The 67641-nt window shown below is 39.3% G+C and overlaps 1 protein-coding gene across 1 annotated transcript; it reads left to right on the top strand.

Moving 5' to 3' along the window:
* Positions 1–16591: 16591 nt before the first annotated feature.
* LOC118582810 (cytohesin 1 interacting protein) lies at positions 16592–44078 on the top strand. Its single transcript, XM_036185917.1, has 8 exons — positions 16592–16802; positions 24552–24601; positions 24987–25041; positions 27957–28059; positions 28250–28343; positions 30978–31047; positions 38597–38663; positions 42611–44078. The coding sequence occupies exons 1-8, from the start codon at positions 16629–16631 to the stop codon at positions 43075–43077; spliced, it is 1080 nt and encodes a 359-aa protein (XP_036041810.1). The 5' UTR covers positions 16592–16628; the 3' UTR covers positions 43078–44078.
* Positions 44079–67641: the final 23563 nt, after the last annotated feature.

Below are 67641 nucleotides of genomic sequence, written 5' to 3'. Positions count from 1 at the left end.
CCTGGCTTGCATACCAATTTGGGATGTTTCTTTGCAAATCTTGTTAGAGTTTCTGTAAGAAATAACATGTTGTTTTTCAAGGAAAAAAGAATTGCAGTTATAAACCTGTATAAAACTTTCAGACTGTGGTGCTTAGAGCCAACAACACTAAAGTATGTTTTTCTCTCCACCCAAGTCCTTCAGGAGCCCGTGGAACAGGTAAATAATTAACTATGTACTGCTTGCTTGGAAAATGGTACAGAGTGCCTTAGGGTGTGTTGAGCTAGCACTAGATGATCTTTGAAGTTCCCTGTAGTCTACAAGTTCCAAAGTATTGTTCCTGCCCTCAGGGAAATCACATTTCAAAACTGGAGGAAGGGAAAGCCTAGATTAAGCCAAGGTGAGGTGTTTCATTGCAAACAATAGAAACTGCCCCACCCCTTCCCACCTGTACGTCCCTAAAACCTTTGAACTTTCATTTCAGACAAAGTACATTTTATTTGTCCACCTGAGGAGTTCACCGGTTTAGGTGGCTTGGTTTTCAAGTTTCTTAGAACAATGAGCCACCCTCCAACAGTGAAGCTAATAAGCAAAGTGTGGCCGGTGGCCAGCAAGGGTCACAACTGGGGTTGGAAAAAGTCCAGAATGCAACTCACAAACTATTTATAATTTCAAGGGGATGCTGACCTTTTGAAAAAGTCAAATCAGATACAGAGGTTGTAAAGCAGTGAAGGAGGAAATTCCGGATATTAACACAGGCAAGGAGGCATGAGGAAAAGATGAGTGGTCCTAAGTCCACCCGGGCTCCAATTAGCCAGGGGAGTGTGCTCAGAAAAGCCCAGTGCTTTGTGCAGAGTTGGGAGCAGTGAGGACTATGTTAATGACCCATAAAACATCACTGGAGAGCTCACCTCAGTCTTTCATGCATTTTTTCCTTCTTGGAGCCAGGCCACATGGGAGGCAAGTCATGGCACACCTTCAGGCCCCTCTGTCTCTTCCCCTAAGTAAACTATCCAGTTTTCTCTCTTTATGTCTCTACAGAATTCTAAAGAGGCACAGGGACATGAAACTTTCAGCATCTGATTTCTACCCTCACATCGAACCTATGATAGGATCAGTAATTACAAAATAAAGCTAATTGCAGTACATGTCTGATTGGGGCTAGTCCTACATTTGAGAAAAGATTCAGCACAGCTGTTCATAACCCTAGTAAGGAGACTACCTACAGGAAGGGAGTCAACCTTGCCACCCCTGGTTTTGCAGGTGACAACTGGCCTGTCACCTAGAGTGAAGAGGAAAGGAAACAGTCTCTGTGGTTAAGCATCTGTGTGCTTTCTACATATAGAAAGCTTTTTTGTTATATGTTACGAGTGAGGCAGAATATGTGGATGATCATACAGTTATAAGAACACACAAACGGCCACCGTTTAGGGAGATGTCCAACGGCATAACAAAGACTAGGGAATGGATATTAGCAAGGCTCTTTCCTGTAACGGAGTGTTGTCTTACACACTGACTCTGGAGTTGAATGCCATATCCCAGAGAGGAGCGACAGATCGATACAATCTGGCTGCTTCTTCATTCAGTTTCTTAGCTCGTGGCTGAGAGCCAGGGATATATTTTGCTGTCTTTGTTCCGAACTGCACACGTGCTCTGGTAAGCAGCTGCGTGTCTTCCTTTAAGTGCTCAGCCATGATCAGGGTACTTCTGTGAGGTCCTAGCAAGGATTTACATCCGTCCTGGCCAGTAATTACTGTCTCGTTCCAGACACAACTCGTACGCATTGTGCATTTTAATGCTCCAGGGCTGTGGAGTAAGTAGGGTGAGGCTGAAATACTCACTGTCACAAGCCTAGGAGTGGTACTGCCGGCAGTCAACAAAAATGCATCCTCACAGCCAGGTGGGGTGGGGGGTGCATGGCTGTAATCCCAGCTTTAGGATACAGATGCAGAAGGATCAGGAGTTCAAGGTCAACCAGGGCTATAGGACATCTTGTCTCAAAACACCAAGAGAAAAGAGTAACTGGGGTACCCATTCTCCATGTAAAATGGTCAAGGGCATCTTATTCAGATGCTGCTAATGTAAGATGTGGTGTTTGGGTGGCGTACCTGGCCTAGGATGTTATTTACTGATGCCTGAAATATTTAATAATCATATCTACTTTCCACTTGTTCTGCTCTGTTTAAACAACATGCATTTCCCAGGGACAATGGAGATGTTGTCTCCTGTTTCCCTAAACATGCCTAGCATTCTACTACCAAGCTGCTGAGTGTCCTACCAGAGGAACACGTGATACAGTTTGAAATAAAAATTTTCAGTTTAGTCTCTTTTATCTGCTCTGTCTCCTTCCACATCTCCCCAGAAACCTCCTTATGAGGTTTAATTAAATCAACTATCCACTTCAACTAATTTTATTTCTTCATTTATCATCTCGCCATCCAAATTTTACAACATTGCTTAAGCCTATGGGGAGGTGTCACACAAATATATAAAATGAGGTTTCTATCCCTGAATGGTGATGGAAGTAAATAAGTGGGGGTGTATCAGAGGCAGTGTGAATAAGGCAAAGGGTGAATGGTCCAGGAGTCTAGGTGTGGTAAAGATATATCATCTGCTGCTAATATAGAAAGATATTTCAGAGGAGGGGGCCTTTAAGGTGAGCCACTCGGAGTGTATGGAATTTAATGATGAGTGAGAAAAGCAGGTGACAGGCAGGGAGAACAGATCTTCAGGCATGTCCCAGGAGAACTGGCAGAAGGAAGGCTATCACATTTTGGAGCAATGAGCCAATTTGTTTAGATTAAAATTGGTAACTGAAAAATTAGGTAAAAACTACATTGTAGATGAGTTTGAAGGTAAAGAGGAAATTAAAACTTGATTTGAAAAGTATGGAGTCACAATATGTTCAGATGATAACTTAGAAGACGGAAAACTAGAGACACCAAATGTTAGGGAGACAATTGTGTGGTTTGTTGTCTTGTGCTGAGGAACAAGACTTGAGTTCAAGACAAGGTGGAGACAGATGAAATGGTAAGACATTCTAGAGAAGAAGTGACAAAACACGAGGTCCTATCATATAAAAAGAGAAATCTGAGAAAAATAGGCTGGCAGATTGTTTCTGCTATACAGCACTGGCCCAGACAGTCTGGTTCTATCTATAGTTTAGTGTATGACCATCTTGCAGCAAAGAGGCTGTAAACCATACTTCCTGAATTCTGATGTACATCTTGTCATCTTTATATTTGTGATATTAGGATACTTCTCATTACCTTTGAGCACATTCAGTGTGCTTTTTTCCTTGAAAAGCAGTTAGTAAATCAATGGTGCATATTTTAGTTAATGGTGTCTTATTATCAAGATGTAACATAAAATACACATTATTACTATATTTCAGTTTTGCCTTAAAATAGCCATGCTCATTGCAATTAAATCAAACAATCTAGAGTATAAAATACATTATAATATTCAAAACACCATGACTATCATTCAGCAAATACATACATTGCCCAAAGTAAATAATCACAGAAAATATATCAACCTCCAGAGCTTTAAGTACATTATGAATGCATGTATCACTACCTACTGAGAACTCTGATAAACATGTTTCTCTTTAATGTTAGAAGGTACAAATAAATGAGACAAAAGCAATTTCTTGGACTGGGGATACATGGGTGGCATGTTTCAGAAGAAAAGACAGACACAGTTCATTTGAATAAGGCAGGATGTGATGAATCATGGACAAGAGTTCCAATGGGTGTTTTGGATTGTCTGAACTCCTTGGCTATCAGGTGAAGTTTGGAGAGAGATGAGAAATTTGAGCTGAGCCTGAGAGGATGGACACCAATACTGATGAACTGGATGGATTCAGGTGAACCATGTGTTGTCAGCAACAGTGAGAAATTAGAAAGAACACTCTGTGTTCAGGAAAGGAAACAGGGCAGTGCCATTGAAGGGAAGGCTCCGGGAACCTTGGAGCAATTACTATGGACTCAACATTGTGTGTCCCACGTGATGATAGGTAGCATCACTGGTCCTGTTGTAGAAGCTGAGCTGAGCATAATGAAGTCAAGGTCAGTTAAATAGCTTAGTAAGAATGTAAGGACCTGTTTTCATCAGCTGGCCTGATGGACACCTTTCCTAAGAAGGCAGGTGAAAGGGACATGTGCCTGGGAAAGGATGCTGGCCAAAAGGGAAGGGAGGAGTTAAAAAAGATGTGATGAAATCTGAACTTAATTCTGCAGCTGAAGTGATGGTGTATTCTGGATTTGGGATAGTATGTGACCAGCATTACACCTGGTGTGGTAGAATTGCACCATAGTGGTCTTAATGGTGACAGGGATATTTAGATTGTTTATTCTGTGCTAATGATATCATCTTAGCATGATTACATCTTCAAAGGTTATATATATATTTTAAATCCACTCTTACAGATACTAAAAGTTAGGACTTCAACCTTAAAAACAAAACAAACAAACAAAAAAAACCCTCTATATTTTCTCTAGATTCTTATACCCATGAGGACAAGGTTCATAGCTCCCATCTTCTCAGGGTTAGCACAAGTGTGGGGTTACAGAATTGCAGAATAGTGATCATCATTGCATTGTAACCTTGGCTGTGTTAGATCCTGGTTGTGTCCCTTGGGCAAGTGTGTTGCACTGAGCATCCTCCACCGGACAAGGAGCAATATAGTACTGTCCTTACTGTTAGTATGAGGGCATGCACATTCAGTAGTTCACCTAGCTGGAGTTAAGAAACTCCTAGAGAAGTCTGTTGAAGGAGACTGTGTGATCATTGAGCATTCTACCATTAAACCACTGTTCTCTTTGGGCTTCAGTTTTTTATCTGAAAATAAACAATGTTACGCAAGGTGACTCTGAATTTTCTTGTGTTCTACATTTAGTAAATTTAGCTGGTGTCCTGCTATCTCCTTGTAACTTTCAGGGAGAGAGAGGGAGAGTGAATGAATGAGGGATTGCTGGTTGTATATTTTGTTGGAGATACTAATCAATGTTATGGATTTATGAAAGGACACATTGTTATTTGTTTATGTCTCATGATTAATACTTGGACTATATCTATTTAACTTACGTTAATCTCACCAGTCAAGAATAAGACCACTACCACAGTTTAAAGCCAAATATGAAGCAAGTTTTAATTAAGTACTGGCCAAGTGAATGGGCTCTGGCCAGGTCCATACCCAGGTTCTCAGGAAATGGCCCCAGTCACATTTTGCAGGGACTTAAGAAGGCAAAACCCATAATTCACTGCATTTCCCACAAGGTCCAATCAGGGGCAAGCATTCATCCTGACGTTTTTTCCCCCTGCCCACATACCTCCAAGCACATCCAGTGTGGATGGGAAAAACAAACTTGTTTAGAGGAGTGAAAATGTGATGCTTGTTATCTCCCAGAAACAAGCCTCCAGCGTTTTAGAAACTATCTGTTCTTGGGCAAAGGGCTTACAGATCAGAGGCATTTTTGTTTCATGGATCTCTTGGGCATAGTAATTAAAACTTAAAATGTAATTTTGGCTCTCATGCTTACTGTTTTTAGCTAAATAAAATTTAATTTCTTGTTTCCTTAAGTCAGGCTTTGTGTTAGGTCAGAAATGACTAAAAATGATGAATATGCTATTTTCCATTGTATTGCATTTAAATCTTAAAGTAACTTAGATTTTATATTTAAAATTGTAAATAGGCTGGGGTGGAAATAAAGGATTCCGGTTTTCTAAGAAGTTACCTTATTGCCCATCTGTAGCTCCTTCTGCTACACACACACACACACACACACACACACACACACAGAGAGAGAGAGAGAGACTTAGTTCTAGATTATGGAAACAAAATGGAGATGGTGAGGCACATTCCATTAGTTTCTACATGCTGACCCTCTTTGCTGATTCACTTACCATGTTCAAAGCCATCCTCTACAGGTGGCAGAGTGACTGACTCCCCGTAGCAGATGGAGAGCAGATTGGAGGGAGGATTATTTGGAGAACTCTAAGGGAAAGCTTCCTGGGAGCTGTTCCTTTTCTATGTGGTGGAACATCTTCCTCCATCTAATTGTGTTGAATTGGTGCTTCTAATTCATTTGGAACAGAGAGAAAAGGCAAGTGAACTAGGATTGGGGGAGCAGTCTTGTGGGACAAAGCAGGGGTACAAAAGCTCCCTAGAGGAGCTGACATCTGTGGAAGGGACAGAAGAAGGTCAGAATGACTAGGTGTGGTGTGATATGAGGTCAGGGATCTACCAGAACAAGCAGGAGCAGGAAGGATAGATTAAGGGGAAACCACCCAGACTTCATGTAAGTGTTTTCTTATTCCAAGTATCTCATCCAATTCCAGTTCTCAGGCCTCAAGTTGCTTTCTAAGAAGTTACTTTCTAAAGACTTTCCCAATTCTGCACGGTTAAGTGCCTATACCCAAGTGCAAGGGTGAGGTTCCGTAAAAGGTGAGCCTGAGAGGAAGAGTTAGTGGAAGAGGAAGAAACCATCCTCACTTGTTTATCTTGAAATTCTATGAAAGGTTTGATTTTGAAATGTAACTGTGTGGGTGTCATGAGGAAGAAAACAGGTAAGAAATGATGTAAGAGTCAGGCAGACAAGCAGACAGAAATAATGATATCACAGGCAAAGGACACTGGCCTGGGTTATTAAACCCATTGAGTGCCTCTATAATGACCATCCTGTGTGTGTGTGTGTGTGTGTGTGTGTGTGTGTGTGTGTTAGAGACAGAGACAGAGAAAGACACACATACACACACACAAATACATACACATACTCTGTGTGTATGTGTCTTTCTGTCTGCTTGTCATTATTTTGTAGAGACCTGATTAGACCTTTTCAGAGGAAGAATTTTGCTTGATTGAAAGATGATAAAAGGATGAGAAATAAATGCAATAAAATCTGTTTGCCAACCAACACCAGGCATCCACCAGATAAAACAATAATTATCATTAGTAAGTATAAACTAAAAGATGAGAACTCATAAAACCAAGAGATATCAACAAAATGTGATTGGCTCCTTAAAATTACCCATGAAATATTGGAATTTGAAAGCTGACTTCACAGTGTAGACGAAAACATACCTAAAAGGCTTAAACCCTCTTCAGCAGGGACTCTGCCAATCATCTTTCTTTTCCTTCTTCGAGGCCGTCACCTGTGATAACTGGGATTGGCAGGTCACTCTGTAGTTTCTTGATTTTTTTTTTTTTTTTGGTCTATGTTAGTGTTCATATTTTTTTTTCTTGAAAAACAAAACAAAATCAAAGCAACTCCATGCCACACTTGTCTTATCAGTATATGAATACTTGTTTTACACTTCCCAGCAAGTGCAGTGTATTCCATAGAGTTAAACGACCACAAATCATTTAAGCACATCACAATTAAAACATGAAATATTTTGTAATTACAAACAACCCCACAAAAATCATTCTTGGATTGTCTTTGCAGCTAGAGGTGTTTGTCAGGACTCTTGAAGTTAAAATTACTGGTTGCATACTTAATTTGATACAGTTAAATGACATCACTGATAAGGCTTGATTGATATATATTCCCACCCAAAGTGTCTAACTGCCCATTTATTTCCAACTTTTCCAGTACTGTGTTATCATCAAACTTTTTTTCAATCTGGTAGGCGACAGTTAATATTTACTATTTTATTTTTCTACTTCCTGTTTCACTAATAAGTTTAAACACTGACAGATCTATTGGTGATTTGTATTTCTTCTCTAAATTATATGTTCATTGCTTTGTGTTTAAAAAAATGCTTTTCTAAGAAATATCAGCTGAGGCACTCTATTTAATGTTTCTTCTCCTTCTTCTTCTTCTTTTCTTCTTCTTCTTCTTCTTCTTACTATTATTATTATTATTATTATTATTATTATTATTATTATTATTTTCCCAATTATATGGACTGAACCCATGGCCTGGCACTTTTCAGTGAGTGAGCAGAAGCCCCAATCCAAGCACTCCATTCATTATAACCACTAAGTAATTGTTTCTCACAAGCAATACCCGCCTGGCTCTAAGTTTTCACCCTTCTCGGGCATAGTTTTCACTGAACAGAATTTTCTCATCCATATGCTATTGATATTTCTGAGTTTTTATGATTTATGCAGGAAAACCATCCCTGACCTCATCTTATTGAAATATTCTATATTTTCTGTTTCTCATATATTCTGAATGTTTACATGTAACTGCTAAAGTATTAGGAATTTACTCAGTTCTGGTAAAAGGATATGACTTAATTTTTTAATTTTTACCCAGATAAATCCAGTTTTATTTATTGAAGGGTCTATTATTTTTCTAATGGGTTGAATTCACTTGATTATATAAGTTTGTCCATTTGCTTGGGTATATTTGGGGATTTTCTTTTTTTCTTTTTTTGAGACAGAGTTTCTCTGTGTAACCTGGTTGTCCTGGAACTTGCTTTGTAGATCAGGCTGGCCTCAAACTCACAGAGATCTGTCTGCCTTTGCCTTCCAAGCACATCACCACCCAGCTGTTTGGGATTTTCTATTCATTTGACAGCATTTGATGATATTCTTTTTCTTGTTCTCATCTCTTTAACATTGGTGCTCTGAGTTACACCGAGTTACTCAATACTCATGAGAACAGTTCCCCAATGCCTCTCCTTACCTTCATTCACCACCATTATAATTTTGCAATTTATCTTGTCTCCTCTTATGCCTTTTCTCTTTCATATAACTGTAAGAGTAGTTGTTAAATAGTATAAGCAAAAATTATGGATTAGTGCATTGAATATAGTAGAGCATTTGAGGGTAACTGTGAGAGCCAAAGTTGTGTTTTAATTACTGTACTTAAGAGTTCCATAAAACAAAACTGCCTCTAACCTGGAAGTCCCTTGCCCAAGGACAGAAGTCCCTTGCCCAGAATTGCTGGATGCAATTTCTATAAGATAACAAGCCACATGTTTTCTCTCCTCTAAGCAGGATTGTTTGTCCCATCTGCACTGGATGTGCTTGATCACATGTAGGGGGAGGGACATAGGCAGGAAATATGTCAGGACATATGCTTGTCTCTGATTGGATGTAGGCAGAGGTATGCAGGCAAGAAGTATGTTAGGAAATATGCTTGCCCCTGATTGGACCCGGTTGGAAATATGTAGCTTTATAGGTGTGACTTGTTGCCATTTTCTGGGAACCCTAGAATGGGCCAGGCCAGAGTTCTTCATCTTGGCCAGTATTTAATGAAAGATTGCTTCGCATTTGGATCAGTATTGTGTTAGTGGTCTTATTCTTGCCCAGAAGGATTAACAAATAAGCATAGTTATGAGACAGTCTCTGCTGGTGGGAATTCAGTCTGTGTTTCCCTCAGTCTATATTTTTATAGTCACCTTCATAAAGGTTTTTTTTTTTGTAGGTAATATAAGCCTCTGAATGATTATTTTATCTTTTGTTTTGTTTTTTTTTTACTTTTTTATTTATTATTAAGAGATTTTCTATTCATTTTATATACAAACCACACTCCTCCCTCCTTCCTCCCCTTAGCCTCCCCCCCACTGCAATTCCCACCTCCTCCAAGGCAAGGTCTCCCCTGGGGAGTCAGCAGAGCCTGTTACATTCAGTTGAGGCAGATCCAAGCCCATCCTCCCTGCACCAAGGCTGAGCAAAGTGTCTCACCATAGGCACTAGACTCCAAAAAGCTGGCTCATGCACCAGGGATGGGTCCCATTCCCACTGCCTGACTGGGGCCCCCTTAAACAGTTCAAGCTAAACAACTGTCTTGCCCATCCAGAGAGCCTAGTCTAGTACCATAAAGTCTTAAAAATGCTTATTTATGACATTGTAGCTGTTTTTGATAATGGTTCTTTTACTCACTATTTTAAGTATCTTTATAATATTGCAATATAGCAATGAAATAATTTTAATAATTAAGTATAACCAGAATTATAAAGTATCATATGTAAGAGTTGCTGCTGTATTAGCAACTTATTTATTTTTGTATTTTACTTTTTCATCTTATATTTTGTAAAACTGTTGCTAAGTTTGTTCTTTCCTTCTTTGAAATGAAGCATACCGTGTTGACCAGATTACCTTTAACTCCTGGAATTGAGCAATCCTTCTTCCTCAGTGTCTCGAATGGCTGGGATTACTTGCCTGTACCACTGTGCCCAGCTAACTGTTCTATAATCAGCTCTCTATTCTGGGGAGGGTAGTCCTGGAAGCCTGGAATCACTGCACTGTAGCTGAAGTTTTCTCTGGTACTGCCCAATCCCACAGACCTCACAGCTGCTTATAAAATAATCACTTAGAAGCTTATATTAATTAAAACTGCTCAGCCATTAGCTCAGGCCTATCACTGACTAGCTCTTACATTTTCTTTTAATCTATATGTTGCCACATGTTCCGTGGCTTTACCTGTTTGCCATTACAAGCTGCTCCCTAGAAGGCAGGCTGGCTTCTACTGACTCAGCCTTCCTCTTCACAGAAATCTCCTTGTCCACTTCCCCTGCCTATACTTCCTGCCTGGCCACTGGCCAATCAGCATTTTATTTATCAACCAATCAGCAACATATATTCATAGCTTACAGAAAGACATCCATAGCATTAGACTATTTGTGTGTATGGACTACAAGAAGAGCAATTGCAGAAAACATTGACCTTTCAATATTTAGCATGCATCTGTGGGTATTTCTTTTAGATTTAGATTACCTGTTTCTGTTGCAGGCTAGTTTGTTTAGGATTTCTAAAAGTAAAATTAATATTATAGTGCTTCAAATTCTGCTTGAAGGGTGGCTGAACACCACAAGGCTGCCTTTGGGAAGCAAATGTGGTTCCATTCAGCCTAGGTCAAACTTGGCAAATGCTTAGAGAAAGATGGTTCTAGGAAAGTTTTAGATAATCTCAATTAGGTTTCTTTTAACTGATGGTAACACTGTTTGCTTTGTCTCTTTATTGAAAGAGACTTCTTTTTTCCAGCTCCAGTTTTACCCTTCCCAAACAGAGCCATGTCTATGGAAACTGGGGGAGCCATTCCTGACCTGACACTCTGTTACAGAGGAGTGAATAGGCCATTGTTCGTCACACATTGGGTGTAGGCTCCTCTCTGTCTTCCACAGGCCTGATGCTTTCAGTTGGCTTTTATGTTTCTTACCTAAGCAAATTATGCAGCATGGACGGAATATAACACACAGGATTTACAGCGAACTGCTGCAGGTCACGGCCAGGCTGGAAATCATATTTTTTTTTTTTTTTTTGAGACAGGGTTTCTCTGTGTAGTTTTGGTGCCTGTCCTGGATCTTGCTCTGTAGACCAGGCTGACCTCGGACTCACAGGGATCTGCCTGGTTTTGCCTCTCGAATGTTGGGATTAAAGGCATGTGCCACCGTCGCCTGGCTGGAAGTCAGAATTTGATGTGATCTCCTATCACCTTGTTTCCCTCTTCAACAGGGAATGTAAAGAATTTCCTTCATCTGGAAAGGTACAGCTTCAAAATTATGGCACTGACTGCCTCTAAAACCCCAGACGTGGCTTGTACACTGCCAGATAATTTTGGATAGCACCTGGAGCTGTACACAGGCAAAGAAGGTGCCTTTCAACACCTACACACATCCCCTGCTTCAAGTGGCCCACACGCCACTTTACACCTACAGCATGACTTCTTACAGACTCATTTCTGCCACACACCCACTGCTGGGCACATGCTCTCCAAGGCTGAATAAGGAGGAAGGAGAACAGCACTTTTGTAAAGCCGTCACTTATGGTACTTTGTGATAAGTGAGTGAGTGGACGTGGAAAGACATCTGTTTTTATACCTGAAGGCAGTTAGCTCACCGGATTACTTCAAGAAAAGCTGATCTTGATAAGACAAAATGCTTCAGATGAATTTAGGGGCTGCTCTGGGGTGATAATATGGTCCACCCATGGCTTCATGAACAACTGAACTGAACATGAATCCTTTCCTTGTTTGCATATTAAGAACATTCTTTTAATTATTATTTGTGTGAGGGTTAAATTTTTTCTCTTTTTTGTTTAAATATGTGTTAGTAACTCTAATCGTGCCCTTGGTGCTTCTCCACACTGTGGTTACAAAGAGCTTTAATGAGCCGACTCTGTTACTTCTTTCCTTGAACTGTGTACTCTCTAGGGACAGTCTTTGCAGTGTAATCTTAGGAGGCCTTTTTTTTTTTCCTTAAGATGAATACTTTTTTTTTTTCTTGAGAATGGTATCTAATTACCACTGATACAGGGAAAAAGGAAATGTCTATCTGTCCAAGTCAGTCATGAAAATAAGGTGATAAGGGTATTAGAGACATTGCACAGTGATTAGGAGCACTTGTTGCTTTTCCAGAGGACAGGAGTTCGGATCCAAGCACCCATGTTGGGCTACTCACAACCTTCCATAACTCCAGTTTCAGGAGATCTGACACTCTCTTCTGGAACCTGCATAAAAGTGCACACTTACACACACACACACACACACACACACACACACACACACTCCTCAATAACCAATTTAAAAATTCTTAAAAGCATTAAGATGATTTGTATATTTAAAACAATGAAATAAGTAACTTTACAAAATTAAATTTACCTTCTGCAAATTCAAATACATAATAGTCCACTTTTATCTATGTGGCGTTGACTCATGTCTTACTCGGGTCCAGGGAGTCAAGTAAAAGCTTCCTGTATAATAGAGGTGTAAAATAAAATAAAACAAAATGCTCTAGTATTCTAGGAAACCATATAAAACCTTGAACAAATCAAAGTCACAAAGCCAGAATGAAAACCTAACTAGATTTTTGCAGAAGTCTCCCCATTCAGTATCCATTCACTTCTCTCCTATGTTCATGTGAATAAATAGATTTTTTTGAGCTAAAAGGAATAGAGAAATTTAGGAACTGGCTTTGACATTGCTTTGCGAGCACATCTTGCTGAGTGAATTTTGGGATTGCATACGCATTCCAGCTTTATGCTCTGTAAGGGTAATGAGGGCCCCTCTGCTGCACATGCAGACATAGGGTAGTTCACAGGCAAGATCGTCTGGGTTTAAGGTTGTTTCCTTTGAAGTGTTCCCTTGTGAATTTTTACTACTTAAAACAAAGTTCACTAGTGATAGCATATTTTGTATTGTGTGTTGCACATGGGCTCTTTTTATCGGTTCCCTCTAAATGCCGTGTTTATATATGTGGAAACTGAGGTTTAGGGAGTATGTGAACCAGCCTAGGCTTCTGGCCGACAGCCAACCAACATGGCAAGTCCCAGGTATGCGACACACCATACACTGGGTCGCTCTACACAACAGACATTTTCATTTTCAAGATTCTGGGGGCTTCAAAGGCCGGGATCAAGGTGCTGATTTGATACTGTGGGTCTCTTCCTGCCTTTAGATGACTGCTCTCTCGCTGTGTCCTCAAGTGGGAAGAGGCCTCTCTGATGTGTGTTGTTACAAGGACATTGTCTGTTAGATCAGGGTTCCATCCTGTTGACCTCAGCTGACCTTGATTGCCTCTTTAATCCTACGGCAGTCTACATTAGTGATTGGGGCTTTAACAGGTGTACACAGTGGGACACACTTTAGCCTCTATTCTTAAACCCTCAGAGCTATTTTCATGGATGGTTAGCAGGCTGGTCACTGTTTCTTGAAGAACTTCCTACCTTTCTCTCTGTGTTCTGGACTCAGCACATCTTCTTAACTCCCTCTACCAAATCGTCCCATATCCCTCAGGGTTCACTTCATTCATACTAAGGATGGACTTCTACATATAAACAAACTGCTCCAGGTAAGAAGAGGGTTACTTGCCTCCACAAAACGGAAAGTTAGTTTTTGGAGCACATGGCAGGCGGTCTTTTAAAGAAATCTGTTCTCACACAGAGGTCACCCTCAAGGAACACCATAGTCCCTTTGGAATGGCTTTCTTTTTTCCTTCCTTCTCTCTCTCTCTCCCTCCCTCCCTCCCTCCCATATTTTTCTTTCTTTCTTTCTTTCTTTCTTTCTTTCTTTCTTTCTTTCTTTCTTCCTTCCTTCCTTCTTCCTTCCTTCCTTCCTTCCTTCCTTCCTTCCTTCCTTCTTCCTTCCTTCCTTCCTTCCTTCTTCCTTCCTTCCTTCCTTCCTTCCTTCCTTCCTTCCTTCTTCCTTCCTTCCTTCTTCCTTCCTTCCTTCCTTCCTTCCTTCCTTCCTTCCTTCCTTCTTCCTTCCTTCTTCCTTCCTTCCTTCCTTCCTTCCTTCCTTCCTTCCTTCCATTGGTTTTTCTTCCTTGCATCAGGAAGTTATGATTTAATGAATTTTTAAAATGTAACTCCTTTCTTGTTTTTATTGACAGACATTTCTTTTACAATTTTTACATATAAGACATGAAATATAAACATGCAGTTAAAAGCTGTCTTTTGGTCTCAAGTAAACGAGAGGAAATGATGCATTAAAGTAGAAGCAGTCTTATATGTATCTAATTATGACCCATGTACAGTATTTAGGTCTTAAAGGAATGATCTTGAAAAACATGACAGAAGAGAGTAGAGTAAGACAAGAATTTGGAATGTGCCCTTTTTGTCCCATGGACAGTGATGCACACCTGGCACTTGCATGCTGGACAGCTTGACCAGATCATCTAGCCTCCTCACAATAATGTAGAGACTGAAGGGGAATGGGAAGTAGGCACTTACCATTCTCTAAAAGTAAATACTAGTGAAAAAAAAAAGAAAAAAAACCACAGACCTTCTAACACTTAAACAGTAAAACACAGTAAGCCAACAATTTGAGGGAAAGCTACGCTGTCATTGGAAGATTAGTACTTCACCACATTGTATAGCAACTGACACTTCTGATCAGGATGCTATCTAAAATACACCATAAGTGGCTTGGCACAGGCCTTAAGAATTAGAACAGAGAGCAGAACCATAGAAATGGACCAGTTCATAATTAATGGGTGTGACCTGACTGATGTGTATGGACAGGTAGCAGACTGCCTTTGACTGATATGTATACTCATGGAGTATAAAAGTAAGTATGCTTATTAAAAGATTCAGCTTGTTAAATGCATTTCACAGCTAATATAGTGAAAAATGCTTCCTCATTTCTCCAGTTAATCATTAAGGTCTGTAGTCTATAGTCAAATATCTTATAACACTTAATTCAAACAATTTTAGTTTTCATCTATAGAACTTGGCTTGATAGATGTTTTGAAATATTAACACACTTGCATAACTATAAAGTTCCTAGAGGACAAAGGATTATTAATTAATTGTGTTATATACTTCCTAGCCTCTCTAATATACCTTTTAACACACACACACACACACACACACACACACACACACACACATATTTATAATGATGCACTTGCATAGGTATACATGCACTAAATGAATACTTTCATGATCCATTATTGTTTAGTTACTGAAGTCACTGCTGCTCCCTTTTGAATTACACTTTCCTGTCTCCTTAAAAGGGTGTGTATTTGTGAATTCTGACTTGGATTTTACATTTATGGTGCAAATTGTTTTGCTTCTATCTTAATCCAGTTCCAACAGGAAGGACTCATGAGATGGTAGAATTTCATCATTCTCTGATTTGGCTCTTTCTTTTGATTAATTCTGAAGACTTTATAGTTCACATTTGGCAAGTTCTCCTAGGCTGAATTCACCTTGACTTGTAGTGCACATATTCAGTTTGAGCTTGAAGCTTTTCGAATTCTTGTAAACTCTGGCAGTGACCTTCCAAATGACTTTTTGATTCATGTTTGACTTCTGTGCTATTTAAAACTTCTCCTTTTTCACTTTTGTTTTGATTCTACCTTCCCTGCTCTGCTTCTCTGTGAAACCAGTTCTCTTCAAATGACTGGAATAATAAAAAGTAAAAAAGAGCAACTGTTTTCAAGTACCCTGTGATGGCACATTAGAACAATGGGGCCATCCTGTGCTATCTTAGCTTGCCTGTTCCCTTCCTACCCAGCCCATTCTTTCCCCCAAAGCTTCAGCTAGGTCCAGTCCCAGATATGACCAACATCCTGCACTATACATACTGCCTTTCCCTCCACATTCTGCCCTATAAAGCTGATGGATAATTTAAGTAAGGACAGACAGCATGAAGGCAATCAGGCAAATGTCACAGGGCTACAGTCCAAGTGACAGAATGTCCTTTTGATGAACTTTAACGAGCTAGGGTGTACTTCGGGGGAGGAACACTACAGGACTTTAGGGGGAAACGACATGACCAGCGCGTGCGATACTTACAGCCATAAGAGCCAAGTGTCGGCGCAGTCTCTGCCTTGTGTGCCAAGGCACTATCATTAAATGAGGGTGTGGGGAAAAACAAATGATAGAGCTTCAGCAAGGATCTTATTCCTTTTCTTTTTCCTTTCTTTTAAAAACTGAAAAATTCTGCTTTGAATACATGTAGCCATAGAGTATCAAATTCTCAGTGTTCTGGCTATTTGAGGGAGAAAAAGGTAAGCAGATTCTTCTTCTTTTTTAATTGTAGAAAAGGGGCATGAGGTTCTCTGAGGAGCCCTGGGGAGTGGGCGTGAACTCCTAGATAGGGTTGGTGTAACTGTACCTCAAACCACAGCAGTCACATGGTTCCTTTCTGCTTTGCTACTCTTTGACTGCCTATCAGAGGGCTGTGCACTTGGCTTCCTCCCTCCCGCAAGGCCACTGCAGCATGTGCTGGTGGGAGTAATCTTTGTCCACAATGTCTTTGCAAAGGCTTCTACAGCAGCAGAGCGGCAATGGCAACTTGGAGTGCTGTACTGATTGTGCATACAGCTCCTACTCCGCACTCACGGGCCCTCTCACCATGGAAGACAACAGACGGATTCAAATGCTGGCAGACACCGTGGCTACTTTGCCTCGGGGACGAAAGCAGGTATGCTTGCACTTCTGTCTAGAATGTTCATGTTTGTCTGACTACTGCTGAACATGCGTCTCCACGAATTCCTTGACTCCTGGCCTCAGTCCCCATCCTTAATAGTCATTTTGGTTCTTAATCAAAAGAGAAGCCCCCCCAACACCCCCTGCCCCGCTGAGGACAACCTCTGTCTACTAAGTCAATTCACTTAGGAGTTAACGGCTGAGAGTATGTGTGAGGAAGGAGGTGACCTTCCCAAAAGAGAGGGAGCAGCAGTGCAGAGATGGAAAAACAGTCTTTTAAAAAAAAGGAAGACTTAAATATTTCTTTTTAACTTAAGGATGAGCTCAGGTAAAGTTGTTGGGCACAGCAATCTTGAAGATGGTTTGCAGGGACACCTTTAGCCTTTCCCTGTTTGTGTCTCTATTTACTACCTCCCTCTTAATCTCACTTCCAGGCCTTCATAACCCTATTAGTTCCCAGTCGAGAGAAGACATCTCCTGAACACAAAGGCTGTCGACTAAGTAAACTCTTCAGCTCCAGAGCACTGACACCACCCAGGCCTCATAGGAAGTCAGACTTGTGTGGGGTAGACACCAAGCTTGGCTGCTGAGTAGTTGAGGCATCTCAAGCAAGTTGCCAGCCTCCCTCACATTATGTCCTTAAAAAAAATAAGTTATTACACTAAATTCCATTCATTGGATTGGGAAAAAGCAGAAACACCATCCTTTAACTGTACGTTCCTTAAGTGAGGAAATATGTAGGGCACTCGGCACTCAGTAAAGATTCTTTGGAAATTTTTATTGCATAAAATTTCCTTAGAGATGAGCATTCACTTGGGAAAATCTATATCCATGTGAATGTGCTCTGAATTTTTGGTCTTTAATTTACCATACACCTCTTTGTGTATTTTGATCATATAAATTGCTATGAAGTCCAAAGTGTATATTTGAATTTACATACAGCAATTGTGCACAGGTGTTTAGAATTGACTGAGAGCATTAGGGTATAGCTCTGGGGCCTGCATTCTTGTGTGTATTGTGTTTTCCTCTGAGTGCTTTTAACTTCAGCATTACAGAGTCCCAGCTTGGAGGATAGGCAGGTTCTCCTTTCAATGATATGGTTGGTGAACCGATTTCTTGGCATTTTCCATAGTGATGAAGATGATGGCATCATTTGCCGAGATTTGGTTATCACTCTTAATTCAAAGTGCTTTCATGATACAAAATTTGATGAACATCTATATCAACTTATAAATGAGTAGCACAGGAAACACTATCTTTACTCAGATTCCAGATAGTGAACAGTCCATTTTTGTTTCTAATGCCACGAAGCTGTTAAACTAAATTCTGTTCGTTCACTTAGTCTATGATTTGTTCTCTGGGTACATTACTTACCAAGAAAGCAACTGGTTAATTTGTGCATCAAGGGCAGGATCTTCCCACTTCTCCTTTTGAGCTCAGGCATTACATCATCCTGGACCCCTGCAAGGTGAAAAACATCCAAGTAGCTAGATCAGCCATACGGGTAAGTTTTCTTCCTGGAGAAGGGTTACAGTTTAGGGACAGAAGGAATGAATGGCAGATAAACAAAACATGCTGCAGTCTGTCTCTGTCTGGTACTCCTAAGCAAGGAACTCTCTAAGGTAGAAGGACAGAATCTTGGGCTTTGGGGGCAAGTTTGTTTAGACACAGTGGTTAGTGTATCAGGAAGATCTAATGTGCCTCTGAGAGGGGAGAGACAGACTAGACTCATGGGTAAATTTCCTTGAGAAAGCCTTTGCTATCCATGGAGCACTGGTTCCTAAAACCACCACCCATGAAAATCGAAGTCCACAGATGCTGGAGTCTCTGATATAAAGTGGCAGACTATTTGCATATAAACTACTAGGATCAGGTATAATACCTAAGACAATATCACTGGCTATAGGGATAACTGTCACATTATATCGTTTAGAGAAGGATGGCAGAAAAGAAGCATACACATGTTCAGTGCAGATGCCATGTTTTGTTTCTATGGAGTGTTTTCATCTGCAGTTGGTTTAATGAATGGATGCAGAGAGCTGACTATGGTTGCACCAGCACCCAGAGCCACTGAATAGGTTTGAGATGTTGTGGATTTTAGGAACTTCATTCTAGAAAAGTGGCAGGGTGGCTTTTACAGTAGTTGGAGAAAGAAGACATAAAGCAATAGAGAGGAAAGGTAAAAACTTGGTGATCAATAGCACTAAAGACCAATGCGACATATCTGGCTTTTAACCCTGAGTAAAGATAATAAGAACTGGAAAAGGACAACCAGGAGGATTGGGTGATTATTGGAGGGAATAAGAGGAATTTAGGCGTATAAAAATGTGTGAGCACGCAGACTTGCTATACCACTAATGTATGTCCATGCTCTTCTCTATTTCTTCTTTTTCTCTTCTTGTATTCTTTAACACACTGTGCATGCACTTCTCCTAGTCTTAAAGCTTTTTCTGGCAGGGCAGTGGTGGTACACACCTCTAATCCCAGCACCTGAGAGGGAGAGGCTATCAGATCTCTGAGTCAAGGCCAGAGTCAGTTCCAGGATATCCAGGGATACACAGAGAAACCCTGTCTCGGGATTAAAAAACAAACAAACAAACAAGCAAGCAAACAAACAAAACACCCCAAACCTTTTTCCAGACCAAACCTTTGGAGCATGGTACTCGTGATACTATGTAACCACTCTCAGAGAAACTTCATGAAAGTATATGCCAAGATTTTATAATTTTCCACATGGACATTTGCTTCTTGTGAATTGTTTTCTTAGAAAAACAAACATTAGTAGCAACAGCAACAACAATAATAAATTACTCCCCCCACCCTGGCACTGTCTGAATGGTCTGCAGCAGGATTCCCATGAGGCAATAGTAGCAGCAGTGGCAGGTGTTCCTCTGTCTGCAGTTATTTTCAACACTTTGACGGCTGACGTCAACGTTCATACTTCTTGTTATTGTGGCTTTGGTTTCTGCAAAGCTATATCTGGCTAGCTTCTAGTTTCAGTTTAATCTTCAGAATCCACTGGGGATTCGCACCCAGAATTGTTTAAAAATAGATTTCTGTGTGTGCAAATTATTTCAGTACCTGCATTGATAGGCAGTGACAGACACACCAGTAATGCTTCTAATTTTGAACATAGTTTTTTGGGGCGAAGTCCCTGCAATATAAAACCTTGAGGGAGATTAAAGGAAGAGAAGGGAAGTCTTATAAGCATCCCATGTCCCAGGGGTAGAATTTGTGCCTGGCTGCTACTCTTACAAGGCTATAATGAAGGTGGCTCTCGCCTAGTGTGGCAGAGAGAACCAGGAACCTGACACGCAAGTATGAAGGTTGACTGTGAATTAGACCTAAACTGATTGTCATTGTCTAATTTTCTTTCAGTGATGAAATTATTGCTAAATGGGAAGCTTCTAGAAAGCTGGATTCATATACAATTTCAGTTAGGGATGATACTAAATGCTTGTAATGGGTATAGTTCTGGACTGAGTTCTGCCCACAGGGGTGTTCTTTGTACTTCTGCCATTATCTCACTTAGGCAACATCAAGACTGCAGGGTTATGCTTGGGCTAATATCCAACCATTCTTCTTTAAAAAGAGGTGTGGGACTGTAATCAGACTCCATGGAAGCTGGAACATAGTATTTACCTCCATATGGGTATTCTAAGTTGGGGCATTGACTCTAGTTTCATTATTCTGTTGTGTCTTTGAATAGTTTGATGATCCTTTCTGTCTTAATGGTCTGATTTTCAGAAGATGGGGAGAGCTGTATTCCTGAAACAGTTGGGAATAAAATAGGCAGGGAATTGTAAAAAGCCAAGGACATAATTCAAAACAAAGTATTAAAAAAAAAAAGCCCACCTCTGAATCTGTACCCTCCCTTAACCACACCTACAACTCTTGCAGGAAATGAGTAGCAGAGCCAGGAGAACACAGTCTGCCCTAGCAGCAAAAGCGGCTTCTGTGTTGGTCTCTGAGCTGCTCTGAGGAGGGTTCACCATCAAGCTGTGTTTCCGATTTCCTCTCTGCCTTGCACATTGACAGCTGCTGTGTTTGGTCTTGATTTTCCACTAAAGAGAGACCCGAGAATCACTGCCTAGCAGGAGACATTGTGTGTGGAATATTAATGCCTTGTCTTTTAAGTCATCTTCCTGAAAGCAGAGGAGCCTTCCTAAGATCAGCCTCAGACATCACTAGACTCCTGGCTAGGAAGAAGCTACGGAGTCTGGTGTGCTGGAGTTGGAGCTGAATGTGCGGCTTTCAAGCCTGCCAAATCGCTCAACCTAGACTTCTCATATTAGATAATGTGTAATAAAAGACAGCTGTTGCCAGCATATGCTGTGAATTGCACACCAGTTCTCCATTCATGATTTGTGTGTGTGTGTGTGTGTGTGTGTGTGTGTGTGTGTGCCATCACTACAACTCAGAAAGACTCTGCCTGGGAGGGCAGTCTGTCTGGGTGAGATCTACTCGAAGGCCACATCTTCAAACAGGGCTGATGCATGCTAGAGAGATGGACACAGAGAAAACTTGATTCAGAAGACCCTTGACAGGGCCTTAGGCACACTCCAAGTAAGAGGCAGTTTAGCAGGTGAGCAAGGCAGAACCTTGAGAGTTCCTTTTTATTTAACCCCATGGATAACTCAGATCAAAACCAAGAAGACTTTGCATCAAGATGTGGCTGGCCACCATCGGAGAGTTTGATGGTAGCTAATGTATTTAAATTGCTTTGTATGTATATGTTCACTGTTTAAAATCTCTTTACTAATCCAGAGTGGTAATTAATTTATAATCTGAACTTTTGGTGTTACTGATAACTCAAAAATAGCAGCCACAGGAGTGTTCCCACATTACTTTTTAGCCAGCGAGTTACACATAACTGTTACAAGGAGGGAGGTGAAGTCTGATCTATTGGGGAATGGCGGGGGGTGGGGGGAGGCTGAAAGGTTTTAGATTTGAATCTATCCAAAATAACCTGTCACTTAACAGGCATGTTGAGGAAATCCCAAATCGCCTATCAATTCTATAAATACGGGCCTAAGAAAAGGGTATTTAACATTGTGGTAATCAGATGTTTTGTTAATTCTCAAGGGCTGATTAACTCTTGTTAACGTTCATTTGCTTGCCATTAGGTGGTAAGATGCTGCTACTTCGCTTCTTCTTAGCTCTCTTTCTATACCGTTTGATGTTTTCCGAGTAGTCCCACCCCCCATTCTATTTAGCTTTTAAAATCCTTCTACACATTTGAGATTTCCACCTTTATCTTTTTAAAACTACCTTTGGAATTTTCCCCACGAAGCTTTGATTTAATGGAGGACAAAATTTAAAGGGATCTTAGCATATCCGATTGAACTTGAATGTTTTACTCGGGGTCTCTCACCATCACTCAGTTGCAGATGGTGTCTGAGGCTTAGTTCTGTCTGTCTGTTTCACTGTTTTTAAAGTCACAGTCTACTCTAAGCCTCCTGTGAAGCACTGGGGTGGAAAGCAAAACCAGTGTATTTCCCGGAGTCCCAAAGCATACAGATGATTACCTAAAGATGTGAAGCATTTGATCAAATATGCTCTTCATACAGAGTGTACCTATGGACACATCTAAACCTCCATGTGGATGGTAACAGGAGGGATATGACAAACTAATAGCAAGAGCAATGTTTAAAAACACAAAACACTTAATTGTGATTATAGCTAAGAGAATTAAATATAGCTGAACTAAGTATCTGATAATCTGAATGAAGGGTGAAATACAAGGAGATAGTGATAGTGAAAATAAAGAAAATAGGAACACAGTGTAAGGATGAGAGGCTTGGGAATATCACCTTTTTCACTGTCTTTCACAGGGATGCAGCCCTTCTGATGCAACGGAAAACTTCCCATCCCTCTCTCCCTCCCTTCCCTCCCTCCCCCGTGTGTGTGTGTGTGTGTGTGTGTGTGTGTGTGTGTGTGCATATACATGAAATATTTTAGGCATAAAATCAGATTATGACAAACCATTCACATTGCTGTAGGTATTCCATAACTAGTCCTTATAAACCAAGATTAGAAACTTATTCCAAGCCCAGAGGATAATTTGGGGTCTGAGCCTTCCCGCTTGAGACTCCAGGTATCACTGACAAAAGAAGACAATGCAACTGTTACACATGAAGTCTGTGGGATGACATCGTCTCTCCAGTGTATATAGTGACTGGTGGCTGAATTTTTAACACTGAGGCATTCCAGAAAATGTGTGAAATTGCTGGCACTTAGTACCTGACAATTTGAATTTATGAAGCATACAGGCTTCTGTGGAACTTGTCCTGTATGCATTAATTTCTTCTATGTATTTTCTATGTGCAGTTTTTATCCTCACATTATTTTTGTTTATCTTCATCAACTTCTTGGATCTACTATTTTATGTATTTGCTTATGAATGACAATTGCATTATGTTGGCAGCTAAATGTCATAGCTTATGAGCTGGAGAGATAATTCAGCATTAAAAGCACTTGCTGTTCTTGTGGAGGACCTGGATTCAGTTTCTAGCACTCTCATGGAAGTTCATGACAGGCTGCTCTTAGTTCCAGCTCCAAGGATCTGGTGACTCCTTCTGATCTTCATAGATACCAGTCATGCACATAGTGTACATACACACATTCAGGCAAAATATTCATATATATAAAATAAAAATAAACCAATCTTTTAAAAAAGATTTTGTTTCATTAGGGGCATGATGTTATGTTTTGAACCCTTAAAACAATAATACTTAAGAAAGGACTAATTAATTATTAACATCTAAATATTTCTTAAACAAACGAAACTAGAACTAAAACTGGTCATAGTCCCTTAAAACAAAAGGTCTTCCCCTTTGCTGACTTTCTCTCTTTATAAGAGTTTGGGTCTGTCCCAGAAGCTTATGCCTATATGACTTTTCCCAAAATGTGCAGGGGAGTGAATGTGATGTTATTTATAGCATTAGGAGATTTCTTCACTTTCTTGGCAGGAAATCTCATATTTTCTTCCAAAACTATTGTGAAAAGAATCATAATCAGAATTGGGATTTTGAGCTCCATCGTTTTTTGTGTGTGTAGTGGTGGTAGTTGGGTCTCTCTCTCTCTCTCTCTCTCTCTCTCTCTCTCTCTCTCTCTCTATGCATGCAATGCTGTGCATGAGGAAGTCAGAAGACAAATTGCAGGAGTTGGTTCTTCCCTCTCACCAATCACACCTATGTGGTGAGCCATCTTGCTGGTGCTTTGAGTCATATTTCCGTTTGTAAGCTCATTCTTGGCCTGGTAAAAAGAGAAACACGTTGAACTGTTATAGTAATGCAAGCATCTCATCAGCAGCTACAGAAAATATTGACTGTGCGGTTTTCATGCCATCCTATGGGTAGGTGTTTCGATATGGTTGTGAATTGTTATAGCCCATTTTGAGAGACCGACATAAACATGGGTTGTCCATAAGGCAATCATTAGAAGCTTGAAATTCCGCTACACAGAGCGAATATTCCCTCTCACAGTGTCTCACTATCTGAGCTTCTCCTCCTCTTCACAACAGAATGTCTGGGAGCCCTCTTCTCCCAGACTCTCCCTTGCTGTTACGGGTAATGGACATTACTAATCTTAGCTAATAAGGTTTCCAGGTTGATGATGAAGAACAAAGTACTTTGTGACCCAGAACAGTTGCAGGCACATCTTAACGACCTTGAGATAACTCTATTTTTATTTATTTGTTTGTTTGTTTGTTTATTTATTTATTTATTTATTTATTTTTCAGCTTGCTTTGGCCAGATCAAGTTCTCTAGGTGACTTTTCCTGGTCTCAAAGGTAAAGAGATTAATTAATTTTTTCCTTCCTTCCTTCTTTCCTTTCTTCCTTCCTTCCTTCCTTCCTTCCCTCCTTCCTTACTTTCTTCTTTCCTTCCTTTTTCTTTTTTATTAAGTCTCTGCCTGAGATACTTAGGGATGTAAGTGTTCCAGTATGTACACACACAGACACACACAGACACACACACACAGACACACACACACACACACACAGACACACACACACACACACACACACACATGCACACAGGAGCATGCATCCCTAACCCATACTACAGTTACATAATTGAAAGCTAGTTTTCATTGTAACAGTAATTGTTAATGCTAAATATATGCCAGATATGATACTTTGTTATTTATGCATTTTAAACTTTTTTTCCTTACAGAAAGCTTGTTACTGTGGAAAAGCAGGACAATGGAGCTTTTGGATTTGAAATTCAGGTGGGCAGTTTGCAAGCATTCTAGATTTCTAAGGAAGAAGCAGACACTAATTACATTTGCAAAAGATCCTAATTAATTTCAAAGAACAAGGAGGTTAGGATAGGGCTAGAATGATGAAGGAGACTAGATTTTATTTAGTGTGTGGCTGTTTTTCAGTATGTTAAGTACTATCTGGGGGAGAAAACATTGAAACTTCTGTTTCCCTAGAGATACACTTCCTCCTTGGGCTGAGTCACTGCACTTGGGTGGGCCCAGACACAGGGGCTTGATACTTCAGGAACTTCAAGAAGAAAACAAGGGACATTTTACAGAACTTTATTTTCATATAATCATATTCTTATACTGTATGTATATCAGATTCTAAATACTTGAGCTGGACATTGTGGTTCATGGCTTTAAACCCAGAACTTGGGAGGGAGAGGCAGGAAGGGAGTTCCAGGCTAGCCAGGACAACATTGGGATACCCTGTCTCAAAAAATAAAATTAAATTAGAAAGGAAAATATAAAGGAATACTTGTAAGATGTTTTATTTATGTATATAAAACTCATATTAATTACAACAGAGAGCAAAACTTTCTTATTGGGTATAATAAGGAATTTGTACCTCTCCCCACCAATAATAAGATAACACTTTATTACTTGAAAACCATTGGTGGAAGTTTTTACCTGTCTTCATTGGTTTTAATGTGGCTGTCCAAGAATGTCATTTATTTCTTGCCCGTCTTTTCATGATTGTACTTGTGAATATGGCGAATGGAGTCACGTGGACTTTAGTCTAATTGAGTGCTGGGGTAGTAGCAACTGAAGTCTCCTTTTTTCCACATCATTTCTGCATTTCTTTTCGGTGTGCTTTGCATGATCATATTCTTATGCTACGTGTCAGATTTTAGATCTTAGCTCCAGTGAGTGCTGCTTTCAGAAAACTTTGCTGTGATATCAACCCCATAAAAGGAAACTTAGTGTATATTTTCGGAGCAGGAGCAGGAAGCTGCTACGTTAAACATGCTTCATGAGTAAAGAAACAACTGAGAGTGAACAAGGAAGTCATGGGGAAGAGTTTCTGCTTTCTGAGCTCCTTACCTTAAAATTTACCATAAAATCATTGAGATAATTTTGTGCAAAAATGGGCTAAATCTATAAGATTTTAGAAGTATGGAGCCCCCACCCCCCCATGAGCCATTTTTTTTTCTCTCAAGTGATACTACATATTTATCACTGCCTCTTCAAGGTTGCCTAGTGGTAACAACTGGAATCAGGGTACTGAGCACCTGCTCATTTTGTTTTCCCACTCTGGTGGGATACACATCACTGCTTCCTTCCATTTCTCTCTCCATAAGCATGTATGTAGAACCAAAGTCAACATCATTGTTACTAAACAACAGGCCACAGAAACATGAAAACTTAGGAGCTCAATGAGGTCTGATGGTTACACCTCTGAGCTACAGCACATACATCTTATCTCAGAAGTCAACAGCTTGTAGGGGTGCTCTTGGAAAATTCTTTCCAAGCCAACAGGAGCACATGATAGGAATGTGGGTGAGAGATGGGGAATATTATTTGACCAAGTATTCTTTTCGGTGTTTTCATGGCTTCTGGCTTTGCCTTTCTATCTCTAGATAGAATTTTTAGCTAATAAATCAAAGTGTTTTTCCTGCACTGTGCTCATTTTGACACATGGGAATGGAAGGCAGGTCTCCTCATAGATGAGGATTGCCAGAACAGTGACTTCTAAAAGGTGTATAAGTTCAGTCTTTGGCTCCGGCAGCACATGAACTAGATTGGCTTCCATTTCTAGAAGGAGCTGAGCTGCGGTGTGTTCTAGGGCAGGAAACTCTCAAAAAGGTTTCTGATACAGGTGGGACCTGTGTTATAGGCCACATAAGCTGCTCTACTTGTCAAATAGCATAGCATATTCTAAATGCATTGTAGCTGAGCAAAGATGTCTTTGCATTTAACAGAACCAAGTGGCTAGCTCTATAAGTGATCTGCACGCGACTGATTATGACATCTCAGCCATGGATTTCTCAGAAGGAAGCAATACTCTAATGTGGCTTAATTTTTAGTAATCAGGTCTTTAAAACACAACTCAAAACACTGATTTTGACTCTAGATGGAACTCCACCCCACAGTTCAAAAGTAGTAAATAGGAAAGCTTGCTTGTTTGGAGTTATGGGATTGCTGTATGTAGCAAATGTTTCCTTAGTGTTTTTATACACTTTGAAGTGTAAACTAAAATCGTCAACCATAAAACCCAGTACCACTGAACTATTTGGGTCAAACTGAGACACCTGGGGAAGCATGTCTCTTTTTATTTAGTTGGATGACCGAGGAACTGGTGAGAATTCAGGGCAGGAGGGGTCTTGTGTGCTCAGAAATAAAATTGACCAGGCCAGTTAGAGCACTTGGAACAAATCCAGGGAAGTCTGTCACTATTTACAGAACTCTGATTTAATATACCCACTGCTGGTTGGTCTCCCTCCTGGATACTTTGTATCTCATACTCTCCCCCAATGCTTGCTTTACTCTGCAAGACCCACAGGCATCTTTTCCTTTGCACAGGGCTATAATTATTTTCATCCCATTGAGAAATAAGAAGCTTAATTTTTGTCTTAATAAATACACAGTGATAACATCAGGTGGTCTCTTAGGCTTGGAAACAGACCATTTTGAGCCACTTGCATCCCACTTTCCTTTCTCATGCCAGATGTGTTTTGTGAATGGAACTGGCTGCTGGTTATCTGCTGGAATTGCAAAATTGGTACTTTCAGTTCAGTGTACGGTGAGGGACACTTTTCCACAGTTGTCCTTTGCACTTACCTAATGTGCCACTTAATGCTGCTGGCATGATTTTATGTTTTGACAAACATTGGGTGACTTTTTTGAAAAGTTACTATGTATCCACTTATGTTTTATAGACCTACAGGCTCCAGAACCAGAACATCTGCTCCTCCGAAGTATGCACTATGATCCACAAAGTACAAGAAGACAGCCCTGCTCACTGTGCTGGCCTGCAAGCTGGTAAGGTAGCTCTGCTCAGGCTAGAAGCCATTTAAATAGTAAGAAACTCTTGAAGGTTACAAAGCAGTTGTTGCTTTGAATTTTCTTGTGTGACCCCATGGTTGGAACTTGATTGTTTGTCTTCATTTCCATGGCAGGAGGCTTTGTTTAAGTAACTAACAAACTACTTGCTTTTCTTGGCATCTCACAGGTGACATCCTTGCAAATATCAATGGTGTGAGCACAGAAGGCTTTACCCACAAACAAGTGGTTGACCTGATCCGATCTTCAGGAAATATGCTAACGTAAATATCCACTTAGTTGCTATGGGGTTTCAAAGATGTTTTGGTGTCTGAGAATGCCTGAGGGGGTGAGTGAATAAGCTATTTGTCTGTGACTTACCAGAAGGGGGGCAGCTTACACAGCTTTGGAGTGGGCATTGGCATTTTTATGGGTTCCTTTTGGTTCTCAATGTTTCATGAGTCATGAACATATTGTCAACATCTGAAGTCAGAGGATGTCACTAGAAAAAGGTGCTTTATAGAAGGAACATCGTTTACTGATATATTTTTAATATCTGATTCAATTAAACTGGCACACATTTTTTAGACCAACAGAAATTGGTCCTATTTCTATGGTTCATGTCATCTTTCAGCTACAACATTTTTTTCTTTCTCATATTTCTCTGATGCTCTTCCATAAAGAATAATGAAAAAAGTTTCTTCAACTTTCACCACCTTGGAACATACACAGTAACATATACTAACATTCAACTTATCAGAATGACTCTGGTCTTCTCAGCTGCTCAATGGGTTTAATCTTTGAGATTGATCTTAAAAATCTCAAGTAGACATATCTACAGGGACAGTTATTGTTACCCATCATCATAACTGTCTAAGAAAACAGATAGCATTGGGCTTGCTTTTACTTGTTCCAAGAACCCGATAAGATATTAATAAACAGTTATAATCAAATTTGTTATTGCATTAAAATCGCTATACTGAGCAAATATTGTTTTTTTTTTTTATCTCTGTGTATGTCTAAAGAGGCAAAAACAAGATTTTTGAACTCTAAAAAAATTATAGAAGACTTGTAAGAAAAGCCTGAAGTTTTTAAATTGCAGTTATGGGTAGTCACTATAAGAACAGAGAATAATGCAGCATGGAAGAGCATGGAATAAGAAGGTGGCTAGCTGAGATTCGATGTTCAAAGTGCTCCACTCTGGGGCTAGACTAAACAGAGGGAAGGAATGGCCATATGAACTGGGAGAAACATGTAGGTAAACAAAGGTGTCTTTGAGCTCTGCAAATAGATGTGGCATACCCCGAGGACAATGTAAAATTGGTGGCTGGTGGATTAGAGAGAAAGTATGAGCAATGAAGTCATAGTTGGCCATACATCAGATCTTGAGATGCATTACTGTGCCAGGGAGTTTAGATTTTATTCCAAGTTAGGTAGTTTCAACATTACCTAATTCATTTTCCCCATGGCCTTTTTGTCCACCTGGGTTTATTCCTTTATGTACAGGAAGTGCCAGGGGTAAAGTTGAGTTCAGCTGAGTAGTGAGTGATAACAGGATCCAACCTGCCATGGATGTCAGCATTTGCTCTTTCCAGTTGTAGCTGTTCATTGTGAGCTGCCAGTAGAAGCTACCAGATTACTCACTGATACTTCAGAGGAAGCTTTGGATGGGTGTGTCAAGACAGTTTTCAGAGATAACTGATGATGGTAGAGTTGGGCCCCACCCTGAGCTTTAATACTTCCAGGTAAAAGTTAGGAAAGGTCTTGCCTTGAAGAAACTTAGGACCAGATAGAATCCAAGGTACAATGCTATTGGTGAGAGAAAGATATGTCCCACATAGATGAAGCAAGAAGACTGTAAGAAAAATATGGTTAGAGATTGGCAAAATGTGAGCTAGCATGAACAAATACTGAAGGGATGGCCCATCTCTACAGCTGTGCAATCTCTACAGCTGTGCACATCCATTGCTTAGACAGGCTAGAACAAGACTGAGTCTTGTGCAGCTTTATAGTGATTCTATTGTCCACAAAACAGAGATTGTCTCAATTAAATCAGACAGAATTTGTACTATCATCTTACTCCGTTGAGTCTGATGCTGGAAGAATTGAGGAAAGGTGGCTCACAAATAGTGCTCTTACCACATCTTTAATTTTTTTTCACATTTTCATAAATAAATACACTTTAGTGGTCAAAAGGAATTAGGACAAATACTTTAAAAATGCTTAATAGAGTGATTCAAAGGTGAAATTAGCTATCATCCTTGGATGGAAGATTTGTAGTCAAAACAACAGTGAAAATACACCAGCTCCTGGGAGAACAAGCCTGCCATTTTTAGAAAATCTTGGATGTAGGATGAGAAGAACATTGTTGAACTGATAATTCTAGGCTGGCCATTTGTGAACTAAAGGGTTGGAGATGAAATAGCCATGTGAGGTTGCAGAAACATTTCCCTGTTTTAACAACTAGCACATTGAGTTCGCTGTAGTGAAAGTCCTGAATACTGTTTTTGTTGACATACTACCTGGCTCATAGTAGATGCCCAATGAATATTCCCCCAAATGACTGAGATTATTCAGCCTGTCCAGGCAAAAATAGATTCTGGTGGAGAGCAACCACCTTTAGCACACAGTGCCTTCTGGAAAATGAGCCACAGTTTGTAAATTAACCAGGATTTCCCCTCTACTGTTTGTCAGGCAGCCTTTCATCTCCCTTTCTCTCTCCTGGTGTTGTTGGGAAATCTGGCTTAGGTCCAGACACTCAAGTGTCCACCCTCCATAGTTGAGAGCCACAGGAAAGGTGACATTTATGATGCATTTCTAGTATAGTTGCTCTTCACATGCACTGCTTCACAAGGATGGTTCCTCTTTGAAGGGCTAGCTCTGTTATTTACCCCTACCTTTTCCATCTCTTCAAACAGGATAGAGACTCTTAATGGAACAATGATTCACAGGAGAGCAGAGCTTGAAGCAAAGTTGCAAGCTTTAAAGGTACTTTGATTTAACACAGCACGTCCTTTTTCATCCTTGAATTTGTGAGTAGCAGAACAACAATCTCTCTGAGGAACTGAGATAGCCCTTGAAGGGAAAATGTCAGGATGCATCCAAACTGCTGACTTCTCAAGGGCCACACAATTACTCTTGCAGGAATATCTGAGACTGTGAATATGTGTAAATCACCCTCTTCCTTCCTCATTCAGAGTCTATGAGGCTCAGAAAGCCAGCAGGAAGGCATCTTACCTGAAGAACTGTTCACTGATGCACCTGTGATCACTTTTGATTTACATTTTGCTTAAGGGGCGAATCGTGTAGGAGTAAGCATTGAGTGCTGCAGAATGCTGGCAGGCCCAGCACTTTTACTTTTCCAGTGTCCTTTGTTTCCTTTCCCTCTGTACCATTCCGACAATGGACTATCTATCACCATCCCTGTGGCTGTCCTTGAATTTGCTTCCACCAGAAAACACACTATTGCTTTGAAAGGAAAGAAAAAGGTTGGAAGTAACAGTGCCTAATGTAGGGTGCTCAATGCAAATTCACTAGCATGGCTCTTCGAAGGTTTTCAAAAATCTCAGTTATCTAGGTTGGTGAGCTTTCCAAATTGCAAATTCCAGACATTCACAGAGTGAGTCAAAGATGCTTCTGACTCTTCCCAGGTCCCAGCTGACCACCTCATCCTAGTACCACGCCTGTAGGACAATGGGGCAGCCAGCTTATGCAGAGATTGCTTGTAAAAATCTGCATTCATTAGTTTTTCTTGTGAAGTACACTTATTAACTATTGATTTCAAGGGTACAGTTTACTGTATTTATATTTTATCTAGAATCTGTCCCTTCCACCATGATCACTCACTAACAAGCCTCAGTAATTATTGGCTTTGACACTCTTGCAGAAGTGTCCATCCCCACAAATTTTAAAATCAGTTTAAAAAAATCACCAAAGAATGTTCTCTGCTCAGATATTGATAGGGATTAAATTGTTTGTGTTCATAGAAAATGTGAGAACAATTGAAATCTCTGTGTTTTTCACTTTTCTCACTTTGAATATATGTTTTCCCATTTTTATTGCATATTTCATATACTCCAGAATAATTTCATTCATGCATTTTCAAATGCATTCTCTAGCTAAAAAGATAAGTATTTTAAGTTTTATGTCTTTAGTTCAATATTCAATTAATTTACTTTTCTTCTCATATAGCATTGGCTAGGATCTTCAGTATATTGTAAATTATTGAATTATTCTTCACTTTAAATAATTGCTTCTAATGTTCATATTGCATTTTATGAGAGGTAATAAGTGCTTTATACTATATTTATCTTTATTAGAACTTTCAAAATTTAATTTACTTTGGTAAACAGCAATGATCTTGGTGAATATCTTCTTTCAAATGTTAAGTTCTCAGTCTTTTGTTTTAAAAAAGGGTAATGAAGAATAGGCTAATGATTTTATGTCTTATTACATGAAATATTGATTTCATATTTCATGGAATGTAGTTACTTGAGCAAAACATTATTTCATGCTTTTCAGCAATTCCTGCTCTTCGAACATATCTTTAACAAAATTTCTGTAATTTTAATGTACATAATTAACTAGTTTAAACTACCAACGTTCAAGCCTTTCAATACCTCTGTTCTCTTCTAGAATATAAGTAGGTCCTTAGTATACTTTGAATGTCTGCTCGAAGAATCATCTTCCTGAGTATTATTTACTTTAGAGCATTTCATCAATTAAATTATACACAATGTGAGAATTTATTGTGGATAGCTTAAAGCAGAAACATCTACAAATGTGCCTCATCAGGGTGCTTGCATTGCTCCTTCATTTAATTCTCATCTGTGGGTATTTGCCATTCTTGCATATTATTTCATTAAATGGTGACCACTAGATCTTTCCAGAAATGTTCTTATATTTCTCTGCTACTCTTAAAGAACTGGTTTCTAGGTAATTGAAAATATTTTAGATTAATGAGGCCTAAGTTTTGTTTCCTTGGTTCTTTAAAAACCTTTGATATATTTGTTTATAAAGGAGCTCCTAAATATTGATCAGTTGTCAGTCATCTACATTAAAACATTTTTAAATTAAATTTTTTTCTTTTTCATATTGAAGTCTTTAATTCATCCAGAAATAATCTTTACATGTACTATAAAATATAGTATAATTTGGCTTTTTTCCATATTCACAGGCAGTTATCCCAATATAATATTATTTTGTATTTTTCTTTTTTCCTTAACTGAATTCCTGAATTGCTCTGAAACTTACATTTTAGAATAATTTTCATGTAAGTTCATATTTCCTCACAAATTCTTCATTGTAGACCACTGGTTAATTTGTTTTTTTATGTCCGACTCAATTTGTAATACATTTTGCTACCTAATTGGACAATGCCCATAGTCTGTTGCTCCTCTGTCAAGTTGTTAAGTTCCATGAATAAATGCTATAGGTTTGATTGACATTTCATTTTATATAGATGTCAGTGCCAAGAACATTAACTATTACATGGCATTTCATTTTCTTGTTGCTAGGTTATTGTCTTAGTTAGGATTTCTGTTGCTGTGAAGAGTCACTATGATCACAGCAACTCTTATAAAGGAAAAACATTTAATTGGGCAGCTTGCAGTTTCACAGATTTAGTCCATTATGATCGTGGTGGGACAAGGTGGTATGTGGGCAAACATATGCTGGAGAAGGAGCTGAGAGTTCTACATCTTGATCCACAGGCAATAGGAAGTGAACTGTGTCCACACCCGGCATAGCTTGACCTCATAGGAGACCTCAAAGCCTGCTCCCACAGTGACACACTTCCTCCCGCAAGGCCACAACTACTCCAAAAAGGCCCTACCTCTAATAGTGCCTGTCTCTACAAGATTACGGCCCAGTTACATTCAAACTACCTCACTCACCTTTTTAAAGAAAAATTACGTATCTATTTTGCATCCCAGCTATATTTCCCCCTCTCTCCTGTCTTTCCATTCTCACTCCAACCCCCCATCATAGGTATCTTAGCAATTTTACTATTTTTCTTTGCATCTTTCATAAAATCCGATAATTTTACACATAGATTATATAGTTGTTTCTTGTATTATCCTTTGTACTTCATGATTTTATTATTTTTTTTTAAAGAAATGTTTTTATGGTTAGTGTATAGGTATAAATCAGTCATTTTTATGTTGTTGTTAAAAATCAAGCCCTTTGTTAGACTGTATAATCTCCTTTAAGTTATTTGTGTATTATTTGGTGTGCTCTATAAGGATAATAACTATACAAAATTGATCTGGCTCCTTTTCTTTTCCGCCGTGCTGTCTCGGGTGAGGAGTGGCTTATGATCAGGGGAACAATCACAGACATCCTTCTTTTGTCCTTTAAGGGGGTTTTCCCAGCTCTTTCACTTGAGGAATGAGTTCTGTTGATGAATACACTTCAGGTTCAAGAGGCTCCCATCTAAACCACATTTTTGCTGGTTTTTATGATGCTTATGTATAAAATTTTATTCACTATCTTTTCATGCATCCAATAAGAAAGTCTTTTCAAAGATTTATCAAAAATATCTATCAATATGGTGAATGCTCCTAAGTATTTTTCTAATGTAAAAGCACACTTTAATTTTGAACATAAACGCAGCATGGTTATCTTGAGATGTACACTCATTTTCTATTCCTTTAGGCTTACTTTGCTACTGCTGGTGAATTTTGAAATAGCTTTAATTGACCCATAGTTTTCTTGCTCAGGCTCCTCTTTGGGTTTCAGTGTTAACTTTACTAATTCTGTCGCATGAGCTGGATTGTTCCTCTTTTGTTCTCTGGTAGAATTTTTGTAATGCCATCTGCATCATCGGGACTGGGGTGATTTTGGAGGGAAGACTTTCAAACCACCATTTCAATTTCTTTATTATTAGTAAAACTACTCAGTTATTCTTTCCGGATCAGCTTTGCCGAGTTCTGTTTTGGTCAATAAAGTTCTCTAATTTTGAAATATATGGCAGGGCCTGGTACAACTTCCATTATTAACATTTAACTCTCTGCCATAGATGTCATTTTTGTCCTCATTTTTCATGTATTCTACTTCCATGTTTTCTTTTTTTTCCTCTTGGTCATTTTCTCTAGAGTACGTTCTAATTATTTCTCTCTCTCTCTCTCTCTCTCTCTCTCTCTCTCTCTCTCTCTCTCTCTGTGTGTGTGTGTGTGTGTGTGTGTCTGTCTGTCTGTCTGTCTGTTTGTCTGTCTCTCCCTCTCTCCCTCTCCTGGCTGCTTTTCACTATAACTTAATTAGGCCCAGACTCATACCTCAATTCATACTGTCTAAAATTGACACTGATCTTTATGTCTCCAAGACATGCGACTCAAGCTCTGGACAATCCATTTCATTCAATGTATTGTTTTTATTACTTCCCACATTACCTTGTGGAATTTTGTTTGCAATTCCTTAGGTTCTTTTCGATTATTTTCCTTAATAATGACTTCAGTAGCATCCTTATTATCTGTATTCCATACAGAATGTATTCTTTCTAATTAGCTTTTAGATGTGATTTATACTTTGACAAGATGTTCCTTTTTTATATCTATCTGTTCATATTTCTCCCAACATTTTTGTGTTTATGAACATTGATTTTTTTCATTTTTCTATCAGAATTTATAGCGATCTTGCTTAGTGTCGGTTTTGAATCCTTCCTGATGTTATGTTGCTTGGAGAGAATCCATGTTCTGAATGCCGTGTCTTTCCTGTCATTGAGCATCTGAGGATGCTGTGTGGCTGAATGTTAGCTTCTTCTTCATCTCTATGAGATAGTTGTACAATTCCCTTCACACAGTGCTTCAAAGCTCCCCTTGCAGGGCCAGGGCTGGCAGCTTGACTGCCTCTCTCAGAGAATAAATGCGCAGTGTAGTTCAGATCATGAGGTGTCGCTATGTTCCTATCTCCCAAGGTACCTCCAGCATTTATCCGCTTCCTTTTCTAAGTGCCTCATACTCCGCCAGGGTTCATTTGTCAAGAAGGAAATGTGGCTGAGTCCTTTGTGTTAAATAGACACACTTAAACCACATATTACTGCATAATCTAAATTCCTAGCTAACTCTTGATGTTTCTCCTTGATATAGCTTGAAATTCATTTCTGCTTACCCTCTTGCATTTGTCTTGCAACCAATCTTGAAATAATAAACATGTAGTTAATCCCTCAAGGCAGAGATGACTGGGTCTGACCTATAACTAAAGTGAGTCTGGCTTCCTCTGCATGATGGCATTTATTTTGCATCCTATACACATGAACATTCTATTTGCAAAGACTGTGTAGAGCCCCAAGCTCTTCTCTGGAAGAAGTTGTCCCCTCTGAGTCACATTTTCAGGGATTTCCTTTATCTTAACCCATGCTCCAGATGCTTAGCATAAATAGTAAACTAGTTAAAAGAGCTATTTTTAAATCTATCTCTGCTACTTATTATGCCTATTATATATGTAGAGAAATATTTTGATTCAGTGAAATTTTATTTCCATCCTACAAACAAAATTATGAAAATTAATGGCACATTATTTGTAAGAAGAGTACATTGAAAAGATTAGCTGCCAGGAGAAATGTTATTTGTCTTATGTAGACTGAGAATATTGCCATGTCTGGAACCCAATCAGCATGTGATAGCTGAGGGTTGTTTTTAGGAAACTGTTCTCTTGTATATTCATTCAATAATATTCATCCATTCCTTCAGCTGCCATGTATGGGTCCAGTGACATAATGTGATATTGTATGGCCCGATCCACATAGGCTTTAACACTCATCTGATACAGAAAATTTAGATCGGACAGAATGTATGATTGTGATGGCAGTAGCACAGACAGGAACAGCCCTGAAGATAATAGAAAACAGTTTCAGATCGAAAACAGTCACTTTGGTTTCCCTCCTCTTTGTACTGGTGTTTTCTAGGTGTAAACCATGGCACACTTAGATGACTGGGCTAGACCAGCAAACCAGTGATCTTAAAACCTCTGTCACAAATATGAACTGTTTGGAAATCTCTGTCCACATACTTTTGAAAACTAAATTCAGAAAGATAACATTATTCAGTTTTGACTGACAACCCATCCTGTTCTCTCCTGTGCTCTATTTTCTTGGAGATAAGTATCTTTAGCAAAGAAGGCATGTGTAGGTACATATGGTGGCACTGGCCAGTCCTGTGCTCTACAAGCCTCCAAGTCTGGTCTTCACATAACTATAGACTTACAAGATGACAAGAAGAGTGACTGATGCGACTAGTCCTCTTAGGACTACTGTGGAAGGATAGCATGGTTCAGAAGGAAAAACAAATGAACTGAGCCAAGCATTTTGTCACTTTTGTTATTTGACTGAATATTGGCAGTTATAGAATTGCTTCAGCTGCTGCTCTGAGACAGATTAAGTGTTCTACAGACCAAGGCATGACCCCTGCTCCTCTTACTCATTGAATGATGTTCTTGAGATTTTCTTTTCTTCTCTTTCTCCAATTTCCTTCCAAATGTACATTTGAAAAAAAATCTTTCTATTTTAATCTTTTACTCCCTCCAGGTGGTGGTGTACAAAGTCCTGCTCTTTCCCAACCAGGCCATCCTTCTTATGGATAAATGTCCTTGGCAAGTCTGAGCTGTGCCCACATGCTGGCCTTGCTATGGGGACCTAAAATAGCAAAGGCAGGGGTGATCCAGGGCACAGAAAACAGGAAGGAGAGTCAGCGTGTTACACCTGCCTGTCCAGATGGCTTCTTCCCAGTCAGCTCCGACTTCCATTGACTTGGCTACTATGTGGCTGGACCAGGCCAGGGTGTGTGTGACTGTTCTCCTGGTCTCCTTGTTCTCACTCTTTTCAATTGCCACAGCAACCAAGGGAAAAAGAGTTGTGATGTCAGGGGGTGTGGGCTGGGGATACAGCTCAGTTGGTAAAGTGCTTGCTTAACATGCATTATGACTTGGGATTGAGCCCCAGAACCTCATAAATGACATAGTGGACCGTGTACTTGGGAATTGAAAGTAGGAGAATCCAAAGTTCAATATGGTCTTCAACTGCATAGTAAAATCAAGACTCAAGGTTAACCTGGCCTATATGAGATGATATCTCAAAACAAACAAACAAAGTTAGGGTACTTAAGTGTGTTCCAGGTACATGTCCAATAAAAGGATTGTTTCAGAGCCCAGACTCATTGACTGATGATGGTCTTGACTAAGCATTTAATAACATTTAGTTGCTGGTCCAAACTTTTCAATCTGTTAACACCTCTGGTTCTAGGACTCTGGACTTTCTATTCTATGTTATCTATATCATTCATGTAGACATCGAACAAGCTCTTTCAAATGTGAGCAATCTGGTTCAAATTTTTTGAAATACAACTCCATGAACTTCATTGGTTTTCTTGTTTTTGAAGAGAAGACTTGTTGGCCCTTGAGAAATCAGTATTCCTAATGTTTTTATGTCATTCAGCAGAAGTCTTTAAAGATAGGGAGTGGCTGGCCATGCTGTCAGTCTCTACTGCCTTGCCTGCTTGGGATATCCTACAACTCAGAACTTTTCTCTCCCCCATCTTTCTCACAGCAAACCTTGAAGAAAAAATGGGTGGAGTTCAGGTCTCTACACTTACAGGAACAGCGCCTGCTGCGTGGTAAGCTCAATTTCCTGTCAGGAAACCACATTCTCATCACACCCTTTCAGTATTTCTGCCTCCACATATTTTAAGATGAACACTATTACAGTAAAAGTTTAGTTAGTACCAATGAAGGATACTAGTCTTTGTTTTGATGGGATGAACACTGGGCTGGCCTGTGTGTTTGGAGGAGGGTGAGTCAAACTGCATTCCCTTCTCCACACACAGTGCATATGCATATGCATATGTATGTGAACATAAGAATGCATACACTTGCCATGGGTGACCAAAACCTCCGGAAGAGCTGGAGATAACATTGATTGCTACTTCTACACACCAGCCAATGAATTAGATTCCTGTAAATGATTCTGGCTGAGGCTATTTAAACTGGCATGGCTGCTTACTTCATAGATAGAACATCAGCCACTTTTCAAATTATATTGGTACATTTGTGCAAAAAACCTCAGGACCAAGACAGACATATAAGATTATTATGCTGGTAAGAGGAGCTTACTGTCTATACATTTTGAAGCAAGGAGTTGAATCTAGTCAGCTGGTTTACTTTTTGCTGTGCTACTTAAGGTGTTGACTTCTTTCTTGGGAGGTCGGTTGAGACAGTGTCCTGCTATATAATCCTGCATAACTTGGTGCTCATTCTTCAGCCCAAGCTAGCCTCCTCATGCTTTGATTCCCCATGCACTGAAATCCCAGGTGTGCAGCATTATAGCCGGCAGGAAGAAAGTTTATCTATGCACTGTAATGTACTGAAGTCACTAGCTGTGAGGGCTGGGATGTAGGCCATCTCTTCTTCAGGCAACACTCTGCTCTAACCTCTGTTTAGGATCTGGAATATTTGTCAAATGGTAACTATTTTGCAGAAAAGCTGCCGTCTAAAAATCACTTAAAATTGAGTCAGAAAACCATAAAAATGGTATGTGGTCATGAATATCATGTGATATGTTGTGATGTGATGTGGACATTATATAATGTTTAAGTCAAGACAAACTAACTAGCTCCTCAGACATTTGTCTTTTTTGGTAGTAAAGGCTCTTCAAATATTTTCCGTCTAGCTTTTGAAAGTTTCTTATAGAATTATGTTAGCTCTGTCACCCTACCATGTGAAGCACACTGAAGCTATCACTCTTACCTAACTGTAACTAGTTCCCACAGAGCAGGGTTTCCGCTAACCTCTCCCATCTCTACACCTCTGCCCAGCCTCTAGTCACCACCATTATCCTCTCAACCACTATTAGACCAGAAGTCATTTTTGTATTGCACATGAAATGAGATCATCTCATACTTGTGTTTGCATATTTGGACTCCTCCATTTAACACACTGATCTCCATGACCATACTATCACAAATAATGAAACTGCTTTATTTTTTCCTGAGTAAATGGTATTCCGCTGTGTATGTGCTGTATTTTCTCCCTCCATTTGACAGTTGACAGGTGTCTTTGTAGAGCCCATGCTTTGACTTCTGTGAATAGTGTTGAGATGAGCACTCAAGTGCAGGTTTTGTGGATGCACTGAGTCTGTTTTCTGTGGACATGCACTGGTAACATTACTGTATCACATGGCAGTGTGTTGTTGTTGTTGTTGTTGTTTTCTATCTTGTTTTGTTTTTGCTTTATGTGGGGCCTTCATACTGTTTTCCATGGTAGATGAACTGTGGGAGGATGTTTTTTGTTTTTTGTTTTTTTTTCTCCACATGTTCACCATTAATTTTGAACTTGTGTCTTTTTGGTATAAGCGTTCCTATAGGAGTGAGGAGAGTCATTATGGTTTTATTTGTGTTTACCAGCTAATTAACAACACCAGGCATTTTTCTTATATCTGTTGGCCAATTTCATGTCTTCTTTTGACAAATATCTATCCAAGTACATTCTACTTTGTAACTTACAGTCTTTTATTTTTCTGTTTCCTTGTAAATCTGTAGTCATCATTTAGACATTGGTAACAGTGTAGAGACTTGATTTACAATTTTGGCTAGACAAGTTTGAAACTTATATAAGTTACTTCCCTTTTAAAAACTATTTATTTATTCTGTCTGTGTGTGTTTATGCTTACACAAAACTGCGCAGACACATTTTGTGCCCATGGCAAGGGATTGACCTCAGGTTATCAGGTTGGCCATTACCCACTGAGTCATCTCACTGACCCACTTTTGTTTTTAATGAATTTCAGTTAATTTTTGTTGTTGTTGTTTTGAGAGACGTTTTTGCTATGTTGAAAGTCTCTTGTCTCACCTTTCTGATGCTAGCTAAAGGAATGTCCCATCATGCCCAGCTGTATCAGACTACATTTTGAGGAATCAGAAGTTTTTTTTTTTTTCCATGAGAGAGAGGGGGGAGGGAGGGAGAAGGAAAGGGAGAGAGGGAGGGAGGGAGGGAGAGAGGGAGGGAGGGAGGGAGGAAGGGAGGAAGAGGGAGAGGGGCAAAGACTTGTTGAAGCCTTGTTCCAATTCCTGGCTTTCATAGACATGGGGTATCTCAGAAGACTTTATCTGAAGTGCTGACAGTTCCCAAACAGCCCAGTGGGTACAGTTTCCACATGTACAGGAACAGTCTTAATTAGATTGAACATCAGGAGCTATAGTGTCGCCCATTTTTGAGGGTGTTCATTCATCTGCTTTCTCTAGAACTAGAAGATGAGGGTCTCGAAAGCAGTTACTCTTCCATCCAGCTTTATCAGCTCATTGTAAGATGAGACCAAGCAGAAGGTAGTAGCAGAGAGGAAAGCACCATGCAGGTTGGCTGCGCATGGCCTCATACAGTAAATGGAGCAAGAACAGTGTCTCTTTCTATGCTGCCAAGCAAAGACACAGGGGAGCAGAGTAACAATGACTAACACGGGACAGCCTGTGGAGTGCTTGACACCTCGCATTCTTGGTTATGCTTTTCTGAGCACACTAGCTGACCGAGTGATGAGAAGCTGGTGGGGCAGGATAGAATGTGACTCATCATTCAGTTTGGGGAACCCCTTTTTGTAGGTTATGAAGCACTAATGGAAAAACTTGGCCAAGCAAGCAACTTGGTTTTCAGAGGTACATGCCTGAGGACAGAGATGCTTTCTAAGCACAGCACCACTCTAGAACTTACAGCCATTCTAGGAGGAAATTCGGAATATTAAGCCTGGAAGGCATAGTTGACCTCATAAACTTTTATAAACACGTGTTCTAATTTGTAACTGTTTTTCTTCCCACATGCTTTAAATGGCTTGATAATAAACTTAAGAATTTTTTTAAAAGACGGCTAATAAGAATCAGAGAAGCATTTTTCTGAGAGTTTATTTTGCCCTCACTTCTGTGAACGTTTTCATAGAAGTTTCCAGGGTTACACAATTTAAGAAATTAGCACTTGGAGGTTCACAGAGTCACACTGTCATAGTGCAGTTGGGTTGAACTGATTTCATATCAAGCATGCTTGCTACCTGACACAATCAGCTCACAGAAAAAGAAGTTTGACTTGGCTCAGAGTTTGGAGGTTTCAGTCCACGAGGCTTGGGCCCATGATGGCACATCATGGCTCATCACAGCCGCAGCACTCGGCAGAATAAAAGAGCCCTGTTGGCAGCTGGAGAGTGAGATAAAAAAGTACCAGGACCCAGAAATTGTAATCCAAGACCATGTCCTCAGTGACCTAAATCCTCCCAGGTGGCCACCTGCATCTTTTAAAGTTTTCTCCATCTCCCAGCAAGATCGCACGAATGAATCTCTTGGAGTATATTCCAAGCTATGGGCATGAAATATCTTTAAATTTATTCTAGGTTATAATTTTCATGACCCTTTCCTTAGGAACTAGCCCATGGATGCTAGTTTGGGAAACCCTCCTAACCATATTTATGCAAGTGAAAACTCAGGCCAAAGTATTTTTCCTTCCTCTCTTGCATTCTTTAATGTTCAGTGTGCTTTCTTGTAGGGACTGGTGACATTCATCCCGTAATAGACTCTTCTCTGTATTGTAGGAGATACAGCTAACTCCCCAAGCTTGGAAAACATGGACCTGGATGAGTTGTCCTTGTTTGGAAATCTGCTGGGGTCAGGCCCAGCCCTCCCGGCCCGGAACCGACTGTCCAGTGAGAGCAGCTGTAAGAGTCGGCTGAGCTCCCTGACCATGGACAGCGAGGACGGCTACAGGACAAGTGTGTCTGAGGACTCCAGCCGGGGCGCCTTCAGCCGGCAGACCAGCACAGATGACGAGTGCTTTCTCTCTAAGGAAGGAGATGATTTTCTGAGGAATGCTTCTTCCAGGAGAAACCGGAGTATCAGTGTCACCAGCAATGGGTCCTTATCCCCCTTGTGGGAGAGCAATTACTCAAGTATGTTTGGAACTCTACCCCGGAAAAGCAGACGGGGAAGTGTCCGGAAGCAAATTTTGAAATTCATCCCTGGCCTTCATCGTGCAGTAGAAGAGGAAGAGAGTCGTTTCTGATGGGTGGAAGAGACCCTTTGAACTGGCTGGTTTCACAATTCTCTCTCTACTTGCCTAGATGAACTCCATCTGCCTTAGTGGGGAAGTACATATACCCTGTGAAGCTCACATCCCATTTCCCAGCATCATTGACCTTTAAGTTCTTACGTTGATATTTTTGGGTCTTTTGTCAACTTTTTTTCATCCAGTACAGCTCAAGTTCTAAGAGTACATCAGCGAATGAAAGTGACAGGTTAGATAATATAATAATACGCCTGTTCATTCTGATGCTGGCCACACAAGTACAAAAGTATTTATTTTACTGACTATGCCCACAAGAAGTGGAGAACTCTTTGGAGTCACGTGTGAAAACGGAGCAACAGGATATAATTATTGGGTTGCTTTCCATAGTTTAATTTGGTAGACTACAAAACTTTTTGTTGGCTTAATTTTCTCAGTAGCCTCTGAGGGAGCCTTCATAAGAGAGAATTTAATTTTTTTCAAACTATTAAAGGATCATAAACAAAGGTGAGCATTAGCGTTTTCTCACTTCAATGACAGTGAGGCAGGAGGTTAGCACAGGGGCAAAGGACTATAAGCTTCCTGAGAAGCATGGGATGGGGTGCTGAGGTGGGTGCTTGGGACCATTATCCTAAGTTTTTTTTCTTTGAATGTCTAAACAAAATGAATAAGATTCACATTATTTTTTTGCCCATCTCAATTATATTTTGTGCCTAAACATGGATGTCAAGTCCAAAAATCTCAGGATCCTATAGATCTGTGATTATATTTTGCTGCAAATGTCTAAAATTCTAAAGAGGAGGGTAGGAAAAGAACTTGTTTTTCCTGATCCTCCTCATTATGCGTTCCACAGAGGTATTGCCTTAGCTCTTGCTTCCCTGTTAGCTATGCTTGTATTGTATCCTCACCTTTCAACAATTTTCTATTTTATTTCAACATCCATTATAAAGTCTCTGTTCTGGTGATGCAGCTGTTCATTACCTATATGCTAAAGTAAATGGTCTGAACCATGTGATAAAGACTTAATGTTGATTCTAAGCTCTCTCTCTCTCTCTCTCTCTCTCTCTGTGTGTGTGTGTGTGTGTGTGTGTGTGTGCATGCGCACACATGTTTTCAACAGAACTATAACATTTAAGTGAATTTCTACTTGATCCATAAGAAAAAAGTGAGATAAGGAAGTGTGTAGAATAATAAGTAACAAACTAGTAAAAGATGTAAAAGTTATCTAGGTGAGACATGCTGTCTATAACTAGTGAACACACCCACTAGAGGCTTTATGTGGCATGTATTTCAGGCATACCAGCAGTCCTTCCTCCCAAATATGGAATATCATTCTAAAAGCACCTTGCATGTGATCCTAGAACAATACGAGACAGGATACAGAAAATAAATCAGGGATATAGAGACTCTGTCGTCACGTGGCTTGTCAGTATCCTGGCTGAAACTAGAAGCCATTTCTTGGTGGATCTAGCCAGTAGTCTTGGCTTCTTTGGATTTCCTTACTCCTGTACTGGTTCTGATGTAGTTATATTAGAACATCTGGACCAGGATTTGTATGATACAGGGATGTAGGGTGTCAGAAAATCAACTCTCACCAAAAATCAACAGTAGCTCTTGAGTTGGCTCCAATGAAGATTATAGATACAAACACATGCAAAGCAAATTAAGCTTTATTGAGGGAAGTTGGATAAAAGTCAGAAATTCAAGGAGAAACTCCTGAAAGTGGGAGGGGTAAAAAGCCATGGAAATGTTTCATCCAGAAGTTTTTATTTTTATTTGTAGAATTTACAGCAGAAACTTCAGAAAGACTAAGATAATTTCTCTTGAGATTGGTCAGTTTTTCAGGGTGTCATGGGCCAAGCTAATGGAGGGACAACACACTCTGTGAATGTCCTGCTGGCCCAACCCTGAAATGATCATGCCCTATTTGCTGGTTGCCCACTCCATCAGGATAATAGATGCCCAGCTTTATTCATCTCTGACTTCTGTTCACTAGCTACTGGACTTGATCTCTGTCTGTTAGCTGAGAGCTCTCTAGTAGTTGATATTGTAGGTCTATTTCTGGCTGCTAATTAAATCATGCTCTTTTTGTTACCCCACACTCATATGACCAGCTTGCAGTTTTTCCATGGCAGAGGGCTAACTTGATTACAGTTATCAAGGTATGGCTGCAGTTGTCCTTTTTTTAACCCCACCTTTAGCTTTTTGCTTCTGGAGTAGTCTCCTTTCTGAACTAAATGGAAGCTTCTTGTTAGAAGGTATCCTTACTCACAATTCAGTCTACCATAGCTGAATCAGAAGCAAGGCTATATGAAAGGGCAGCTGCGCCTTGTGTGTGTTCCCCCAGTGATGCAATCTTAATGGGGTTGACCTGATTCAGGAACAAAGAATGAGAAAATGACAGACACATGCATAGAAAAGCTGTGATGGAGATACACCAGCATCCAGGAGCCTCAGCATGTATAATACACAGCTGAACAAGGAGGTGGGTTATGATATACAGCCGACAAGGACATGATTTACCTAATCTTGGGAAGATGTCTCTACAAGGGAGCAGTCTATGGCTTCAGTCATTCCAGAGGAGAAAGCTGTGATTGAAACTTTCACACGCTGTCAACATCTGTACTTAGACCAGGGAAAGGTCTTGGCATTCCTGTGGGTCTGAGACACTGGAGTCTTTTGACATGGCTGCACTCATATCAACAATATACATTCATTCTAGACTTATCCACTCCCCAAGGCATTGGCCATCTTGCCTGCCAGAAGAGACCTTGCTACCTAGAGCCTGTGTTTTTTCTTATCTAGTCGTCAGGGTTGTCTCCTAGTCAGCTGCAAGCTCTCTTCTTCATCTTCCTTGGCACTTTTGGCTTAATTCTTTGAACTTCAACCTTCCTTTTAACTCTAGTATCTGCTCTGACCTTCCCCTTTGTGATCAACATGGAGTCTTCACCATGAGCTCCTTTCCTTTCCTACCTGCAGTGAGATGGCTCCTGTCCCTTTTCTGTTCAGTTCGAACTGTAATACTTTTAATTCACCAGCCAGAAAATATTAAAATATAAATTGTAGACACAGCACAGAAAAATCATGTTGTCTCTGGCAAGTAGGAAACCATTTAGGCTAATCCTTTCCTTACATTATCAAGTTTTCAACTATAGGCACATGAGTACCTACATAGTGAGCAATACATTGTTTCCTTAAGGGCTAGACCTTGCCTTGGAGAAGGAGGGAATGAGGGGTGGACTGGGGGGAAGGCTGGAGGGTAGGAGGAGGGAGGACAGCGAGATCTATGGCTGATATGTAAAATTAAATTAATTACAGAATAAAAATATGTTTAAAAGAGTTGGTAAGCCAGTTACCATTCAGCTAGTACAATATTTTTCTCATCTTCTAGGATTATCATTAAGCTGATATCATAAAGATCAGCTTATATACACACAGCATCTTAATTTTACTTCATAAAGTACTGGGAAGAGATGTGCATTTATATGGGTCAAGATGACTTTACAATTTCTTCTTTTTTTTTTTATGTGAAAACCTCATTTCAAGAGCTACTTAGATCATCTCAGAAAGCAGATCATAGGTCATCAGTTTCTCTGGTGACTTTACTGCAGAAGTGCAAGCTTCCCTAAGTAAATGTCAAATGCAAAGTGGGGACAGGGAAGAGACAGAGCAAGTATCAAGTTCATCTGTTTTGAGAAGAATTAGCACCAAAAGGTAGATCTGTGTTATTGTTTGTGGGAAGGAGAAGCAGAGCTGCTTAACCAAGGCACAGGAAGGGAGGCTGCTGGTGTTCAAAAGCAGTTTCATTGAAATGGGGGTGAATTTCACACCATGTTTTAGTCTGCATTTGGCCTGAGTGGGACATTAGAAACAGTTTCTGTGGCACTGTGACTCACTTGGATGTAATTTATGGGGAAAATAATTTAAAAGCAGTTTTTTTTTTTAAATTCCAAAGATGTCAAATATGTACTTTTGGTGCATCACATTGGCAATTTGTCATGAAAATACTGTTTTCTAGAATGGTGTCTGATAAACCAGTCCTGAGTCATGCATATTCTGAACTGCATAATCATGTAGCTAAAAGAATATTTTATCAAACAAGTAAGAAATGCATTTTTTTAAAAAAAATGTTATTTTATGTGTATGAATACTGTACCTACATCCATGCATGTGCTTGGTGCCTGTGGAGATCAAAAGGCATCAGATTCCCTTGGAACTAGAGTTCCAGATGGTTGTTAGCCTCAGTGTAGGTGTTGGGAGCTGAACCCAGACTTCTCTCGGCAAGAGCAGCCTGTGCCCTTCACTACTGAGCAATCTCTCCAGCCCCAGGAAAATGTATATTTTTTAAAATAATAAACTTTAACTCAAAACACTCTATTTTTAATACTTGTATATCTTACGTGTATGACATGAATGGTAACAAATACCAGTTTGAGGCAAAGAAACTAAACTTGGACATAGTTTCTATGCACTCATCATGGAGTGCATTTATGTACGGAAGCAAAGTAGAGTAACCAATACAAACTAGACCGAATCCTTCAGGTCACAAACACTGTTGCTTGTTGTCTACTTGCGTACAGAATTATGGACTACAAAATGAAAATATTGACTTTTGGAAATAAAGAATGCTGTTCTTGGATATGAGCATTTTCCCTCCTTCTCAGCTTCCTTTTATCGATCTTAAGTGAAAAGTCCATTTTCAAGGCAGTTTTCAAAACATCTGAGTGACCACTTGAGAGTTTATGATGCCATTTGTGGTGCTCTGGATGAGACTGGCCCCATAGGTGACTCTGTCCCCATACTTGGTCCCTGTTAATGGAACTGTTCAGGAAGGATTAGGAAATGTGGCCTTGTTGAGGAGGCATGTCACTGAGAACAAGACCTGAGGTTTCAAAAGATTCAGTCCTATCATGGTGTCTCTCTGCCTCATGGCTTTGTCTTAAGATGTGAGCTCTTAGCTACCCCTTCACAGCCAGGCCTGCCTGCCTGCTGCCATGCTTCTTGCTATGTTGGTCATAGACACAAACCCTTTGAAACCATAAGCCCCCAAATAAATGCTTTTCGTTTTTGAAGTTACCTTGTCCATGGTGTCCATGGCAACAGAAAAGTAACCAAGACAACATTTAAAGGCACCGCAGTCTTAGGGGTATAGATTAGGAGAGAGCTATTGCCTAGTGTGTACAAGGCTCTATGCTCTATCTTATTACCTCAAATAACCAAATCAAACCAAGTACTACCTACTTTTTGAGAGTTTATAGTCATTAATTTTCTATCATGACTCAAAAAAATTATTACACTTGTAGAGGCTGAACTGGGTTGGGTGTTCAGGCACATGTTTGTATCTGCTTAGGGTCACAGAGACCTACGATAAAAAGGCTGCCCAGGCTGGAGTTCTCATCTGAAATCTAGACTGAGATTCACTTGTAAACTTCTGGTTATTGTCAGAGTGTTGTTATTCTGGCCATATGATCCCAGTCACCTTATTTCTTTAAAACCATCAACGGAAAGGAAAGGAGAGGTCACAAGAAAGGCAGAATCTTAAGTAATTCAGTTTAGTCATGGGTGATAGACCATAATCTTTGTTGTGTAACATAACTACTGAAATGTCTTCTCATGCTCTTTGCCAGATGATGTAACATGGGAGTGTGTTAGTTAAACTATTAAGGCCACTCCATGTAGTTAAAAGGGAGGTTTATTTTGTGGGGTAACTTACAAATGAAGGGATAGGTTGTAGGGTCTGGCAAAGGTATGGCGTAGTTCAGCGGTGTTCTCTGTAGAACTCTGCTTGGTCTACCTCCAGCGTCAAGGGTCTGGAACCAAGAGAAGCCTGTCCTCTCTGTCCTGGGTCTTCAGCTTCCTCCCTCAGCCCTGCCTTGTGGGCGTGACCATTACCGAAGCCTCAATGGGGGTTGGAACTTCCAGGTCAAAGCTGGAATGGCTACCCACTACATCTCCCCCTTTTGTCTAAATAAGAAGGTTCTAACCTAATACAAAACTATATACAAAGAAATGGATATCAAATATTGTCCAGGAGTAATTTGAGGGATAATGACCTAGATAAGTTGGAATTACAATAAATGCAAACAATATCAAGCATAAAAACACATACTAAAATCCAGGGAAGTCTAGAGTGTGGGTAGGTGGCATGTTACAAAGATCATTCCAAAAGGTGTCCTATCCTAAAGAACCTGAGTCTGATACTTAATATATTCTATCTAAGATATTATATATGTATATGTATATATATATATATATATATATATATATATATATATATATTAAGTTGTAACTATAACTGCTAGTCTTCAACCTCATCAAAGACCTGAGAAGGAATATAATAATACCTGAGAAATGAGAAAAGGTTGCAAGCAACTTTCGGGAGTCTTGCAAGAGTAGACAGAGACAGCTAGCAGCCTGGACAGTCACCTAATGTTCCTCAGCATTGTTGGTGCATTCAAATTGGCTACAGGGTATCTGACAGACCATTTTCAGAAGCAGGAATTCTGAAAGACCCTGTCTTGGCAAAGTATAGTGGTTGTTTTCCCTGTGTCCTGCTTGTCCAGAAAGGACAGCATTTGTACTGTCAGCAGTTGAGGCAAGGGCAGTTCTTTGCCCAGTAGGCCATTTTGTGCCAAGAAGACAAACTTCCAAATGGAAATGTCTTAGAAGCCAAACATTCTCTCGGGATCAAATTGGTGCTGCCAGGAGCAATTGTGTCTCATGTCAACAGAATTCTAAGTTATTTAAATGCCATGTTCTCTAGGTCCATGAAGTGTTTGAAGATTACCTGTCCATCTGACCTATGTATTTATAAATCTGCATAACCTAACTAACGTAATTATAAAGATGACAAGCAAAGGTGACAATAAATCTATAAGTCTTATCTACTTAAACAACCTAAGGACTAAGGCTTCCTATATATAAGGCAAACAGTCTGTAAGCAAATGTACAGTAAAAGGACAATGACTTTAAATTGTGACAATACACAAAATATCTTTAACAGAGGTAGTAATGTATAGTGCAATATGCAATATGATAATAATCCTAAATATATATCAGTATACAGAATATCTTAAACAGAAGTAGAACATACATACAGTATGACAGATATAAATTTACATTTGTATCAATATACAAATATTTCAAATAAGAGTAAAAATATGTGTACAATATAACAAACATAGTTCTGTATTTGTATCAATATAAAAATTATCTTAAATAGGAATATAAAAAGTTTATATTTGTATCAACATATAAGAATTCATAACAGTGCAAATTATCTAAGGCTGCTATATTACTAAATTTGTTTACTAATATATATGAGTGTCTACCATAATATTTTATACCCATCCATTCCATTTCTTCTTTTCCCTTTTTTTTGAGACATATTTTCTTTCCTTTAGGAGAGTACTTAGTTTAACAGTTTCTTCCACCCCCTACCCTAGAACCATTATCCATAACCCTGAGAAATACGAAACCTTAGGGAGAAGGGGCGTCGTTTTCTTAGAATTGCTTCCTGCTGTTTAGGGGGCGATGGTATCTCTGTTGGGTATTGTGAGAAAGCTCAGATAGTTAAATCTCAGTTAGACTAACTGTAGATTCTGCAGCAACTCTCAGAGTAATGGGTAAGATTGTCTGAAATACTGGCAAGAAGTGTAGTATGATGATGATTACCATGGCATCATTCTGGATTGGGTAGAATTTTGTTGTTGGGGCCCCATCTTCCTTCTGGAGACTTCAGAGATTGCTATTGGAAAAACTTATTTTTTATCAAAATGGAAGGTTTGGATTTAAAGATGTCATGACATGTAAGAAAGAATTCCAAGAAATCAAGAGTAAGCATGGAGAGAATTAGAATGTTGAAGACAATTCCTTATAATTGGTTTCCTTTTGTCTCACATCAGAGGGCTCTTCTGATCTGGGACTGAATAATCTCTCAACCTTTTCTTTTATCAATATGCTTGGGTTTAGAGAAGGAGTGAGCCAATTCCATCTCCAAAGCCAGTTTGGTTTATAATTGAATTAGAACCACAACTATTCTAGATTGATAGAGATATAGATGTTAGATAGTGATATCTTACCCTGTGTAGATTGCTACCAATAGATTCTTTTTTTCTGGTGTAAACATCTGGATATCCAAGGCCTTATGATTTCTGGAAGATGGGTATTTCCATTATCCTGGAAAGACAAAAACAGAACCCTACCCTAACTTTTGATTGTTAAATTTTTCTTACAACCTGGAGAGATGTCACATTGGTGCATCATCTTTTACTTCTCCTCATCAAGGGGTTTCTCCTGTTCGAATCAAATTTTTATTAATTTGTTGATATCCATAGCTTTTCCTCTCCTGTGGAAACAAAAGCAAAACTCCTTCCCCAATGTAGGACATATCCAGGTTTCCATTCTGAGGTCAACACATCTTTGAAATAAACTGGTTGGTTTAGCTCAGGAGTTTTGTCTGTTGTCCAATGTCTGTCCACAGCTGTTGTTCCTTTCTCATCATCATTGAGAAAATTCAAGGTTAATAAAGCACTATGCAATCTATTTCTAGGAGTCATTGTTACCCGTTGCTGTTTATTTAGCATATCCTTTAAAATTCGATTGGATCTTTCTATGACTGCTTGGCCTGTGGGATTGTGTGGTATACCTGTAACATGCTTTATATTGTAATAAGCAAAGAACTGTCACATTTTATTGAAAACATATGCTGGAGCATTATCTGTCTTAATTTGTACAGGTATTCCCATGATGGCCATAACTTCTAATAGGTGTGTAATCACAGAATCAGCCTTTTCAGAACTCATAGGAGTTGCCCACTGAAATCCTGAATAGGTGTCAATGGTATGGTGTACATACTTTAATCTTCCAAATTCTGCAAAATGAAACACATCCATCTGCCAAATTTCATTTCTTTGTATACCTTTTGGATTGCTCCCTGCAGGTAATGGAGTGTGGTTATAGGAGGAACAAGTAGGACATTTTTTTCACAATATCCTTAGCTTGTTGCCAAGTAATGGAGAAATCCTTCTTCAAACCTTTGGTATTTACATGGTGTTTCTTATGAAATTCTGAGGCTTCTAGCATATTACCTATTAGTAACTGATCAATCTCATCATTACCTCGTGCTAGAGGTCCTGTCAGACCTGTATGGGATCTGATATGTGTTATATATATATATATATATATATATATATATATATATATATATATATATATATATATGATGTTCCCTTTTTCTGATGATTTCCTGCAATTGTATGAATAATGAAGTTAATTCTGTATTATCAGGAATAAATTCAGCAGTTTCAATATGTAAAACAACTCTCTCTGCATATTGAGAGTCAGTGACTATATTGAGGGGTTCTGTGAAGTCCATCAGTACCATGAGAACAGCATACAGTTCTGCCTTTTGTACAGAGCTGTATAGACTTTGTACCACTTTACTTAAGTCTCCTGATTTGTATCCTACTTTCCCTGATTTATTTGCATCAGTATAGAATGTGAGGACTCCAGAAATTGGCTTGTGTCATACAGCTTGCTCAGTCGGTAGAGCATGAGACTCTTAATCTCAGGGTCATGGGTTCGTGACCCACATTGGGCGCCAGATATTGGTTAAATTATTAAGGCTACTCCACATAGTTAAAAGGGAGGTTTATTTTGTGGGGTAACTTACAAATGAAGGGATAGGTTGTAGGGTCTGGCAAAGGTATGGCGCAGTCAGGCAGTGTTCTCTGGAGAACTCTGCTTGGTCTACCTCCAGTGTCCAGGGTCCCAGAACCAAGAGAGACCTCTCCTCTCCATCCTGGGTCTTCAGCTTCCTCTCTTAGCCCCACCTTGTTGGCGTGACCATTACAAAAGCCTCAATGGGGGTTGGAACTTCCAGGCCAATGCTGGGATGGCTACCTACTACAGGAGTGGCATCCTGACACTTGTTCTGTGGGTCAAAACATAATTATGGAGTCCCATCCTATCAATGAGTGTGCATTCTATTAGAAGTAAGATATAGGCTCCATCTTCTAGAATCAGGATATATTTATTATTATTATTATTATTATTATTATTATTATTATTTTATAATTTAATTTTACATATCAGCCACAGATTCCCCTGTCCTCTCGCCCCCCTCCCCAATCCATCCCCCATTCCCTTCTCTCCCATCTCTTTCAGAGAAAGGACTCCCCTGGGGATTCAGCTCAGCCTGGTAGATTCATTACAGGCAGGTCCAGTCCCCTCCTCCCTTCACCCTGGTTGAGCAAAGTGTCCCTGCATAGGCCCCAGGCTTCAAATAGCCAACTCATGTACTAAGGACAGGTCTCAGTGCCACTGTCTGCGTGCCTCCCAAACAGTTCAAGTTAATCAACTGTCTCACTTATCCAGAGGGCCTGATCCAGTTGGGGGATTCTCAGGAATTTGAAAGAGGCACAGACATCAGGAGGTGGGGAGAGGTAACTCTTATAGCATCTATTTGCAGCACCATTCAAAGACTTCACAAACTGAATGGTGCAAAAGTGTCAGGATTTCCTTAAACTATTTTGAGTAAAAAATAAGATGTTAGTGTTATAATCTTATTTTTAATGTCAAGAAATTATCACACTAAGAATTTTAGAATTGGAGAACCAGTCACAAAGCTGAGTAGGACTCTGGATCCAAGTCTCTTCTTGATCTCTTCATTTTGTCTCACTGTTCATGGAATGACAGGAGATTCTTTAGAAGATGTTGTAGAGGGAAATGAGTACTTCCCTTTAAATCCTACTTGGAGAATTGATATAACTTCAGTGACAGGTATCTCTTTAAGATCAGAGGACGTAGGATTCCACAGAAATGTAAACAAAGCACATAGTATCAAAATTAGAAAGCAGAAAAAAAATGATCAGCTATGAGCAAAATTCAGGAAACAAGATGGGCATAGTGGCACATGCCAGTCAGCCCAGCATTTGGGAGACCCAGGTAGAAGAATTGCCTCTAGAGTGAGGTCAGCCTGGGCTATATAGTGAGCACGAGGCCAGCCAGGTCTTCATCATAGACCCTGTTTAAAAAGAGGGATGAGGGTTGGGCTGGATCAGGAACTACCATAATCAAAACTAGTAAAAAATGAGGAAAAATGAGTAGTTTGAAAAAAAATCTGAAATACTTACATTTTAGGAATAGATGATATTTTTCAAAATTTAATAAAAAGCATCTTTAAAAACCTACAATTAATATAACAGTTTTAAAGTACCATAATGATGTGAAACTAGGTGTGTCCTTTTCATGGTCAGGCACAAAGCAAGGCTATCCTTTCTTGCTACTCTTATTTCCTATTCAGTGTAGTGCTGACTTTCTTGCCTAGAATAATTAGAAAAGAAAAGGAAATAAAAAGCATCCAAGTTGTTAAGGAAGAAAAATTTTGTTTTTTGACCAGATGGTTTATATAAAGCATCCTCCTAAAGCATCCTAACTCAGTAGAAAATGCCAGAACCAGTCCTCAGTACAGCACGATCTCAGGAGGCAAGGTCAGTATAGAGCCAATACTCTGTTATGTATCAGCCATCAACAGTTAGAATCTGAAATTTTCAAAACTATCATACTGTGTTAAAAGTGATGTACATATGTAGAGGTCCAGCAAAACATGTATGAGATTTCTGTGGGAGAAGCTACAGACTGAAAGAGATCAAGAAACATCCACATAATTACAAGTTTTGTGGGTTTGAAGACTCAGCATTTTAAAGACATCACCTGTTTTTAAATTAATCTATAGTTTAATATCACCTCAATTATTGCCAACAAACATCTGGTGGACATACATAAACTTATTCTTAAATTTACATGAGAAGTTAAACTACTTAAAATTTCCCACAAAGTATTACAGAAAAATGTCAAAGTAGAGAAAATTAAAGTGCCCTATTTTTCATTTATTATAAATCTCTAGTGTTCAAAACAACATATTATTTACATAGCTCTTCCCAATTCCCTAAGTCTCCATGTAGTGCAGGTTTAGCCCAGAGACCTCTTTTCAAATACTCTGGTATAGAAAGGGGCGAATATATTAATTCTGGACTATAGTTACTCAGTGAACTTTATTTCAGCTGAGTGGTCAAGATAAAAATCAATGAAGATCATGTTGGTAATATGCAGCCTTGATATCTTGTAATGAGAAATACACTTGACTTCTGTGGCACCCTCCCCCAAGCCCACAGCCTCAGGATGCTCACAAGAAATACTTTGACAAACCTTAAGTCAGACACTATAAAATAAAATTAAAAAAAAAAACAGCCCCTATAAAAACTATCATGAAAAAATAATTGAAGTCTGAAACTCTATCATTGTCAAGAGGAGCCTGGGATATGATGACCAGATACAATGTATCCTGCTGGAAGAAAGGAAGATGGTAGGTAAGAAAAAATTCTGGATAAAGTGTAAATGTTAGTTAATACATAGCTGTTGTTACTAATTGTGACAAACAGTTCGAAGTACATGTGTATAGTTATTTCCTCCAAACTGACACACTCCTTCCTAGAGAGGGGCACTCATTTGATGGTCAGTAGGTAGGAGCTGGAGAGAGGCTCAGTAACTAACTGTGCTTGCTACCATTCCTGATGGTTAAAATTCAGTTCCCAGTATCCACATCAGGTGATAGTCAACCACCTGTAACTGCAGCTCCAGGGAGTTTGCCATGGGCTCATGTGTGCACGTGCGTACACACACACACACACACACACACACACACACACAAATGAAATCTTACACAAAATTCAAAAGTCTGTAAAAATCAGGAAAAGTCACAGGACTTCTCCGAAGGTTAGAGAAGCAAGAACAATCACTCTGGGCTGACATTGTTTAGAGTACGGAGACCGGCAGGAGTCAGAGACGTTGTGAGCTGTCACTCATGCTAGAGTGGGTTTTTTTTTTTTTTTCTTTTCATGCGCACCATTACCCATGCTCCTTTAAGTAACTCTTACCACACGGATCAGCAGTAGCTCATAAGTTATGGTCACTAGGTAGACTTAAGTCTTTTGATTATTAGTGTTGTGCAAAGAGATGTTTGTTCACACCTCCCTCCCCCAGGAAAAGTCACACACCATAACTATAACAATGTAAGATGCAAACAGTCGGGGAAACTGTACACAAAGTATATGGGGATTACGGGACACTGTCATAATTATTTTTTATAAATATAAATCTTGCAAACCAAAGTGTAAAAATTAGTACATTTAAATTCATGAATGATGTTTAAAAGAAGGAGGAGAATATAACAGGCTTTTTCTTTTGGGCCACCAACCAGCTCCCAGATCACAACATGGAGACTTATTAATTATGAATGCTTGACTTTATCTTAGCTCTTATTTTAATCTGTTTCTTTTTAATCTACGTTTTACCCTAGGTTTTTTTTTTTAACCTTTCTTTCTTACTGTGTCTGTCTGGCTGGTGGCAGCCTGGCTTCTGGCCCAGGCCTATTCCTCTCTTTCTCTTTTGTTCTCTTTGTTCTTCTCTCTTGAACCTAGATTGCTCTGCCTACTTATTCTCTCTTCTTGCCATCCCCACCTGTCACTCTCCTGACTAGCTATTGGCCTTTCAGCTTTTTATTAGAACAATCAGGTGCCTTAGGCAGGCAAGGTAAAACAAATGCATCACATCTTTACATAATTAAACAAGTGCAATACAAACAAATGTACCACATCTTTACATGGTTAACAAAGGCAGCAGAAACAAATGTAACACACCTTCACATAGTTAAAGTAGTATTCAGCAGCATGAACAAATACACCACATCTTTGCCTAGTCAAAATAGTATTCCACAACAAGAGAAACCATGGTAGAGCAGTAAAACATGAAAATTGATTGGAAAGGTTCAAATAAATATTAATGTTTTTAGTTTTAGAATATCTGCAGATTGATGACTTTTGGGCCAAATTTTAAGGAATTTATAAGGCACCACTCTAGTAAAAAAAATTGACAGAGCAAATTAAACATCAGTTTTTCTTAGATACATCATAAAGAAGGGTCACAAGGCAAGGCATGGCTTCTAAGTTTGAGAGAGAAATTCAATTTAGAGAACTGCAGCTTACTAGAGAAGGAGCCTACACAGAAGCAATGCACTAGGAGAGCCTGAACAGTTACTGACAAATTCCTGAGGTTCCTAGAGACATATTTGAGAATTAAAAACTCCCAGGGCTCATGGTTATTGTTGGAAAGCCAGCCTCATACTTTTGTGAGTGGTGGTTCTCACAGTATATACAGCAAAAAATGCCTGGGTATCCTCTTCATAAGGAGTTTCTCAGAAATAGTTTCACTGAATTCTAAATGACGATTTTCTTTTGGAGCATAACTGACCCTAAGGGAAGGGAAACACTGGACAGTAATCCATTAGTCATCCTGTCGCACCTAAGGAGAGGACAGCTGAGAAACACTTACAAAGCCCACAATACAGATACAATGCTCACTGAAACAAGGCCCAACAAAATTGTAGCACACTTTCCACCCTTGAACCCATCTCTACCTTAAGGAAGATCCATTTAGAGTAATTCCTTTTACCTGGTACTTCATGTTGGGCAATAAAAACAAGATTACAAGACACACTAAATAAGAAAAGACATAGTTTGAAGACAAAGAGGAAGCCTTAGAAGAAGAACCAGACATGGCAGAGATGCTGTAATTAATTACCAGATTGGAGGTATAACAACCATTTCTTAGGATTTCCATCTTTCTGGTTACACTACCTGTCTTAGTTAGGGATTTTATTGCTTTGAAGAGCCACCATGATCACAGCAACTCTTATAAGTGAAAACATTTAATTGAGGTGGCTTGCTTACAGTTTCAGAGGTTCAGTCTATTATCATCATGGTGGGAGCATAGTGTTGTGCAGGCAAATGTGGTGCTGGAGTAGCTGAGAGTACTACATCTTGCAGGTAACAGGAAGTCAACTGAGACATTGGGCCATATCCTAAGCATAGGAAACCTATAAGTCCAACCCCACAGTGACACACTTCCTCCATCAAGGTCATACCCACTCCAACCAAGCCACAGCTTCTAATAGTGTCATTCCTTATGAGATTATGCATGCCAATTACATTCAAACTACCACATTGCCCATGTAGTCCCACATATTTTTCAGGGCTCTAGTGAATAAAGGATCATTCAACAGAAGCAATTAATACCAATAGGATTTAAGGGTGAGTCTAAGTATGATGTTGATTACCACCATATCCCACATTAATAGAATACAGAACTAAAGTCATATGTTCATTCAAAATGCAAAAAATTGCTGAATCCAATAATAATTGTAACAAAAAACTCAACTACTACTACTACTACTACTACTAATAATAATAATAATAATAATAATAATAATAATAAGAAGAAGAAGAAGAAGAAATTACCTTAATGTAATGAAGGCTATATGGGAAAAATTCATAGCTGATATCATACTCAGCAGTGAAAATATTCAAAGACAGGTGACTAGCAGCTAGCAGACAGTCAAGGTCAACTAACAAAGCTGGAGTTAGAGGCCACCTTACCTGGGTGAGCAACACATGAACCACACATGATCATCTCTCTAGTTGGGCTAGTGGGATATGCATAAGACTGTGAGGACCCTTCACTGGCTCAATCCACAGTAACCAGAGAATTAACCAAATCTCAGTAGAGATTACCTTAGCACTTGTCAGGTTTTTCCCATGACTTTGTAAAAATTCCTAGACAAAGGAAAGCAATCCAGTGGAATTTTACCCATTTGGAAGGCACTCTAGGGAGTTTCATTCACTCAATTTCCTACTTTTCTGTAATTCTTCTTAATAATGCTTGTTTCTGCTTTGCATACTGCCTTGAGAGTCCATGTCTTTAATTTTTCTTGACTTGATACAGTGAGCCATCTCAAATTAAACTTTGGTGACAACATGATGAGTGTCCAGCACCTTAGGACCATGGTTCAAACACTATTGGACAGAGCAAGTTCTTGCCATAGGAAACACCAAAAATTAAAACAAACAAACAAACAAACAAACAACAAAAAACCACCTAACAAACAAAAAATCCCTGCATCAACATAAAATTAGTTGTGTTTCTAATAACCAACAATATGTTATGTGAAGAGGAAATTAATTTTGGAAATCAATCTTGCTTGTAATAGCATCAAAAAGAGAAAAATCTAGAAAAAACTTAAAAGTGGAAGATATGTATTGACAATTCAAAATAGGTATATACTAACCAAGAAAAAACTTAAACAAGATCCCAAGGAAAAAAAGTAATTTTGTATTTAATGTAAGACAATATAACAATATTAAAATGTTCATAATTCCAAAGCAGTGTACAGAGTCTATGAAACAGCTATTAAAGTCTCAATGATATTTTTCTTTCTTTTTTTCCCTTTTATTGGAAAACAGATCCTTTTCTCACACAATATACCCTGATTATAGTCCCCCTCTCTACTCCTCCCAGTTCTTCCTCACCTTCCTTCCCCTCTGGATCCACTCCCTTTCTGTCTCTCACTAGAGAGAACAGGCTTCTAAGTGAGAGCAACCAAACATGACAAAATGAAATACAATAAGATAAAATGAAAACCATCACATTGAGGCTGGACAAGGCAACTCAACAGAAGGAAAGAGCCCTAAAGCAGGCACAAGAATCAGAGAACCACTTGTTCACATACTCAGGAGTCCCATAAAAATATTAAGCTGAAAATTAGAATATAATGCAGAGGACCTGATGCAGACCTGTGTGGGCCTGATGATTCAGTTTCTGAATTCCTATGAGACTTGCTCAGTTGACTCAGAGGGCATTTTTCTCCTGCTGTCCTCCATCCCCTCTGGCTCTTACACTCTTTCTGCCTCATCTTCTTCTGGGTTCCCTGAGCTCTGAGGGGAGGGAACTGATAGAGACATCAATGTACAGCTCTGTGTTGTTACAAGGACTCTCTCTTCATAATGTCTGGCTGTGGGTCTCTGCACCTGTTCCTGTCTTCTTCCAGAAGAAGCTTCTCTGATGATGACTGAATAAGGCACTGAGCTCTGAGTATAGCTGAATATCATTGGGAGTCATTTTATTGGTGCTTTTTAAAAATTATTTTTAGCCAGTAGTGTTTGGTCTCTGAACTATCTAGTCTCTGGTTCTTGGTCACCCAGCAGTTCTGGGTATAGGTTTCATCTCCTGTAGTGGACCTTAAGTCGAGTCAGGCATTGTTTGGCTACTCCCACAAGTTCTGTGCCAACATTCTCCTACCATATCTTGCAGGCAGGGTAGATTATTGGTCAAAGGTTTTGTGGTTGTGTTGGTAATTATGTTTCTCTTATGGAAGCCTGCAGAGTACTTTCCCACACCAAGATCATTAGACTGTAGGAGTGAAGGCTCCATGTAGGCACCAGCTCTACTTCTCCATGTTCAATGAATTGTTGTGGCTATTGTCCTAAGTAATGGGACTCTGCTGTCAGTTTGTGGAAAACAACCAATTGTTTTAGCAACAGCCTGGGTTACTTGAGCATTTCTGTGGGACTCCCGTGGCCAACAAATCAATTGACTGCAACACAGTCCTGGTACTAGAAGCTTCATCTGGTGACAAGAGATGGTCTGTTGGGACTCCATTACCCCCATTGTTAGCATCCTTCATTAGGATCACCTTCATATCTTTTAGGGGATTTCCACTGCACTAGGTTTCCATACATTCCTTTGAATGCTTCCCAGTTCTAGCTGTCCCTCTCCTCTGTTAACCATATCTCCTCTCCCTTTCCTCACCCTATCCTCCCATTACAGTCCCGACCGGATCTCATTTCATCCATAAAATCTGTTCTATCTTCTGCTCCCAGAGAGATCTGTGTTTCCCCATTTGTTCCTTCCTCCATACCTAACCTCTCTGGGTCTACTGATTGTAGGTTGGTTATCATTTATTTAATGGCCAATATCCACAAATCAGTAAATTCATAGCATATTTATATTTCTGGGTTTAGGTTATCTCACTCAGAATAATTTTTTTTCTAATTCCATCCATTTGCTTGCACATTTCATGATGTTATTTTTTTAAGAGATGAATAATACTCTATTATGTAAATGTACCACATTTTCTTTATCTGCTTTTCTGTTGAGGGGCATCTAGGTTGTTGCCACTTTCTGGCTATTATGAATAAATCCATTATGATCATAGCTGAGCAAGTGTCCTTCTGGTATGATGGAGCAAACTTTGGCTATATGCCCTAGAGTGGTATAGCTGGATCTTGAGGTAGACTGATTCCCAATTTTCTGAGGAATCACTATGTTGATTTCCATAGTGGATAGACAAATTCGTACTCCCACCAGTAATGAATGAGTGTTCCCCTTATTCCACATCCTCATCAGCGTGAGCTGTCACTTGTGTTACTGATCTTAGCCAATCTGACAGGTGGAAGATAGAATCTTAAGTTTTGATTTGCGTTTCACTGATGGCTAAGGATATTGGACATTTCTTTAAGCATTTCTTAGCCATTTGAACTCAAATAGAGAATTTACTGCTTAGATTTGTGCCCCATTTTAAAATTGGAGTCTTTATTTTTGTGATACCTAGTTTGAAATATATATATATATATATATATATACATACTAATATCATATATGATATTAGTCATCTATCAGATGTGGAGTTGCTAAAAATCTTTTTCCATTCTGTAGGGTTCTGCTTTGTCTGAATGGTGATGTCCTTTGCCTTACAGAAGTTTTTCAATTTCATGAGGTCATGTTCATTAATTGTTTATCTTAGCCCTTGTTATTGGTGTTCTGTTCAGGAGGTCATCTCCTGTGCCAATGCATTCAAAGCTATTCTCCATTTTCTCTTCTATAACTTTGAGGTCTTTGATCCATTTGCACTTGAGTTTTATGCAGGTTGTTAAGTATGGACCTACTTGCATTCTTCTACATTCAGGCATCCACTTAGAGCAGCATCATTTGTTGACGATGCACCAGCTAAGCAGGCCAGGGGAACTGGTAAACCAACTGAAGACCTTTCCTCCTCCTTCCTCCCCTCAACCAAGTGCCCAGAGCACATATTACAAACAAAATTCACTTCAAATTAATAAATAGTTAAATGTCATACCTGAAACTGCAAAAGTCCTAGAAAGAAATAGGGGAAAAGCATCATATTACTTATTTTGACTATAATTTTTCTTTTACAAAAAATGTAAACAACAAAACAAGAATGAGCAAGAAGGGCTACTAACAAACAGGTTTTTACAGAGCAAAGAAAGTGTCAGCAGAGTGGATGGCAATCTGCAGAAGAGCAGAAAGCATTGGCCAGCTATGTGGGACAAGGGCTCGGTCTGCTTAAAGACATAAGGAAGTCCCACAACTGAGGAGTTTAAAATACTCTAAACAAATCTATAACCTGATTTATACAGAAATAGGATAAAAGCTGGAATAAGTTAAGCAAATATCCAATAAAAACAAAAAACAAAACTCTAAAAATATTTGCAAATGGCCAGATGTATAATGTATAATTATTATATTTAAATTATAGATATATGTGAATAATACATGTAAAAATTGTGTAACATGTTTGAACTCTCTCATGAAATCTGACTATATCACAATTACTATTGTGGAGAAAATAAACAAAATCCCTGTCAAGGATGTAAAGAGGAGAATACTGATGTAGACCATAGTAGAGGTCTTTCCAAAGATTAAAAGTAGAAAATCCATAAGTGTCAGTAATTCTGCTTCAAGATATTTAGCCAAATAATTGAACTAAATTATTTTGACATTGAGCACTTTTATTCTCATTATTGTATTATTCACAGTAGCTATAAATTGGAGATAAAAAATTAAGTGTCCTTTGGGAGAGGCATGGATAAAGAAAATATGATAATGTACACACTGGTTTATTATGTTCCTTTAAACAGAAGGGATCTACCAATATAAGGAACAATATGTATAAATATTAAGGACATTATGCTAATTGAAATAGACCAGAAAGATAAATCCTGCACAATTCCAATTACACAAGATAACTGAAGTAATTAAATCAATAGATTCCAAGAATAACTGTGATTACCATGATCTAGACAAATGGGAAACCAAGGGCTATTATTAGTCAATGTGCATAAAGTTTCTATTAGACAACATAAACAAGTTTTAGAGACCTGATGCACAGTATTGTACATACACTCTACAATGAATTATACACTAAAAATTTGATAACAGTGTAGATTACATGTAATGTATTCTTGCCACAGTGAAAGACTCCAAAACAAGCATCAAAATGAAGAATTCCTTAAGAGATTAATTAGGAGCCTGACTGGGAAAGAATCTCTGCAGTGACTTGTTGAATCACAGAAATTGATGAAAGAGAGTAAGACAGATAGAAGAAAAATGAAAGAATGAAGAACAGAATAAAAATAACAGGACTGTGGGACAGCTACAGAATTTATAACAAATGAAAAAGGAGATAAAAGGGAAAAGAGACAAAGGAAGAAGAGCACCATTTGAAGCAATAACAGATGATACTTCCCCTAAATTAATTTTAGAAATTAAACCGCAGTTCTATTAAGTAAAATGAACAACCAGAAAATAGTATCTAGCATATTATCCACAAATTTTAGAAAATCAAAGCTTGAGGAAAATCACTGAAAGCAAGCCCAACAATAGCACACTGTACCTATCACTGTAGCTTTGTGTGACTATGAGGAAAATGCCCAGTGGAAACATTTCAAAGAGAGGGGACTAATTTGGCTCATGGTTTTAGGGAGACCAGTCGTCATGACAGGCACAGCAGAGCAACCCTGTCCATGATGATAAGAGTATGAGGCACAGCTGTTCACTTGGTGCCAGACCAAGGAAAAGAGTGGGTGGGCACAACCTTTAAGGGCCCACCCCTACTTTACTACTTATTTTACCTTGTACCTTCCTTCTAAAGGCTCTGTGGCTTTCAAAATAGTGTCACAAGATAAAGATTAAGCATTTAAAACATGGTCTCTCATGGGAGATATTTCAGAAGACAACTGTAACAATCCATCACTGGCTCTCATGTCTATCTCATATGAAAACTGCATTTAGTCCAATTTCAAGCATCCTTGTTGAGTTCTAGTACTCAGGGCTGGAGAGCAGAGGACCTGAGTGCAGTACTTAGTTCTCACCTATAGCCTGCAAGTCTAGCTCCAGGGCTCCCCAAGTCCTCTTCTGGCCTCCATGTGCCCATACATGGCCACATATACACAGGGAGACATACACACATCCACATGCAGTAAAATAAAGGTCTTCACCTTTTAAAAAGTTCCAAAACTGTTCAAAAGTCCAACATTAAGTCTTTCTTGAAATTCTAGGCAAGTTTTAGCTATGGGATCCCATCTAAAAAGAAGCAACGGCATACTTTAATATATAATATCACAGGCTAAACATTATCATTTCAAAAGGATGGAACAGGAGCAGAGCAACACGGAAATGCTACTGGAAAGACATTAAATCCTGTAGTTCCAGGGCTGGATTCCCAGGCACACAATGGCTATGTGCATGGGCTACGCGGGCACATCTGCATACCACTAGATCAGACAGCCCTTCCTCTTACGACCCTGCCACCTAAAGCACACAGGGCTCTCTCTTGAACCAGTTTCATTTAGTGGTTGCAGCTCTTCCCAAAAGGCGTTCCATATTTTTAACATCTCCAACATTCTGGGGTCTCTACTGAAATGCAGTCTTCACCTGCATAGCTTCATTTGTGTTTAAACAGCATAAGGGCTCTCTATAAGGAGTACATTCATTTCCTGGGCTCATTGGCCTTTGTTTAGGACCTTGGTGCCAGCCCCCCCATGTTGTAAATCTTAAACCCTTTATTCCTAAAAAGACCAACATCATATGAACAAGGTCAACTTCTGCTTTCTAAGAGGTAGACAGTCCCCCTGGCACCATGGCCACAGTAGGCTGAGTGTCTACACAACTGAAACCAGAAAAATACTCCCCTAGGGTGCCATTTCCATGCAGGGCACCCCAGTAGCATTCTGTTTTCAGATGGAAGTCTTAATTTTATATTCTGAAGTCTTTGGTGAATGGAAATCTAGCATTCAAGATACATTTCTAATTGTCTTAATGCAAAGTGATTTAATTTTTCTTTAATAGCACTATTCTCTAGTTTTTAAACATTTATTTGTGTATATGTGTGTCCACAAATGCCAAAAGATCCCTGGAATTTGAATTAAATATGGTTGTTTATGAGCCTGCCTGTGAGTTTGTTGAATACTGAAGTAGATTCCTCTGGAAGATCAAGAAGTTCTGACCCATCTTTTCAGTCCCCTAATCTTCTTCTAATCTTCTTAACAACTACAGATGTTTTATTCACAATTGCTTTGTCTGGAACTTTAACAATGTTCATGCTCCTTTTCCTTAGCAAATTATACATTAGTTAATCATTTCTGTTCTAATTTTTACTCTCAATTATTGCTGTAAGTCAGGCTAAAAGCAGCCAGCACTATAACCATGACACAGATAGAATGTTAGGCCATTTTAAAAAATTCTCCAATAAATAGAATTCACTCATTCCTTTTTATTTTAATATCATTCAAATTTCCAGACTATAGGTAAAATTTAGCAGGGGTCTTTGACAGAGTGTAGAAAAAAAATGGCCTCTCTGCCAGGTAGAGTCTGTGTGCATGTGAAACTGCATGAGCAGTCTTTATTGTCAACACTTCTGTTGGCATTCTGCTGTTCCAAACTCCCAGCAGAATCACCAAATAAATAGAGATTATAACACTCTACATTTTTCTGTATGTCCCAAGTACTGCCACCATCTCAAGAAGACAGGCCCCTTAGGCTATGTTAGACATTACCACATGGTCAGGTTTAATCATAGCAATGGCCTCACTTTCTGGTAGCAATTTTTTGTAATAGTTACTTTTGTATTTGTGATAAAGACACCCAAAAGAAACAGCCTAAGTCAGGGAAAGTGTTTCTAAGGTTTTTTTCACATGGTTTCAGTTAGTTGTGGCTAAGAATACACAGAAGTGTGGCCAATATCCACAGTAATGAAAACATAAGGTAGATCTATGCACATCATGGACAACCAATTGGCAGATACAGTAGGTCAGAAACAGGGTTGGATAGAACTTCAAAGGCTTACTGCTGCTGACTTATGTCAGCCAGGTCCCACCCCATCAAAGTTCCATGGCTTTCAAAACAATGTGTAAGCTCAGAAGACAGTGAGCATTCAAAATGTGAGTCTCTGAGATATTTCAGGCTCAAAGTTTAACATCTATCTTAGATCAAAACAATTAAGTATATACAAAATTTCAGAAACCTTATAAGAGAGAGAAATTAAATATTTTAAGGAGAGAGTAAGTAATAAACTATACTCTGTGAAATTATCTTCCAAAATGAAGAAAAAAATGAAGACATTGTCAGACAAACAACAGTTGAGTGAATTCATAGCTAGTAGACTTTCCTTTATATGACATGCTTCAAGAAATCTTTTAGAAAGGAGAAACTTAGGTAGGTTCACATTAATTTTTTTGAACTTGGTCTCCAGATAGTATTGCCATGGAAATGAAGGAGGTGGAGTGTTGGCAGAGGAAGTGGATACCAGAGGTGGGTCTTAAGGTTCCCCAATGGAAAAGAATAGAGAACTTAGGTATAAACTCACACATATATAGCCATTCATGGTTAGATGTCAGAACATATAGAGAAAAGACAAGCTGCCTTGACAAATACTGCCAGGGGAAAACAGATATCTGCATGTAGAAGAATGAAACTAGATGCATATCTCTCACCCTGCATAGAATAAAAGTTCACAGTGGACAAAGATATTAATATAGGACCTGATTTTCTGATACTGTTAAAGGAAAGAAAGCACTCTAAGGTATAGGTATCGATAACAACTATGTGAAAAGAGTTCCAGTAAGTTAGGAAAATTCCTGAGAATTTACAGGGTTTGTAGGATTATATGAAATTGAAAAGTTGTACAATAAAGGGAACAATTAGCAAAATAAAGAGACAGCCTACAGGATGGGAAAAAAAATCATTGCTATCTATACATCTGGCAGGAATTACTATTTTGAATCTACAAAGAATCCACAAATTACTCCCCTCCCCAAGAAACCCAAATCAACAAAAGGACAAATGAATAGTTTTCAAAAGAATAAATGTTAGCTAGATTTTTATTAAAATGCATAATGTTTATCCTTGAGAGCAGGTGTTGCTGGATTCTAATGGCTCCCTCAGGGGCGGGGGTTAGAAGGTGCTGCATCAATAGCACAGACACTGGGAGTCCTTTGAAGGCAAATGATGAACTTTATTTAGTAGCCAGGAAGGCCTCCCAGCACCCAGTCTGTGTCACAATCTAGTGGCATTGCGTGGCCAACCCTCAATGGCTAAGCATGATCAGGAACTCTGACAGCTCCTGTTGCTAGGCCCTCAGGCCAACTCCAGGTTGGCTCATATGGAGTATGTTATGTTCATGCCTTGGCAACTGGTCCGAGCCAATTTCCTCAACCCTATAGGCTTGTCCTACTACAGGCAGGGCAATTTAGAATAGCCAACAAAAACAAAATAATCACAGTGAAGGGCTGGCAAGGTGGAAATGAGAGACTCTACTGGTGGGAGTACAAACTTGCAGTGCTGCTATAGAAATTAAAATGCAAATTTCTTAGA

This window comes from Onychomys torridus, chromosome 4 (assembly GCF_903995425.1).
Source record: "Onychomys torridus chromosome 4, mOncTor1.1, whole genome shotgun sequence".
In the NCBI taxonomy this organism is placed as follows: domain Eukaryota; kingdom Metazoa; phylum Chordata; class Mammalia; order Rodentia; family Cricetidae; genus Onychomys; species Onychomys torridus.
This window is presented reverse-complemented; position numbering and strand designations above follow the sequence as displayed.

Coding starts and splice junctions, on each gene's coding strand:
- LOC118582810 (XM_036185917.1), top strand. CDS start 16,629: ATGTCTTTGCAAAGGCTTCTACAGCAGCAGAGCGGCAATGGCAACTTG. Junction 16,803..24,551: donor TGCCTCGGGGACGAAAGCAG/GTATGCTTGCAC, acceptor TTTATTTTTCAG/CTTGCTTTGGCCAGATCAAG. Junction 38,664..42,610: donor GGAACAGCGCCTGCTGCGTG/GTAAGCTCAATT, acceptor TCTGTATTGTAG/GAGATACAGCTAACTCCCCA.